At 44.6% G+C, this 71,131-nt stretch overlaps 3 protein-coding genes across 4 annotated transcripts in view; 2 read left to right on the top strand and 1 right to left on the bottom strand.

Annotated features, from left to right (window-relative positions):
• lurap1 (leucine rich adaptor protein 1) overlaps positions 1 to 7,085 on the top strand; it is a 12,423-nt gene extending 5,338 nt beyond the window's left edge. Inside the window, exon 2 of the mRNA XM_066692300.1 lies at positions 3,955 to 7,085. Coding sequence (XP_066548397.1) covers positions 3,955 to 4,662 — 708 coding nt within the window. The 3' untranslated portion in view covers positions 4,663 to 7,085. The remainder of the gene's footprint in view (positions 1 to 3,954) is intronic.
• Positions 7,086 to 26,531: 19,446 nt separating this feature from the next.
• Positions 26,532 to 36,567, top strand: pomgnt1 (protein O-linked mannose N-acetylglucosaminyltransferase 1 (beta 1,2-)). Of its 2 annotated transcripts, none has more exons than XM_066692595.1 (22): positions 26,532 to 26,658; positions 26,978 to 27,168; positions 27,255 to 27,357; positions 27,527 to 27,642; positions 27,855 to 27,920; positions 28,009 to 28,122; positions 28,599 to 28,716; positions 28,834 to 28,932; positions 29,051 to 29,178; positions 29,665 to 29,735; positions 30,041 to 30,116; positions 30,366 to 30,449; positions 30,919 to 30,960; positions 31,081 to 31,139; positions 31,642 to 31,714; positions 31,809 to 31,937; positions 32,269 to 32,394; positions 33,032 to 33,096; positions 33,452 to 33,496; positions 33,668 to 33,803; positions 34,408 to 34,517; positions 34,695 to 36,567. In XM_066692595.1, the coding sequence occupies exons 2-22, from the start codon at positions 27,049 to 27,051 to the stop codon at positions 34,774 to 34,776; spliced, it is 1,962 nt and encodes a 653-aa protein (XP_066548692.1). In that variant the 5' UTR covers positions 26,532 to 26,658; positions 26,978 to 27,048; the 3' UTR covers positions 34,777 to 36,567. The 2 variants fall into 2 exon arrangements, with proteins under 2 accessions (XP_066548692.1, XP_066548691.1); XM_066692594.1 differs by having other exon boundaries at positions 26,950 to 27,168.
• A 2,512-nt stretch (positions 36,568 to 39,079) lies between these two features.
• tspan1 (tetraspanin 1) lies at positions 39,080 to 46,563 on the bottom strand. The gene is made up of 8 exons (XM_066692596.1): positions 46,420 to 46,563; positions 45,961 to 46,023; positions 43,648 to 43,854; positions 43,028 to 43,102; positions 41,482 to 41,580; positions 40,955 to 41,095; positions 40,566 to 40,649; positions 39,080 to 40,239 (listed from the first exon to the last, which is right to left on the bottom strand). The coding sequence occupies exons 2-8, from the start codon at positions 46,015 to 46,017 to the stop codon at positions 40,183 to 40,185; spliced, it is 720 nt and encodes a 239-aa protein (XP_066548693.1). The 5' UTR covers positions 46,018 to 46,023; positions 46,420 to 46,563; the 3' UTR covers positions 39,080 to 40,182.
• Between the last annotated feature and the right edge of the window lie 24,568 nt (positions 46,564 to 71,131).

Raw genomic sequence — 71,131 nt, 5'->3', positions numbered from 1 at the left:
AGCAGGGCTGACGAATCCCATTTCTCTCTTGCCTTTCTGCCGTATGTGTGCATGTCACAGGAAGGCCGCTTTGACATAAGTACTTACAGAAGTAAATATTGACATTCCTCTCTCGGCTTTGATTGTAGCTTCCGAAGTCAAGAATACAACCACAGTACATTTTTCACCGAGAGGAAGACTCAATGATACTGGAGAAATAAAGAACAGCGGGAGAGATTATTCAAGATGAGGCAGTCTGAGTGCCGAGTCCAGGAACTATTTTAGCGGCTTGTTTTACGTCTCTCGTGTAGCATATGTGCTCAACTGGTTTCTCAGTGTGGGTTGTGTTTCGATAAATTCGCTTTCCAGCATTTCCAGCCGCTGTTTTTCTTATATAAGGCGTCTTCTGGAAGCACCAGGGTTTTCACGGCACACTAAAAACGGCTCGTTGTAACCCTGACAACAGAAGCAGAAATATCTTTGCACAGAGACACACAAGCTCTCTTGATGTTTGTGTGGCACTGGAATTTGCACGACAATCGTAGACCAGACCACACTAAAATCCTTTCCCCCATCGCTCCTTTATATTTATATTTTGATCCAGGTTATTGAAACCTGACAAAGCGAGGCATGACTTTACCTCCCTGATGGATCTTATAGTGTGACGGGGAGGAATTATTTTTCTAACTCACATTTCTGGCAGCATGGCGTTTGTTGTCGTATGTTTATTGGGGGATTATTCGTCAGGGCTGCGCTGATATAGCCGGCTGTGTCAAGTTGAACGTCTCTTCTTTTTACATAATACTCCAGTCCATACTGGACTTCATCTGGGGTCAGGATTGTCCCTGTTTCTGAAGCTGAAGGGAAACGCAAACCCTCCGCACAGTGAAGCTGCTTGTCCGTTCAGACAGGGATCTGCCAGTTTCACAAGACTGCGGTTCAAACATACGTCAGTCTGCCGGTGGCCTGGTTGTCTGTCGGAGTCTGTTTACTCCCCGGCCTCCTCAGTGGGAAACTGGCAGGGTGTCCAGCAGAGAAGGTGCGAAGAGATGGTACTGGAGAATCGGACAGCTCTTGTACACTTTGTACAGGAGGTCTGAATACAGAGTGTGTCGAGCCTGGAATCTTAAAAACTTAAAAACAGTTTGATTAGTGCTACTGGAGTTACTGCAGGCAGGACAGCTTTGCCGCGGGACACCAGAACGGCACGGACCTCCTCAGAGGAGCCGCTGGGCGATCTCGATCAGATGCAGCGTTGTTGGAGTGAAATTCGCACTTGTCCGCTGCTCTGAGGGGATGAAAGGCCGCACACGTTTGTCAAGAGCCCCCCTCGCCCTGGAGTGACAGGAATTTCAGATCACAACGAAAGTCACGGTAAAGTGTGAACTCGAGGTGTTTAATCCATAGATCTGCATGAAAGTCAGGATGTCTTCTGTGTCGAGGCCGTTTGCTCAGTGAAGACAGAGACTCGCCCAGGCCGATACCTCCTGCCTTCATAGTCTGGCGCAGTAATGGCATCTCCTTTCTCAGGGCTGCCCGCTTGTTTTATTCTTTACAAACCCGACTGCGTGTAATATTTAGAACCATTTCCTTCTTTTTCTCTTTCATTCTCATGGTCTCTCTCTCTCTCTCTCTCTCTCTCTTTCTCTCTCTCTCTCTCACTCTCTCTCACTCTCTCCTGCCAGTTCAGCAGCTGACAGGAATCTAGATTACTCCACAATCTTGTAGAGGCCTTTGAAAGGGCCGCACAGCCTCCCGTTTGATATTCATATAATTGCAAACACACCACAGAGCTGCGGTTTAGGTTGATATTTTTGTACTTTTGTGCGATATATTTAAGTTTATCTCTATGAGTCTGACTGCTTTAATGTCCGTGTAACTGAATAACCGGGAGCCGGGCCGGCAGGATTTCTGTGGACCATCTGTGGCTGGACTGTGTGGTGGAAAGGCCTGCATTGCATCAGTGTCTGGAATGGCCGTCAGGAAGTGCCTTGGCAGCGTCCGTGTCTCCGTCCTGCAGACTCATCGCTTCGGACCAATCTTGCAGCAAAAGACATCCTTCTCCGTCTGCAGCAGCCTGTCTGTGCAATGCTCTGCTGGGCTTTTACCCACTCTGTGAAGTACAGTTTCGAGCACAAATCACAAACTCCTGCGTCAGCAGAGAACAATGAACTCCATCCCTAATTCAATTGCTTCGGCTGAAACGAATACTATCGCCGAGCACATTAAAGGGCCAATCAGAACTGGCCCCCCCAGCCTAAACCTCCAGATAAATCCACCGCCAGAGAGAAAACAAAGCCCTACACTACGATGCAGTTTAGGCACCGGAGAGAAGAGATACCGCAAGGAGAAAATTTGTTTTATAAACATGCGGGGATTAGACCGGAGCTGAGATGGCAGTTTCTCCATCGCGGTGGTTGGAAAACTGCTGTTCTGGGTTGTGAGGAGCAGGGGGCTGCGGACGGCCTGTGCGTCGCTCTGTCTCTGCTCTCTGTGCAGAGGGGGTTTCCTGGAGCCTTTACATCGATCTGCACCGATCAATCGCATTGATTGGAAAAGTGTTTCCGGGGGTCTCACGGGCCCCCGAGCCCCTTCTGCTCAAACTGCACCTGTCAGCAGAACTGCCTTCCTCTACGCAGAGCTAATTTAGTACTCAATCCCTTAATTACCCTGCCTCTTAATCCTATTTAATTACATTTTATGATGTGATTCTGTGCTATTTAAACCATCATTATTTTAATCAGAAAGTAACTGTTAAAGACAGCTGAACCCACCCTCCCCTCCTCACACACACACACACACTGAATAATTCTGGTTTGCCTTTAAATCGTGTGGTTCTGAAGTTTCTGCTCTGTACTTGGTCAGCAAAGGTTCCTGAACATAAAGCCGGAGTTACAGGAGAGTAAAACCAGTCTGGCTAGAGCACAGTCCAGCGCTAACGATTGGATTGGGTTTAATTTGTCGGCGACCGGCTGTCTTGTTTGTTTTCTGTATTTCTGGGAGCGGCCCTGTGGTGAGCAGGTATGGCAGGTCAGTGAGGGGTTGTAATCAGGTTCTGGGCATACATGCAAAATTAAAAATACTCTCCACACTGAGCAATACTTAGAATAGCTTTTTAGACATCGGCGATATTCCTATGACTCCTTCCGCTTGAGTCAGATAATTTTTATTCTCCTTTCTTTGAGCATCTCAGTGCTGAGTTTGGGATGAAGGGTGGGGGTGTGAGATACAATAATCAATAGGTGATGTGTGACTTACTTATTGATTTGACCTGGGCCAGGGGGTTTGTGCAGCTGTAGGTGAGGGGGAAGGGGTTTTTGTGGTTCATTAAATAGCTGAAAGAACACCAGTGCAATTACTAACACAGTAAATGTGAAGAGTGGGGCTTTATTTTTTAATGTATTTTACTCCCACTCTCTGCTAGAAAATGACCGGCTTGCAACCTTGGTTTTTAGATAACAGACTGCAGAGGATCAGTGGGCGTCTCATCACTGTAATGAAGCTGGTACTTAACGTGGGTGAGAAAGTGAATTGGCAAACCTCCTGCCTCCCTTTGTGAGGGTCCAAAGAGCAGGGTATTTTTGGAACAGTTGCTGAGCGATGCTTTCTCACGTGGGCGGCTCCTGTCAGGCGCTGGAGAGGTGCACTTTTCACAGGAGGCTGACAGACACCTCTGACATTGGGTTTGTGCTATGATGTAAAGTACAAAGCCTCTAAATATACGAATATGTGAGGTTTAGTTTCACACCTTCGCTGTTCACAGCTGCGCTTAATTTCCCTGTATCTTTGGTCTGATGGAGACAAGACCAAAGTGTCTGTGAATATCTGTCGGTGTTGCAACAAGTAATTCAAATTAATCCTTCCTTTGTCTTCTGCTCCCTGTATCCTTCCCTCCTACTCTGTGGCTTTCCCTGTCGCTCTTTTCCTCTCCGTCACTCCTCCTCCCTCCCCGCCCCTCTCTCTGTCTATGCCCAGGCCTACCTGCGCTCCATTGACGTGAAGATCCTGCAGCAGCTGGTGGCCGTGCACGAGGGCATCGAGGCGGTCAAGTGGGTGCTGGAGGAGAAGAGCAACCTGACCAGCCGCTGCAGCAGCCTGGCCAGCAGCCAGTACAGCCTGGTGGAGAGCCAGGACACCTCGTGGAGGGGCAGCTGGAACAGCCTGCAGGACCCCAACGACCGGCTGGACAACATCTCCATCGGCAGCTACCTGGACACCCTGGCTGACGAGATGGACGAGTACTGCCCCTCCAGCTCGGAGTCGGTGATCTGCGCCACGCAGTTGCCATCCGTGGAGACGGGACGGACCGGGGGCTGCAGCTCCCCACCCCCGCTCAGAACAGAGCTGCCCAGAGAGGACCCAGTCTGGGCCAAGCCGGTGCCCGAGTGCTCGAGGGCCGCCGAGCTGGGCCGAACCGTCGACGCCCAGGACCCTTCTGTCCCCCAGCCCCTGCAGCCGGTGCCACACGCCACGGCCAACGGCTGTCTGGACAAGCCGGGCACGGCGCCGGACTCGGCCCGGGCCTGTCTGGCAGAGAAGCTGAGCAAAGGCAGCCCTCGGCGCCGACCCTATAAAAACGGCAAGATCGACCTGGAGGGATACAAACTGAGCAACAAAATCCACCTGGAGTACGACGCGCACTGGCGCTGGGTGCAGTCGCAGGACGACGTGACGTTTCTGTGAGACGGCAGCACACCCCCTGCCCTCCCCCCAACACCTTCCAGCCTGAGTTCTGAGTCTGGGTGCGCATGCATCGCCTAATCCGGTGACCTGCTCCCCCAAAACCAGCCACCCTACTGTCCTACAACCGCTAAGTATCAGTTTATCCCTGGGAAAAATAATAATGATGATGATGATGTCATTTTAATGCATTTCCGTGCAGTTGCACAGTAATCTGACGCAGTGTGTGTGACTGCTCTTGCCGTGTTGTCTGTCTGGTGCTTTAGGAATGTGATTTAAACCCCCCAGAGGCTGAAGACTGGTATCAGACGCCCAGTTTGAGTCACTGTTCCCAGGTTCTGCAGTTCGTTTGCTCTGAAGCCACGTCTCTGAATCGATGTGTTTTTAAAAAAGTGTAGCTCGGTGCAGTCCATCACTGGGACAGTAATGCGATTTATGTGAAAAAGAATAACCTGTGATTTAATGTGTGCAGTAAAAACATTCTTCGACACCTCGATGCTTTATCCTAACAAATGTAATTCCTAATTGCTGTCTGACGGTCCCTGTGCAGCTCAGTGATGTCAGCTCAAGTGTAGAAATAATGTGAAATGTGCTGAAACTAAATATTTTATATTTATATATAAAAGTGTTTTTCCCCAAGCATTTGAGGCAGAACCCTGTGTTCAATATAACCTCCTGATGCTCCTCAAACACCTTGCTAATAAAGCCACATGATTCCAGTGAAATCTGTAATTACAAGCCTGTATGTGCCTACGACCTTTTCTGAGACAACCAGTCGATGTGTTGCGTTTAGTTAACGCACTGTGCCGCCACAGTGTGCTGTGTGAACGTCTACAGCATGCAATGACGACACGCACTCCCGCGGAGCTACACAATCACAGCCTTCCTGTGATGCCCTGTTCTCGCTGTGGATTAGCCGAGTTTATTCCTGATTCCAGTATCTCTCTGTGTCATCTACCACTTATTGTTTCGCATCAATCAGGCCGACCGTCTTTATGTCCTGGAGAGAGATGAGGAGATTCCTCTCGGTGCAGCCCGACTGCTACTCTTCACAGTCCCCACGAGGATTTTAAATTACATTGGCTGTTTCCACCCGTGCAGCGTTTTAGTGCAGAGACGCGGGGCCGTGCCAACAGACGTTAGGGCTGATCCGTGGATGTCAGGCGGAACTGTAAAACAAGCAATGCCATGTGAAAACAATCAAGCCGGACTCGGGGAGACACCGATGCCAAAACTGAGCTGCGAAATATGCAAAAGTCATACAATTATGTTTGCAATATTTTACCCTTTCCCTTCCCTTCACTTTTAAACTCCCAGTTCATTGACCTTGCTGGTGAACCAGGAGGAGTAATAGTGAACAGACACACAACCACGCGGTAATCGGCACCAGCACTGTGTCAGCCTGTCAACCTGTTGGTTTGGCTGTAGCATCAAAAAACTCTAAATTTTCCCATTCGAGAAGAATGCGTAAGCGCTAATGACAAACCACAACAAGCAATCAACCACGTGTTAACTCCAAAGCTCTTAGATCCTGATCAAGATTAGTCTAGTTCCTTCATGCCAGGGTTTGAACATAAAAGTTAAAAAAATCCTTCCCTGTTTCTTAACCCGAGAGAGGCAGTTCTGATGCTCAGACAAAGAATCTCACAGCGTCGGCACATTTTGAGTGTGTTGTGGTGGGTGGCCATCTTGTGCCAAGTGCTTTTGTACCCCATGGACATGTTAGGCCGTGTGTGTGAGCCGTGGTGCTAAGTGTTGTGCTTCAAAGGTACTGGCAGCGTCGCAGCAGCCCGTCGCTGATGCAGGGCTGTGATTGGACGGCTGATGACCTCAGCTGATTCCAGAACTCCCATCTCCAGGCAGGGAATGGGCCAATGAGCAGCATGCACTCTTTTAGGAGAGTGTTGTGTTTTGCATTTAACAGCCGCCCCCCCTCCCCGGGACTGTCAGCCTGAACCCCAGGGTTGGTCAAGTCACCTGATCATTAATGAAAGAAGAAAGAAAGTTCAGTGCAGCTTCTACTTCTTTGACTTTTCTTTAACCATTCTTTCTTTGTGTGCAAGAGGAAGTGAGGCCGGGGGGGCTGACTTTACTTCCTCACTTGTTGCTCGTGGTTTTTTTTATTTTCTTCTTCGATCATCATGGTATTCGCCAAAATCTCAATGCGCTCTTGAAGGGGGTGGGAGAGAAGCCATTCTGAAACGAGACGAAATGAACGGGGTCTTGCTGCCAACTTAGGCTTCCTTTTGGTTTTAGAACACGGTTGTTTATAAATTAGTGGTTTGTGAATTGAATAGCAGTATTTTTTTGTAAGAAAAGTGTCTCTCTGTATGTATGAAATATGCATTACTGTTCTGAATAACATATGCAATGTACATAATGCCTATAGCCTGCCTGTGGACATTAAATGAATAATTAAATGTCAATCTTTGTCGTCGACTCTCTTTAATGCAAATCGACCTGTAATGATTTCACTTCTACAGATTGCTCAGATTTTACTAAACAGATTTAAAGTACTTATTTCATTTTACAGTTTTATACCTGGAATTGACAAGTGGTACCTTTTTTTTACATAACTGAAACTTTCAAAAGTGTTCTTGGTCTTTTTTTAACTCTGTACAGATAATTACATTTGTGTTTCCACTTCATAAGCAAGAGGTTTGAAGGTTTACAGTATTGTTGGCATTTCAAAGGAAACCATCTTATGAAAAAGGTTTAAAATACAAGTGCTTAAGAGTTTTGTAAAGTTAGTGTTAAATCGGACATTCGGCCGCGATGTTGTCTGTGCTCTCGGTATTCAGGTCACGCTGTAGGACTGGAACATCAGTTTATTCATGGATTGAGCACAGTGGTCCTATATATTTATTCCTCCGTGCCATGTGAGAAAAGGGTCGAGGCTGAGTGCTCAGTATGCCTCGCCAAGAAACAACAGAAGTTGTGTTTCAAACGTGACTCGAGCTCTGGACTTCGCACGGCTTCTCCCACATGATCCGAGCGTTTCATTCAGGATAGAAACCCTGGCTTCACAACAAATATGTTCCTGGACAGTAAGAGAGAGGGGAACCTGGGTTTAAAAAAGCTTTTTAAATAAACTCTGATATTCAAAGAAGTGTCACTGTGCTCTCCCAAGATCATCCTTTTTTCGTGGGAGGGAGACGTTTCAGACTCGAGGCCTTTTATTTTTCCTGGAAGATGTTACAAAGCCCAAGGTGCTTGTCAGTGGAGATGAGAGCTATTGATCTGAAAACCCTCAGCTTAATCTCCTCCCCTCTGGCCATTCCCATAATTTACTACAAGAGAGCCGGCCCAGGTTTCAGACACATGAGGGACCTATCAAAATGCATGCAGTCAGTTCTCTCTCTCTCTCTCTCACTCACTTGCTCACTCACTCTCTCTCAGTTCAGAGGCAAAGCAAGAGACACACAAGTTAATCTAGCAGTATATGAGTTACTTAAACAGGTATTTCAGGTTCTAGACCACTGCCATAGAAGCTGCGGGGCAAAGGTCTTGATGAGGTCAATTAGCACAACCTGCTTAAACAGATCAGAGACTGTTAATGACGGCAGCTGAGGCACTTTAGACCCTGGGCGATTGGCAGCTATTCTCCTGGTGGTCTCTCATCTGATTTAACCTGACAGAATACATACAGCTAGGCATGGGGGGGGCTGTGTATGTGCTCTTCTGGTGCTGAGCCCATGTGGGTCGATGAGGCTCAGCTCAGAAGAGGGTCGGGACCCAGCTGTCGCACCACGAGGCCGATTGACGGAATCTGCCTGTTCTAACGGCTTTGCTTGCTTTTGGAGCTGTGGTTCACCGTGTTTACGATTGTGCTTTTATTAAGAATTTAAGGACAATAAAGTCAATGGCTTATAAACATTCATCCCTTGAAGGGGGTTGGTTGGGGGAACTGGGGCAGCATCCTGGAGTTTAGGGTTTATAACTAATAAATAAATAAATAAATGTTCCCAGTATATTGTCCTATCTAATTTCCCCAACCGACAGCAACCAATTTGCAAACTAAGCAGAAAGTGTAATCAAACAGATGGCTTATGACTAAACCAATTTAGAAAAGCAACTACTCTTTAGCAATCCCATCTCTCTCTCCCTCTCCCTCACACACACTGGAACTGTTTCTCATTTAAGTCGGCTAATTGAAGACATCGCATTCGCAATTGGGTCTCTATTGCTTCTTAATGGATGTTGGTTCTTTGTTGTGGAATTTTGTCCCGCAGACGTGTTCGTATGAAGTTCCTCGAGTCACAGAAACGTCACAGACAAAGACCACAGCTATGAGCCCCCACCCCTGCCGCAGTTTCCTGCAGCCTCTCACGCCGAGGAGCGAACACCCCACTGACAGGGCATCCAGATGGATGTCCTGCGCTGGAGTCGTCAGTTTATTAGCTGTGGGGTAGCTGTTTGAGATCTGAAGGTAAATTCAGTTGTGCATGATTAATTCATGTTCATTTAAAAACAAATCTGTTGTGCATATTTGCATGTGTTTTAGTAGCAAATCAATACCAACATCCCTTGCTTTGCTTAGATATCCTCCTTTTTAAACTCTTCCATTCCTTCACACTTTCTTCCCTCTGTATTCACTTGCATCTCTGTGAGTTTTAAAGGAACCGTCCCCTTCCCTGTGTTTCGTAACGTTGACCTCTATGTGGCTAAGTTTGTTTTTGTTAGTTTTTTCTTTAATTGAAATTCTTTTTGTATTTCACTCTTCCTGGGAAGCTCCAGGAAATTTTCTCATGGGTCTCCAGCTGCTGTGTCCCGTGGGAGGGCAGTTTGTACTCCAGTGAGTGTGTGTGTGTGTTTGTGGAGAGGGTGTGTGTGTGTGTGTCTTACTATGGGAGTGTTATGAGTGATTACCTCGTCTAAAACCTTGCAGCTCTCGGTGAGTCGTCCGGTGGTGGTCAGACACACTTCACCTTCGCCACCGCACATATTCTTGGGCTGGGTTTAATGGTGGCTGCATTTGCACAGCAGAGCTAAGATACTTATTAGTTTGGCAAGAGATTTCATTTATATTGCAACAACTGTTTATGAAGAAAACCAAGTATTTGTGTGTGTATATATATATATATTACAACATCTACTTCTAATTGCTTCATCATGTTTCTTCTCTGAGTTCAGATGCAAATGCATGGAATCTTCCTAATGGGTGTGGAAGAAATTCACACTTTCCACGTGCGTATTTAATCTCATCAGTGTGTTCATTCGTAGCCGTTGATAGTCATATTATCATGTTAACATTTAGACAGATAGCCGTGTTGCGTTTCCGTCTCAAATAACGAATCGGTATTTTGGTTGATCTAATCTGCTTGTCAGTGGAAACAAATGTCCCCTGGAATGGAGAATCGAAAACCTTGAGCACCTCCTTTAAAAGCCCGATGGAAAACATTACAGAGTGGATGTTTTAGCATAAGTGCACTGAAAGTCAGACACCTCAGAGGACATGCAAGGTTCTCATCTGACGAGGTATGCGCAAGTATTTTCACATAATACGTGTAAACAAATAAAGCATCAATATTTTCCCATCGCCTCTCTTGTTATGAGTTTTGATGCCAGCCATGCCTGCTCTGTTGCAGAGATAGTCGTCTCTCCGTTCTCGTTTACCAAGCCGTTGTATGACACGAATATGGAAGAATGCAGGTCTTTATTATAAACAGTTCTTGTGGTGGGAATAGCCTCCCGAGATTAAGATTCATGATCACATTAGCGGTGGTGTTTGGGTGAGTAGAAACACGACATGTTTTTCCTCTTTGGGAACAAAGAGAACCTCAGTGGCTGTTTGTTATAGTTGCTGTTATCAGCGCGGCTCGATCTTCGGTGATGCCGATCTGAAGGTGCAATTAATGACTCATCTGTAGAAAGTCAAGCCTGTGGTTTCGGTTCAGGTAATTGTAAACACTGGAACATTGCAAAAGTATGAAACTATATGTCTAAAAACAATACCTGTAGACCTGTAGCTATGATGCTAGAGGGGAGCGAATCGGCTGAATGTTACATTGTTTCTGCATCGCTGATGGTTACACCATCGGGCGCCTAGGAATTCTGCTCCTTGCCAGCGACGTGCCCTCACATGGCAGTGCCTCACGAAACCTTTTTGCAAGGCCAAACTGCCTGTAAGAAACTGCGTGGCAGAGATTTGCAGAGCTGGGGAGTGAAGGAGAGGAATCTCAATTTTATTTTTTTATTTTTTTAAGAAATCCAGTTATTTGTTTCATTGCAAGTGGGTTCTTGTTAGACTCACGCAAAGGAGAGCATCCAATACTCCAATGAAATTCACTCTCCGTGCTGTTTTTGTTGCGCTGCTCAATGGGCTCTTTCAGTGACTCTTTCATCTAATTAGTCAAAGACAAGCAGGCTTTGTAATGCACTGAATTAACTAGAGTGATACTCTTGGTTTTTCATGCCTGTGAAGGAATCTCCAACAAATATTTTACTCCATTAGTTGCCCAACAATGGTTGCTTACAAAGTGTTGTGTTACACATCGCGGCTGTTTGGAAGCATTCCCATATCATGTGACCTGTGTGTTTCAAAGATGTGTACTAACGAGGCACGATTCGTGTTTGCAAACTTTGAATATATTTTATTATTTTGAACAGTGCTGGTAAGAAGTCTGCCAGACACACAACATGGATTTTGTCCATCTCCCAAGTGACTGCACTGCTGACCCAGATAGCAGCCCCTGAACCAAGCTGAAGCAACAATGGATGTCAATGTGGACGGGTCCACTCCCACGTTGAAAACACACAGCGTGCTCCGTCCACAGGGGACGTGAGGGGAACTGTCTGCCGAATTGGAAACAGATGGGTTGTGATGGAACGTGTGTGATATGTGAGCATCAGGCGAGAGAGGAGCACAAGTGGGAGAGAGATAGCATTCAGATCCCTGTGGGTTGGCTTCAGAGATATTTCATGGTCTAGTTTGTCCTTTATCCCTGTTTCCGAAGCTGTATTTGAATACATACAATCAGTGGTCAAGTGACAAGTTTTGGAGTGGTCACTCTTCGAATGCCAGCCGAGGGTCCTTCCATCTGGTGGTCCTTGGCAAGTCTCTTCTGTGCTCCACAGTGTGTTTCATGTATGATGAGGGCTTGTTGCACACAACACAGTAAGCCGCTGGAATGCTCTTCGGTTTTCCACGAGTGAATGCGAACCTGATCATTGCCAGATGGTGTCGGACATGCTCGCTGTGGAGTTATATTGGCTAAGATACCTCAGTGATTTCATGGCGATGCGTAAACGTTTTCCACGCTTGAGACACCTAATGTGGATTCGTTGCTCTTAAAACCCTCTCTAGTGCTGAAGTCCAGACATTTTTTGAATGACTAATAAAACACATGCTGCACGGAAACAGATGGCACAGACTCCAGCCCAGTGCTGGTGGTGGAGATTGTTCCCAGCAATTAAATATGTTGACAATCGATTGACCTGTATAGTATTGTCTATTTTAGAAATCCTAGAAAAATAATTCACCACACTTGAGTAAAAAGCACAGTTTACTGTAATTAATTCATTATACAGTGCATTGCCTCTCTTATCATCTTTACTGTGGTAACTGCAGGTTTCAGACCAAAGGAGCAGATTATAGGTCTTGGATTACTTAATTAATCTAACACCCTTTATAGAGTGTATAAATAATCAAGAAATTCCTCAGTGGATTAGTCCCCCCGCCCTCTAATCAGCTGTGGAATGTCCCTTTATATTCATGACAGTTAATCAATGATCTCCCGGTGGTCAGGAGCGCAACAGGGCACAGAAAGTCAAGTCGAAGTGCTGATATAAATTCCCCCAGGCGACCGTCTCGTATTGACTCTGTTCAGATGCTGTTATGGTCTTAGCAACACAGTGCTTACTAAAGGGGTTTAGGATTTGTTTATTTTTAAAATATTTAGTTCATGATGAGATGGTGCATCTTATAACGCCACATTGTCGGAAAAACAGGGGTCATCTTATACAGTGGCTGGAAAAGGGGGTTTGGGAATGTGGCAATCCTAAGAAGATGGTATTTAGTCGTTTCTTTTAAACCTCGTGGCTCCTTGTCTCACATTACTATCGAATAAATATATCAGTACTCTGGAAAATGTTGTTTTTCTAGGAAACCTCAACAGCCCCGTTCAATTTTCAGTTTCTCAGAACAGTTTGGTCAAATTAGTAAACTTCCGCAACTATTTTCTGCAGTCTGTTGTCTCCTTCTCGACAGCAGCTTTCGGGGGTTGTGCAAGTCACCAGTTTTATTACTGTTTGTCTTTAAATCTCTGTGCTCGGCAAACAAATATATATGACTGGTCCGTGTTTGGACTGCGACCAGGACACTGCCACTCAGGCTGAGGAATAAAATGTGTGTGACGCGGTAATGAATTTCAACTGCTCCTGTTCCCGTAAAGTCAGCCTGCCTTGTTAAGCACAATAAGTGGTGCAAATCCTGAGCCCAGGAGGAGATTGATTATTCCCAACTCCTGAGTGTATGAAAAGTGCAGCTTCGTGCTGGTTTTGGGTTACGTTTACAAGTGAGGGGATGGAAAAATAAATGTGTGCTTTTCACAGAAGCGTGGCACATGGAGGATTGAAACGTTAGACCTCATCCCTTTGTCTTTCAAGATGTGCTATTGAAATCAAGGCAAATTAATCATGCAAATTTCATAAGCATGTGGATATCTGACACCCACCTGGTCCAGACCGTGCATCTCAGGGCGCTGAAATACAATCGTGACCTGCTGCTGCCAAAGATTACTGTTGAAATAGTAATGCAGATTTTTGCGAGGGGAGAAAAAATATTCAATTTTCTTTGGCAATGCAAGGCATGTCAGCTAAATTGGTTTCATACAACGGAGCGCGCTTTGGCACATTGCACGAGTATGTTAAGGGTTGTAATTAAAGATTTTCACTGGGACAATGCTTAACCCTCCGATGTGGTATTAGCCAAGAGCAACAGGGTGGGTTGGATAGAACAGCAAAGACAAAGATGGTACATCTCAGAAAACCAAATATTAAAACATTTTTGTAGCCAGGCTTAATAAATGTCAGCTTTCTACTGAATATCATATTGCCACGGCTCAAACGGTCACAAACACACAAGCTATTTGGACAGGAGAAAATAATTGTGTATATAATAAAAAATAAACACATTATCAGTGCTTTAGAGGGGTCAAAAGTTTTCTTCTAATTTTCCTGGCATCAACTGTGTGCCCCGGATTAGCGCAATAACTTGGACTGTATCTTATGGACATCCTATCTTTAAGCAGGTATCCAACTTATTGACCCTACACTACAGAAATCCATGGTTCATGGGCTGGCAAGAACAGTAGGAATTTCCCCGGACCATGATTGATTACTGTCCCACCCACACACCATTCGCAAAATCCCAAACCAATATTTGTTGGTGGCTTTCTGTGTGGTAGACACAAGAAACATCTGGCTCACAGAAAGACAGAGAGACGCCACCGACTGATGTGTTTAGAATGGGCTTCTTGTGGGTGGTTTACCATTTGTTTTGAACAGTTTTTTTAATGTGGTTTCTTACTGTTAACTGTAAGAGAAATAGCTATACACTCACCTAAAGGATTATTAGGAACACCATACTAATACTGTGTTTGACCCCCTTTCGCCTTCAGAACTGCCTTAATTCTACGTGGCATTGATTCAACAAGGTGCTGAAAGCATTCTTTAGAAATGTTGGCCCATATTGATAGGATAGCATCTTGCAGTCGATGGAGATTTGTGGGATGCACATCCAGGGCACGAAGCTCCCGTTCCACCACATCCCAAAGATGCTCTATTGGGTTGAGATCTGGTGACGGTGGGGGCCAGTTTAGTACAGTGAACTCATTGTCATGTTCAAGAAACCAATTTGAAATGATTCGACCTTTGTGACATGGCGCATTATCCTGCTGGAAGTAGCCATCAGAGGATGGGTACATGGTGGTCATAAAGGGATGGACATGGTCAGAAACAATGCTCAGGTAGGCCGTGGCATTTAAACGATGCCCAATTGGCACTAAGGGGCCTAAAGTGTGCCAAGAAAACATCCCCCACACCATTACACCACCACCACCAGCCTGCACAGTGGTAACAAGGCATGATGGATCCATGTTCTCATTCTGTTTACGCCAAATTCTGACTCATCAGACCAGGCAACATTTTTCCAGTCTTCAACTGTCCAATTTTGGTGAGCTTGTGCAAATTGTAGCCTCTTTTTCCTATTTGTAGTGGAGATGAGTGGTACCCGGTGGGGTCTTCTGCTGTTGTAGCCCATCCGCCTCAAGGTTGTACGTGTTGTGGCTTCACAAATGCTTTGCTGCATACCTCGGTTGTAACGAGTGGTTATTTCAGTCAAAGTTGCTCTTCTATCAGCTTGAATCAGTCGGCCCATTCTCCTCTGACCTCTAGCATCAACAAGGCATTTTCGCCCACAGGACTGCCGCATACTGGATGTTTTTCCCTTTTCACACCATTCTTTGTAAACCCTAGAAATGGTTGTGTGTGAAAATCCCAGTAACTGAGCAGATTGTGAAATACTCAGACCGGCCCGTCTGGCACCAACAACCATGCCACGCTCAAAATTGCTTAAATCACTTTTCTTTCCCATTCAGACATTCAGTTTGGAGTTCAGGAGATTGTCTTGACCAGGACCACACCCCTAAATGCATTGAAGCAACTGCCATGTGATTGGTTGGTTAGATAATTGCATTAATGAGAAATTGAACAGGTGTTCCTAATAATCCTTTAGGTGAGTGTATATACTTCACTTTGTCAAGAGCTGATCTTATTATTATTATTTTTATTATTAGTTATCATTATCATAATCATTATTGTGAAAACAATATGACTTCTGTAGTTGTGCATCAGAAAGCAGACCAGAGACACTGACAGAGTACATTATATTGGAATGATTTCTATTGATATTATTTTATACATTGCATTGTGTACAGGAAATGAAATAACCCATTTCCCCTTCAACAACCCCAGGACAGTGCACAGCTCAGCCCGGGAGGAGAGCACGACTCTCTGAGCGTCTGAGAGTTTATGCTCTCATCAGCGTTGTGAAGCACCCTTTGTCACTTTGTTGTGTGAAGTGCACTAAATAAAAATAAAATCTCCAGCCCCCCTCAGGATTCATTATCAATGACTGGTGATGTCACCCTTTGCAGGTTGGCCGTTGAAGGGTCTCACTGAAGAGGTTGTTGCTCCAGTCCCATCACCAAGCATCACCCTATTCAGGAGGCATTGCTGCTTTCTTTTGTCACCTGTCAGACACTGTTTCTCTTTCTGTCACAGAAAAATACAGTGGGCTAGGTCATCAGTGACTGAGTGCTTCTTTAATCTCCTGGCAGAGCAGCATCATTGGGAGGCATCAGTGGATTGATCTAGGCCATACTAACAAAATAAACACGCTCAGGTTCCATGCAGATCCAGCTGCCATCCTTTGGAAGCAACAGCAGTGATGGTGCAAAGTATCCTGAGCTTAAAACTGAGGGCAGCAGGTGGGAATTGAACCTGGATTGACATGCTTTGTAGCGAAAGGAGCCAGAGCTCCGTTATCTGAGCAACAGACTCAGTGATGTATGTTACCACTCTGCCAGGATGGTGATCACACCTTCATGATATATTTAAAAACATAAGAACATAAGACAGTGTCCAATCGAGAGGAGCCCATTCACCCCATCGTGCTCGTTTGGTGTCCATTAATAACTAAGTGATCAAGGATCCTATCCAGTCTGTTTTTGAATGTTCCCAAATTGTCTCTTCAGCCACATCGCTGGGGAGTTTGTTCAGAATGTGACGCCTCTCTGTGTGAAGAAGTGTCTCCTGTTTTCTGTCTTGAATGCCTTGAAGCCCAATTTCCATTTGTGTCCCCGGGTGCGTGTGTCCCTGCTGATCTGGAAAAGCTCTTCTGGTTTGATGTGCTCGACGCCTTTCATGATTTTAAAGACTTGAATCAAGTCCCCAATTTACAGCAGAGGGACCAGGCATCCTGAATACATAGTCACTTATTACTTTATAACCAGGTTAAACTGCTTGCTTACAATGAGAACTATTTGAGAATAATTGAATCGATGCTTTATCTGCCACTCCCTCTCAGTCTAGTTCATGCAGGTATTATACCGTTAATAAAGTTTGATACCTTTTATAAATTGTACATGACATTGTCATAAGGATCATTATTGGCATTTCTTTTGACCGCCACCCCCGGACAAACAAATTAACAAATGTTTTAAAAAACGATTAAAAAAAAAATAGAAATGGGATTTGCTTAAGTCGTGCTTATTTACTCTGTCGCTGAAAGCAGCAACGTCAGAGGCCAGTTCAACAGTTCAGCTTCCTGGAAAAATGCCTCATTAACTGAGGCTGGCCCCAACATGGGAAAAACTCTGTCTGTTACTGTGAAAAGTATGAAAGAAATCCAGATTTAGGAAACTAACTTTAGCCCACATGACACATTAATTATGATATACTGGGCCTCGTCCGTGGATCGAGAGATCTGGAGGGAGAGAGAGACAGTTAGGAAATAAAGCTGGATGGTTTGTTGAGAGTATCCTGGTAGTCTTGCCAAAACAGAGCCAGCATTTTCCATCCAAGACTTCCTGCTCTGTTATCTGGCACACCTTCTTCGGGCGGTGATGACATTGGGGAACGGTCTTAACGACACATGGGGTTCGTCACTCACTGTGCAGGACGGTGGCTCAGAGGTTCAAATGTTATGGCAGTTCCAAAAACGTGTTGAAAACCCATGAAGCAGTTTTAGAAAGCAACTTACTATGGGTAAGTAATTTGTCATGTGTAAGTGCTGAACTATTCAAAGTAGAGGTATTAATAGAACGCTGCTAGTCCTGTCTCTCAGGGGACCTGGTCTCACACAAAAAAGCCGCCCTCTCATTCCTGTTCAGTTTCTCCCAAGTGGTCTCATTATGCCCGGGGGTCTTCTCTAAGAGATAGTATCCAAGGATATCTCTGCCTCTCTGCATTGTAAATACCAGGCCTTTTAGGTTAAGCCCCTCAGGGTTTGAGCTCCCTGGTTTCTCCGTTTGTGGTGACCTGGGGACCCATCAAGATCAACGATGCTGATGTGGAGCGGCGATGGAGACAGTTAAATCACATAAGTTTCCTAGGCATTGGCTAGAGAGTGGATTGGACTGGACAGTGAACACTGGGGCACTAAACACAAGGGCAGGGTCGAGGCTGTTTTTGTGTCTTCACGGACTGTTCTTGATTTTATGAAAGTCGTCTATGGGGGTGGGTCACAAAAAGACAGTGAGTATTTTAATTTAAAAGCAGCCTACGGGTCAGAGTTAATCCTGTCCCAGAATGCTCTGCACCAATGAATGGGTAGAAAGGATCTAACAGTTTCCCAATGTATAACTGTGCTGTCAGGACCGAGGGAAGCTGAGGGACGGGCCGTGGAGATGGTGTCAGATGTATGTCTGCAGGGGTGGGCCAGGTTTATTGAAAACAAGGTCAAATTCTGGGCAAATTGAAACAGCAAAATGGATCTGACTGGCTGCCAAGTTTTGGAGGTGCACCCTGCACTGCAGGAGCAAAACCCAGAGCATCGACAAGAAGAAGAACAACATCACAAAACACAGCGAAGAACAAAACAGTCTTTGTAACGTGCTTCACACACACATTTTCTTTGGGATTTTATTTTGTGTTGCATCAGTATTTAAGCAACGGGGAAATGAAACATCTACCCATTGAGAAGGATGTTTTCGTCTGAGTCAGAGCTCAGTGCTGAATCTCATCTCTTTATTGTACGTCACAAATTCAAAACTTCAGAAAATCTCCAACTGATTTTTAATGGCTTTTTTATCACGATTTGGCTTCATGTTTGGAGATAAGGGGCTCTTTGAGCTTCAGAGATTTTCAATGGGAAAGAAAAGCATGGAGAGAATCAACAATGGCCTACTTCATGTAGACATTTGAGGATCACTGGAAAGACCTCTCATTCTGGCACAGTTTGCATGACTAAGCAATGGAAGAGAGATGCCGACCACTTATTGTGTGCCGCACACCGGCCTCGCTCCCTCACACAGACACAAACATCCACCCGAGAGAGCCGATGCAGCCCTGAGAGGCAATGGAAATGCTCAGAAAATGACACTGTGCTTAAATCGAGCCATAACTTCTCAATCCAGGGTGTCTTTCTCCTCGTCTTTTCTATTTCATTTCATCAGCCTGAAAATTGTAGTTTTTGACTCACATTGTCTTTCTCCCCAGAGGAAAATGCCTTGTGAATGCCGTGGTTGAGAGATTAAGACAAATAAATGCATTAACAGGAAAAGTATACAGTGTATATGTATACGAGGAAAAAGGAAGAATTTAAATGGACTGATTTTAATTTCTGGAAAGTCCCGGAGGAAGTTAAACACAATCTCGGGCTGGATTTTGTCTAGTGCTGTGACTGATTGTGTGTGAGTGTGTATGTGTATATGAGGAGGTGTGTGTGTGTGTGTTACAATCCCTGCTGTACCCTTGATCATATAAACCTCAGGAATAAATACATACATACATACATAAATAAATAAATAAAAGAACATAAACAAGTTCAAACATGTTCCTAACTTCACTATCTCTGCAGTGACAGGAAATCCAGACAGACAGTAATATTGAGTGAGCTCCTGGTACAAAAAGCATTTCGGGAGTTGGACGAAGCCAAACTTGACATTGATAGTAAAAGAAACGGATCTGTTCCGGCCTTAACCTGCTTGGCTACGGGAACGGCAGCCGTCAGAACACCCCCACTGAGAGGAATCAGCCAGAGGAGGTGAACGGGGGGTCAGGGAGGCAAGCAACGCCAGCAAACACCGGGAAGGGGAGTTTGTAGACTCAGATGGAAAGTTCAGTGTAGGATTGGGTTTGTCCCTCTCCCGAACTTTCGCTTTAAACAACGCCTGAGCTTCAGTTGATAAGACTGTGAGTTCTGGGGGGGCTGGGAAGGATAAACAGCTGCTGGAAAGCCGCTGTCTTAGAGGAGAAAATCACTGACGGGATTTGCAGGATGGCTGTGCCTTTGATGCTGCTCTGTCACTGTGCTGTAGTGAAGATCGAGCGTTGTCGCACACGAGAGACGGCTCCCTGCGCGATGGCACTATTGTCTGGATGTGAGTTTGTTAACGATCCTCAGTTGACACTCCATCCAGCCAATATGCATAATTACAAATGTAGAGCAAGGGAGGCTTTTAATTGGGCACTGCTGTGAGATGAGAATGAGTCCCACAGCCTGGGGAGTCACGGGTTCGAATCCTAGAGGTGCCACTAGCCAGCCAAGGATTGGAGCTGTGAGTGCTGAGAGAGAGTGTGTAGAGTGGGCTCACTTCACCTGCACACACACACACACACACGCACACACAAACATACAGAAAAACCCAATAAAAACGAATCAGTGCGGCTCTGCAGGCAGGAATGTCTGGTTCCTTGCTGTGGAGCCGTCACCCAGAAGGCAGTTCACACAAACCTCAAAACATCTGCGGTCTCCGCTGGGCTGTGCTTACTTTTGTCAAAGCTGTTATGGTTGGGCACGGCGCTGCTGCATTCCTCTGATATTGTACAAACAGCAGATCCGCCAGTCAAACGGCACCGCGGTGAGCCTGACCAGGGCCCGCTTTCTGAGGGAGTAGCAGGGCCTGGTGAATTGGGAACAGGCTCGTCTAATTGAAGCGATGGCTTATTGATGTCATGACGGGCTGTGCAGTCTAATCGGGGGCTCAGCGCTGCTCTCGGGAAAGATTGCTTCAAGATGTTGTACCACTGATAAACAAACAGAAGAAAAGCAGAAGGAAAAAAACGCTCTGCGAGATAAAAATCAGAGGGATTAACAGGGCGAAAAAAACAGGCAAAACAGTCTTAAATCGAATGTATTCCTCGCAGACACTAAACCTTTTTACATTCCAGAGCGAGACTGGCTACCCCTTCTCTGAGAGCAACTGTAAACGGTCATCTCGTTAAGCTGAGAAAAATATTTTATCTGAACGTTTCATCTTAAATATAATCGTGGTATTTCAGGTGGATTTCATTTGGAGACAGAATACAAAAGAAGAAGGGAAGAAAACATCTTTGAATACGTAAGAGTGTAATAGTGGAAGTGTGGCATTCTGGGTACTGCTTTTATTTGTACATGTTGTATTAACTACAATGTTTTATTGTTCTTGTATTCAACCTTGCGAAGGGCGCTGTGCCGGATCAAAGCTGATTGTAGATTGTCTCTGCCTGTTTGGTATTCATGGTTATAGAAGGTCCTGCAACCCCACACTGTATTGAACATGTGATAAAGTATGGGGGACGTCATCGAACTGGAAGTGTCTGAGCAAACATACTGGGACCAGTCTCCCCATCGAGAGCGTCTGGACAGGTGAGGTCTCGGCGGGGAGGGTGGATGCTTTCTCTGTCTGGGCAAGAGTTTGTTTTCTGCTCTCCCAAACCGGTTCCCCGAGAAGCACCAGTGAAAACGCTTAGAGAGGTATGTTATGAGTGTGTGGTTTAGGCCAGAGCAGCTAACTTACACATGGTGACTGCATTGACGTTTTCCAGCTGTTCACATGTTGGTGACTTTTGATTTTATCACTGGCTGGGAATCATCGAAAAGCCAGCGCCTGGAAACGCATTTGACAGAGTTTCAGCTGTTTTTATAAGAACACATCTCGGTTTACAATTTTTTCTATAATGAAATTGAATAAAATAATAATTGTCTGTTTTTTTTTTGTTTATCTGAGAAATATCATGAACTGGAAGGCATAGGAAACCCTAATGTCTTGTAATGTTTAAAACCAAGAACAAAAGAGAAACTGTACATAACAAAATCTCTGTAGGAAACATGGTCTGACAAACAACTTCATTTTATATGGCATCAATAAACATGACAGTCCTAGGAAAGAGGTCTTTTTAAAGGACTGCACCGCACTTAATTGCCTCGTGCACCGCACTTTATCTCTTATTATATTTGCTCTTCTACCTGTCTATTGTGGGATCGGAGGATCTTAAACTGATCACATGAAAGAAGCAGGAATAAAGATGTGCGCAATTACACTTGAGTAATGAATAGAGTTCAGACTGGGGAGGATTTCTCACATAAACCCTCAATTAAAGGGAGCTCTTATCAGCAGCTACCAGCTGCATCCAGAACCAAAACTTGCGCCTTTAATCGAGTCTCCAAATTCAGTTTATTTCCCTCCTCCTGTAGAGGCTCAGCTCCATTACATGTAGGCATTGCCAGGAACAGGAACATCCCATTGGTTAGAATCAGAGTTTCATCTACAGTTCAAATAAATCATTTCTCAGTTTTCTTTTCTTTTTTGTTTCCTTTCAGACTATATGGTTTTACCTCTGAGTGGACAATGTGTATTCTTGAAGGGTTGAAGTACTAAAGATGACAAACCCCCCCCACTGTGTCTATCTAATATTAATTCATATATAATAGTCTTTTAGATGTCAAAAGAATCTTTCCACCAAAGAGGCTCAGAAGACACTGGGGTTGAGAAGAGGCTTGTGCCTTCCTGACCTCCCCTTCCTCTCGCTTTCATCCATCTCAGGAAAGTTCAGCCTCCATCCGCAAAGATCATAACCAAGCCTGTGACCAAAGAGAAAGGTCTTTAGAAATGGCTAATAATACAACTTTAAAGGTCATTACCAAGAGGCAGCATTTAGGGCTTTGAATCTGTAAAATCAGGAGCTGGAATCATCTGGAACAGACGAGCTGCTCTGTATTGACAGTCCCGTAAACCTGGTGGCTGACAATGCACACCTGTAAGTGTGGGGGAGCTGTGGGAATGGGCCCCCAACATCACACTTTATCCATGACTATGTGTTGTTGGCCCCCCGGAGGTGTGTGGCTCCACCTGCTGGTTTTGCTAAGTGCTCTGGAGCTCAGTGGGGAAGCTGGGGAGACCGCCAGGCCCCTGCAGCCTGTGGGTGGTGTGGCCACGAACACTTGAACATCAGTATTCCCTGACAACAGCAGCAACTATTACTGCGCTATTCACACGCTTCACTGAGAAAGCACCATCATTGATGCCGACTGAACTGATAGTACCATTAAATTGTATTGTAAACTATATAGAGCGAGAGAGAGAGAGACAGATAGATAGATGGATAGTTATTAAATGTCATATGTCCAATAGCTACCATGCATTTCTGTTTAGCCTTTCTTTGACCTGACTGTAATAGTCGCACCTGCCAGAGCTCGGTTCTGTGGAAGGAGTATCAGGTTTCTATCTCCGTAGTTTACATGCGTGCAAGGAGAGCGGAAGATAAGAGGAGAGCTCCCAGCCTTGCACTGAACGATGCAGAAGGCAGCCCCATGCACCAGCACTGGAGACGGGGATCCACTTTGATCTGTCCGCCAGCGGCTTCCCTCCTGCCACTCACTGCGCTCGGACACTGAAGCGGCGCTGCCTGCAAACTCCCGGGAGTGGAAGTAGATGAAACATGGAGAGTGTGTCTGTGTGCGCCACGGATACAACACACATGCAGCAGATCCCGGGCGGTACTTCCATTATTAATGTGTCGCTCCTTTGAAGGGAAGGCACATCACACGTAACTACACATCTCCAACCATCCTGACGGAGGCGTTATTTGACGCACCCATGGCTGACAGGGAGAAGAAAGAAAGCTTTTTAGTTGAAAGACAACCATATATATATATGTGCTGAAATATGTATTCTCTGGTCGTTTAGTTGGCATTCTTGCTAGACTGAAGCTTGAATTAATTGAAATCAAGCTCAGGAATTTACTTACAGAAACATTTATACGTATTTGCAGAAACCAAACAAACAAAAACATCTCCTTCCATTTATTGACACCAATCAGCAGCCGTGCTTTGCTGTCATTGGAATAATCTATATAATCTATACACATGGATCCCCATGCACTACGTAAGCCATGCCAGTATGCCTGGAGTAAGGCTTTCGGGACTGTGCACAGATAATTATGGTCTGTCGGGTGTGTTGTCTTGTATTTTTTGTAACTATGGCCTGGATTAAGTCAAACTTTCAGCCCACTGCCAATCAGAAACTGGAAGGAGGCCCTAGGAATACACTGAGCTTTATTTATTTTATTTTATCACTGATTTGTGACTAATGGTTTTATTAGCATTTCATGTTTAAAAAAAATAATTAACTGCTGAAGTAAAAAGAGAGAGAGAGATAGCTCGCTCAACGTGCTCTTGTTTTTCAAGGGAGTGAGTTATATAATCCTCCCCCTGTGAGCTGATTTAACTTCTCCTGCATCTCTATTCTCTTACAAAACAAATTCCTCGGCAGGCGGCTGTATTATTCATGGACCGATTCCAGGGTCCCATCAGAAACTGGAATACCTCGGCTTCACTGCAAACAATTTCATACCGAAATAGATTGCTTCTTTTTCCCCCCCTTTTAGATGATATTCAGTGTTTATTCAAAACAGTGCAGCTATTTTGTATTAATCACGTAACTGTGCAATGGGAGTTCAAGGAGGAAAAAGGGGGTGGGGGAGAAAATGGATGACAGCTCACAACCTTCTCTCTAAGGATGTTTTGATGGAGAGCAAGAAGATATTGATAATAAACGGGCTGACTCTGAAGGCTGTTAATAAACCGTTTTTTTGAGTCAAGTTCACACTAAGTACAGCTCAGTGACGTCACAGACTGCCCGGCCAACTGTCTGACTGGAACCAGCCATATATTAAACCTGATTCAGTACAACAGACTGCACTTTTTATCTTTACATTTATAAAATGAATAAAATGAAACGTCATGTTCAAACCACTTAGAATAAAAGAGAGAGAGAAGAGAATCAAAGACATTGCTGTGAAATATCGTAATCTGACATAGTTTCAGATCTTGCTCACGAGAAAAAAATGAATTTAAATTAATGAATCAATAAATAAATAAATAAATACGTGTGTTTGTCATGACTGCTGCTGCTTTTTAGGAATCTATAGCCCTCAGCACCTTTCCTCTATAACGGTTGTCAGTCAGGGTTTCCCACGATGCCTGGGGACGTGCTGGGACACAAGCTCTTCAGATGACGGCTGGAGGACGATACAGATGTGAACCACTTTGGGAGCGGTGTGTGTGTGTGTGTGTGTGTGTGTGTGTGTGTGTGTGTGTGTGTGTGTGTGTGGGGGGGGGGGGGTTTCTGTCCGTTCCTCAGGGCCGATATCATTTCCCAAGGACACAACGTATCTGTGGAAAGACATCAAAGGACTCTCACTCAGAAGCTCAAGTTCTGAGAGTCCTTTTAAAAAGCTGCAATCACCGGATTACATTTATTTATTTTTGCTGTTATCTTCTCTTTTTTCCTGTTTTCTTCCTCATGTATACCAAATAAAAAGCACCGCTAGGGGTGTGTGTTAGAAACTGGGCATTTATACTTTATTGGATGGAAGTGAGTGACCTGAATCGTGGTTGATGTATGTCAACAATTTAAAAAGCAGTCCTGATATGGGGCTCAGAAAAAGTTATGGCAAACAATGCTTCCACTGAGCTTTTTATATACTTTGAAGCTCTCCGGGACTGTGAGCACATGAGAGGGTCTGTTTAACATCAAGGGGCATCTCTATTCTGTTCCTCGGGGGGGTCCCTTTGAACTGAGTCTTTCCTGGGTTACTTGTGTCAACCTGGCCAGAGGCAAGAGGACTCTCAAACTCGGACCCGAGGCAAATAACACATGTATACGTTTATTTTAATACTGTAGGGTTGTACTGTTCTTCTCAATGATGATGATATTATTAGAAGGAGACACTTTTTCACACAAAGAGGCGTCACAATCTGAACAAACTCCGCAGCGATGTGGCTGAAGAGACAATTTGGGAACATTCAAAAACAGACTGGATAGGATCCTTGATCACTTAGTTATTAATGGACACCAGACGAGCACGATGGGGCGAATGGCCTCCTCTCGATTGGACACTGTCTTATGTTCTTATGTTCTATTAAAGTGTAGTGCACTGTACCCTGGTAAAAACACAGTAAAGTGTAGTGTACCTCGAATTGTGTACATCTGCTTATATCATAGTAAAGTATCATAGCAGATAGGCTACACTATGATACATATATGATACACTAACAGACTGTAAACCTAGATACACAACATAACTAAACTACACACTGAAATCTCATTCTTCTGAGGTACATATAGTTTAAACAGTGCTGCCTGTTATTACACTAGAGCTGCACTTTCACACACTGTCACTGATTCACATCACTGCTCCGAACATCCCCTACCTGTTTGACCTTTAGTTATGTTAACAGCCAGCAACTAGAACTTGTCCAGGGGTTAACAACTGGCTGGGACACAACATGGGAGTCTCATATATTCTGTATGCTGCTGTTACCCTAATTTGCTCCCACATGCATTTGATTTGTGTGCTATAATAATAATAATAATAATAATAATAATAATAATAATAATAATAATAATAATAATAATTGTGTACATATTATTAATATGTCCAAAATGAAAGGTTTTCTAACAATTAGTACATTATTACAAATGTATACATGCATAGCTGTAATCTCCTATCCATTTCTTCTATGGCCATTTATTTTAATAATTGTAGTCTAGTTTCAGCTGGGATGTATGAGCACAAACGCATGGGCTGCCATCATGCGGTCACAATCATTATTGCGTCTATTTAAAGAAATGTGTCACTATCCTGGTTCTCACCTTTGAGAAATAATAATAATAATAATAATAATAATAATAATAATAATAATAATAATAATAATAATAATAACAAGAAGAATCATCATCATCATCATCATCATCATGATTATTCATGAGCTAAATATAATTAACCCAACTGTAATTCAGGCTGCCCCCCCTGGAGTCGCTCATCGTAGTCCGGACGGGAGCGCGGCCCCTTTAAGACGCAGCTCCGCTCGGACCCGGAAGCGGATGCAGTCGCCTGTGGTCGGCGTGGGGTCGAGCTGCGCGGCGGAGAGGAGGAGAGGAGGAGAGGACCAGCACCCCGATATGTAGTGGAGGAGTGAAAAAAAAGACGAGAGACAAACCCGTGTCGACAGTAAGTCTGGGGGGGACAGACTGGGAGTCGGGTGGGCTGGGCTGATTGAGTGTATGTGCCCAGTGCACTTCTAAAGCATCGGCATGCAGGTCAAATTGAAAGTGCTGTTTGTCTAGTGCCAGGGGTTTTAAACTGCATGGCCTCAGTGTAGCAGCGCCGCTCATGTGTTACAATGTCTCACAATGACGTTACAATGTGACGGGGCCGGCTCAGGCAGCAGGGGCTGACGTGCTCTGTACCTCACAGGATTTCCACTTCTGATCATTGCCTTGTTTGTGTTGACCACGGCAGTTGGATCATATCTCGTCCTGCGTCTCAGATGGCGACGTGACCTGCGAGCGTGTGAGGAGAGACCTGGAGCGGAGTGGCCCTTGACTGACCCCGGCCACGATGGACACCTGGACCCCCAACCCCCGGGCCAAGCCCTTCATCCCCCGGCAGCAGCGCAGCCTCTACCTCACCTGGAAGTACAAGCTGACCAACAAGAGGGCCGTCCGCAGACTCTGCCAGGTGAGGCTTCGGACCTTGGGGTCATTTGGGTGGTTTTGCCTTGGAGTAAGTCGTGTTGACGGTGATCTGGTGATTGTGTCCTGCAGTCCGGCGCCGTGCTCTTCTTGCTGGTCACTGTGATCGTCAACATTAAGCTCATCCTGGACACCCGGAGAGCTGCTATAGAGGAGGAGGCGGTGCAGGACTACGGTGAGGGATCGCTTTGTGCAGCTTGTGGCACAAACACACTCCACACCAGAAGTTATTTATATAACCGTCCTACTGTAAAAATAATTAAAAAGGGTTTTATTAAAAGGGATTTCATATTTGTCACTTTTTTTAATGTATAGGATGGTTTTATGTTTCATATTCCCTACAGATGAAGTCCTGCCCAATATGGAGACCCCCCGCCGGCCCCCCAACGGGAGGAAGGTCCTGGATATCGAGGTTTACTCCAGCCGCTCGAAGGTCTACGTGGCAGTGGATGGTACTACTGTGAGTCTGACACCCCCCGTCATAACTCCAGTTTACACATCAGTTTAATCCACAACACGTGTGAATTAATTAGACAGAGGTGTCAAAGCAGCTGTTTAAATTCCAACTGGGAGTTTATTCCCTACAGAGATTCACAGCCCCTCTGTGTGTGTTTATGATCTTGCCTTTTCAACTGGTGTGTGTGTGTCCGTGTCTGTGTCCCTTTTCTCCAGGTTCTGGAGGACGAGATGCGAGAGCAGGGCCGGGGCATCCATGTGATCGTTCTCAATCAGGCCACGGTGAGATGATTATAGTCTTAGATTTGACTTCTGTCTCTGACGTCACTGCCATCACACGCTAAGGTCTGTTGTGTTCTTCCATGTGCAGGGACACGTGATGGCGAAGCGCGTGTTTGACACCTACTCCCCTCACGAGGACGAGGCCATGATCCTGTTCCTCAACATGGTGACCCGCGGGAGGGTGCTGATCTTCACCATCAAGGTGAGCGGCCTGTCCACCCACGGTTCTGTCTCGGCCCGCTGTGGCGCCGACTCTTCTGTGTGGGAGTTTCCTGCGCTGAGCTCAGAGGGAACCCACATGTTTGTGTTGTTGCCGGAGGGCCTGGAAGAATAGATCTTCATTTGTTTTTAAATCTAAAGCGGAATAGTTTTCTCCTGAATCCTGTCTGAAGGTGTAAACTCTGTTTCGGCTTGCACAGTGCGATTTGAGTACGATCTCGAGGAAGATTCAGTGATTGCATCGTGGTTTCACTCTGTAGAATTAGTTTTTGTTTTTTATGTGAATTGCATTAAAAACCGTACAATTGTCATCTGATTCAGATTCTCTAGTTCAGTTCTTCCACCCAGAAGTATAGGCTGGAGTGATCAAAATAAACAGACAAGCTGAAGGAGAATGAATTTAAAGATGTCTGCTTTACAGTCTCCTGTCCCATCTTTGTGTTTCCATCTCTTCTGCAGGACGAAGGGTCCTTCCACTTAAAAGACGCAGCGAAGAGCCTGCTGAAGGGGCTGGGCAGCCAGGTGTCGATGTCTCTGAGCTGGAGGGACATGTGGACTCTGGTGGTGAAAAAAGGAGGTGAGGTTGAGATGTCTGACGGCCCCGCTATTGTTCTGAAGCACAGTGGCGGCTCCTCAGGAAGCGAAGTGCAAGGTTGTGTCGTGAATCGGTGTGTTGTGTTTTGTGTGGCTGCAGGCCAGGTGTACGGGGAGAAGCACTCGAAATCCCCGGCTCTGTCCACGTGGGGGGACCCCGTGCTGCTGAAGACCGAGGTGCAGCTCACCGCCTCTGAAGGTAAAGCCGACTGAAAAAAGACCCCCTTCCCTTTCGCTCTCGGTTGTTGCACACGAAATGCCGGGCGCGTTTGATGGCGGCTGCCGAGGCTCATTGTGGTTTTGTTCGGCCGCTGCAGATGCCGAGTGCCACTGGTCCGACACTGAGCTCAACCGGCGCCGGAAGCTCTTCTGCAGTAAAGTCGAGGGCTACGGCAGCATCTGCAGCTGCAAGGACCCGGCGCCCATCGAGTTCAGCCCCGACCCGGTGAGTCTCGAAGCTCGACTCGACTTGCGTGTCCACAAAACACTGCGACTGCGTTTCTTAATGAGAATCGCGTGAAAGCGGTCGTAGTAAAGTTCAATTTGCCCCACAGCTGGTGTGAGCAAAAGATGGTGATTGTTGTAGCAAAAGGATGAATCAGTAACTTGAGACTGACTAGATCTTTAATGCTCCAATGTCATGCGTCAGTCATGGTGAAGAAGTAACTCGGTATTAGTGGACATATTTAAATTAATATTGAGGTAGAAGGCATTGTAATACATCCTGAAACAATTACAGTAGAAAACTTGTTAATATTGACAGATTAAGCTGCCAGTAGATATGAAGACACTCCCATCAATACAAATTCTCTGCTTCACTGTATTCCTGAATTCTTACACCTACTGCCCTCAGACTGGTTACATTTGTACTGGAAATGAATGTGTCGCTGCATCTACGTCTCAACGCCAGATTTCCGCTGTTTCACTCTAGTTACCAGACAACAGAGTGTACGACGTCCCCGTGGCGGTGATTGCAGGCAACCGACCCAACTACCTGTACAGGTGAGCATAAGTCCTTTTAACTTATTTCGGCTGGTAAAATGCGGAAGGTATAGATTACAAAGTTAGGAATTAAATGTGTGCCGAAGGAGAGATGGTGAGATCTGCAGTTTGTAATTTAGCATTTTTATTGCAAGTTTCTCTGGGTGTGAAGCAAATGCACAAAATAGAACGCCCTCGTGTTTGGACAATCTGCACTGATTTATCCCGAAGGTTGTTTTTGTTGCTAAACGTTTAAGAAAGATTATAGTATGTACAGGTGTCTGATGTGTACCAGTGCACCTTCACTCACTTCCGGTCCCCTGCAGGATGCTGCGGTCCCTGCTGTCCGCTCAGGGCGTCAACCCCCAGATGATCACGGTCTTCATCGATGGATATTATGAGGTATGGAGTCCACAGCGCTACCCCTGAGCTCTGTGCAAATCACAACACAGGGTCCAAATAAACACCTGGAATAACGGGGAAAAAACCTTACGTGTGAACGTCTCTAGGTCCAGTCGTTTGATATTCATTTCACGCCTGGGAATATCCCTGAAGGCCCAGGCAGAAGGGCATGTGTCCACATGGTGTCTCTGGTCTGTCTTCTCAAAGCCCGTGAGCTCTTGCAGGAAGTGTCTGTTCTCTCGTTCCCAGGAGCCGATGGATGTGGTGGAGCTGTTTGGGCTTAAGGGCGTCCAGCACACGCCCATCAGCATCAAGAACGCCAGGGTGTCTCAGGTACGGCCCCGCCACACTCGAGCACATCGGCCAGACTTGGGGGTGTAAGTCCTCTGAGAACACACCTGTACAGCGCAACCGCTTAAATATTGACCCCCTTTTTTCTGCCAGGATGATGGAATTTGGGTATTGTTAAAAATGGTTTATTTGAGAGATTGTAAAGTTTTTGATACGCCGGAGACACTACCAGAGATGGCGAGGGAGGCTGGATTTGGTGTTTTAATATTTAAGAGGTCTTCTGTCCGCAGTTGAGAAATGGTGGACTAGCGCACGTTGTGTAGAAACATGTATCCTGTGCTTTCTGATCAGTGTTACTTGCAACTGATGCCAGATTCATCCAGATCAAAATAAACTTGATCAGAAAACTCCAAGTCCCGATCCTGAGAACCTGTACAGCCCGATTTTGTTAGTGCTTTGCATCCCAGGTCATGTGATATGCTGGTACTGATGCTAATTTCTCATCGAACAGCATTACAAAGCCAGTCTGACGGCGTCCTTCAATCTGCATCCAGTGAGTATCCTGAAGATCCGTTCCACTCTTTCTCTCTGTAGTGATGCTTTTTGACCTCTTCTTTCTTTGTATTTGTCCGCTGGAAGGTCTAACAGTCTGTCTCTTCCTCCTCGTGTTTAGGATGCCAAGTTTGCAATTGTTCTGGAGGAAGACCTGGACATTTCTATTGATTTCTTCAGGTACGTGGGATTTGACTGTTTAAGCGCATTGTAGTCTACACACCCTAAGCTGGACACGGCAGCTCTTTGGAGCAGTTTTTTGACAGTTTAACATGGAACACTGAAGCGCATTCCAGATTGCTCAATAAAAATATATAATTTAGAATTCAGCACTAGATCTGATGCAGATTCAGAAAATGGTCAAAATATTTCTATATACTGTACTTATTGTCCACTAGATGGCAGCAGTGTCTTTTGAGAAATACTTATTGTATAACTGTAGTCTTCGGTCACGTCTGTACATTCACTCCAGTAAAGATGCCTTACAGTTTAATTGTACATAGGAGGAGAAAAATACTCGCTTGTGTATCTATCCTAACTTGCTACCGTCGAGTTTCTGGAAAGGCAGCAAGAAGATGAGGAACCGTTCCTGTTTTGTTTGGCGGTTCCCGCTCTCGGAGCTGCCGTTGTCCGTGTCTAGCCCGTCCCGTGTGTCGCTCTGATGGCCCTTGTGTGTCCGCAGCTTCCTGAGCCAGACGATCCACCTGCTGGACGAGGACGACAGCCTGTATTGCATCTCGGCCTGGAACGACCAGGTCAGTGTGTGTCCGTGTCCTCGTCTGACCCGCGAGCCTCCCATCCGCTCGCTCGCTCCCAGGACGGCGCTCTCAGCTGTCCCTCTGTCGGCAGGGCTACGAACACACGGCGGAGGACCCCTCGCTGCTGTACCGGGTCGAGAGCATGCCTGGCCTGGGCTGGGTGCTGAAGAAGTCTCTGTACAAGGACGAGCTGGAGTCCAAGTGGCCCACGCCAGAGAAGGTGCGGTATCTGGGGGTAATGGAGCGATTGCATCAGAGAGTGGGTTGTTGATCGAGTTCATTCTGGGTTTCGCTTATCCTGTGGAACCAGTCTGTAGAACTGTAATCCTGAGACGGAACGGGGGATTGGCTCATTACACCTCTTTACTTTTATTATCTGTATAAAGAGCTGCAGGCTGTTGTGAAGCTATTGGTAGCAGATGCCGGTGAACACAGAACAAGTTGTGACACATTTTGGCGCTTGCCGGTTGCTTAACGTTTGTGGTAGGCAACTCCAACCTGGTCCGTTCTGTTTTCATCAGTCTTTCCTTCTCTCCCCCTCTCTCCGCCAGCTGTGGGACTGGGACATGTGGATGCGGATGCCGGAGCAGAGGAAGGGCCGGGAGTGCATCATTCCCGACATCTCCAGGTCTTATCACTTCGGGATAATTGGCCTGAACATGAACGGATACTTCCATGTGAGAGACGCGTCATGTACTGTCCCCCCGCCAGTGTGCTCTGTCCCGGCCCCCCAGTGTCGGCTGCCCTTAGATATCACATTTCCAGCCAGTCACTTAAAATGTATTGATTTGCTTGATTTATTGTGTTCCACCAAACATTTTGGATTCATCACTAAGCAGTTTAGGAGTGGAGGGCGATAATGGAATGAATACACGGTGGCCCCCCAGGACCCCCGACTCTGGCCTTGTCTTTCTACTGTGACCCGAGAGACACGGGAGCCACTTGGATATTGAATCAACGATCATAAAACCCTGTCACAGAAAGATGGCGGTGCTTGACTCCAAGCTAGACGTTAGACTCCAGTCGGTCCTGCCCACTGGATTCACTTTTATCTTATTTCCCTGTGTTCATATGTCTAACTGGTTTTTAATGGAGGATTTAAACCTGAGTACTGATTTAATCTCTGTGAATGAGCATTTCCTGCTTCCATTACATCTCGTAGTTTCCCAGCATAGAAATAATTGGTTTTGCTTCCTTGTGATTGTATGGAACATAGTGACCCATAGGAGCGGCTGAGCTGATGTACCCCTCCTGTGAGTCTTAGGCCATAACGACCTGACTCATAACCTGTGTTTATCTCCTTACCTGTTTAAGGAAGTCTATTTTAAGAAGCACAAGATCAACACAGTGCCCAACGTGCAGCTGAAGAATGTGGATGGGTACGTATGGACTGAGACCCTCCTCCTGTAATCTAAATCTTGATTTGTGTGTGTGCATGGGAGTCGGTCGGTCAGTGCCACACCCAGCACAGTACAGGATCTCATTTCAGTTGGTCGATAGTATTTATGGAAGGGGTGCGATGTATGTCTATATCATTGTTACCCGTTTCCATCGTGTTTATTTAATGCACGTATGATCTGAGAGACATGCAGGGTCATGCACGGGCCGCTCTGTGATTTGCCCGGTGTCCTTCACCTCCAATCAGACGCTGAGATCACTGTTGCTCTTCAGATGTCAACAGACTCGCCTGATTTCAAACTAACTGCCCTGTTTGTGTTCCTCTGTCTCTCCCAGCCTGAAAAAAGACGCTTACGAGGCCGAGATCCAGAGACTGCTAGGGTGAGTGTGTGCGCTTGCCGGTGTGCATTTTATTCCTGTTCACAATCTCCCGTAACGCACGCTAGTTTCCCGATCGTTATAAAATGGTAAAGGAAATGAGTAAAGACTCGGAATGCTTTAATAACCAGAGATGGGCCCCTGACCTGTCCTGCTCTTTTGCTCGCGGTCCAGGGAGGCCGAGGTGCTCGACCACACCAAGAACCCGTGTGAGGACTCCTTCATCCCCGACACCGAGGGCCGCACCTACGTCATGTACATCAAGATGGAGCAGGAGACGGACACGGCCACCTGGACCGAGCTGGCCAAGGCAAGACCGCTGCTGCAGAAAGCGTCGCTGTTTTCCCCTTTGTGTGTGTTTCTCTTCCTGCCTTGCTTTCTACTGTCCCTGTTTACGTCAGGATGATGACTCTAGATGAAACCAAATGAAGCTAGTATGATACTGGTACTGAGGCTTTCTAAAGACCGCCTTTGTTTGGGGCCTTGGTGATTAATAGAAGATGATGTTGACACACAGGAGTGCATTCACGTGATTTGTTCTGGTTTCGGGAGTTTTTGGTTATGAGAGGCATTTAAAAACCAAAAAAAACTTCCCCTGTAAATCCTAAGTACTTTGTGAAGTTAAAGAACCTGAAAAACCATAGTTTTCACAGCTCTTCCAGTAAAGCCTATCAAATTGACATGCTTTACGTACAGACGGATCTCGTGTTGTGTCTCGGCTGGTGAAATAATGCATATGTTTCCTGGTCGAATTACCGAAATCCTACATTGTATAGTAAGTCAGCTGCCTAATTTAGAGGTAGTTTGTGGATATCAAGGGCAAATGATGTCAAACCCGTCATTTCTGCGCTACTCAGCGGTGGTGCCCATCTATCTCGCCCGGCCGTGACGCCTCTCTCTCTCCCCCCCCGCAGTGTCTCCACGTGTGGGACCTGGACGTGCGCGGGAACCACCGGGGCCTGTGGCGGCTGTTCAGGAAGAGGAACCACGTGCTGGTGGTCGCTGTGCCCGTGTCACCTTACGCGTGAGTATCTGGGGGGTCTGCTCCTTCTCGAAGGGGGCCGGGGGGCTTTTGTGACTCATTAAACAGAAATCTACTGCAAGGGTATGTCTCTGGGGTGGGGGGGGACAAATTTATCTTTCCAAAGTGTTGTGTACCATCACAATCCCGAACTCCATCTCTGTCTCTGTCTCCTCATAGTGTGAAGAAACCGGCCCAGCTGACTCCGATCCACTTGGAGCCCCCGCCGAAGGAGGAGGGAGCTCCCGTGGAGCAGACGTAACGCGCAGGGTGGGGGGCAGGAGGTGGCGGAGACCCATGTCCCACCGGAGCCGAGTCACAACAGCCATTCGGACCACTACCCCCAGGCTGTCCCGGACCCCGAGCCTGAGGGGATGGGGGGGGCGCATAGGCCGAACGATCTCGCCTGTCTTTTGCTTTTGTTCAGTTTTTGTTGTATCTGAAACGAATGTGCTGAGGTCCCAGGTTTACGTTGTCTCATTGTCCTACAATGACACTAATGAGTCACTGGAGTGCCTGCGAGGGTTTGTTGGCTGTTAGATGAGAAGTATTTTATTTCCGTGTACATTTCCACACCGCGTCGCCTACAGATCATCTGGCAGCCATGCCGAAGACAACAATACCAGTGCAGAGTGGTTGATTTTTAAACATTTTTTAAAGGCGTTATAAGATGTGGGGGGTCTGTTGTGAGGCTGGTGCATGCTGGGATTGTCCGGCTGACCGATTAAACAACTGGACACTGCTCTGACTTTACCACCACGGTGCAGCCGAATGGCCGTCGGTGGGACGCAGACTGAGTCGGGGGCAAAAGGGGCGGTTGGACTCGAAGGGGCTTTGTCTGTTGTTGCGTTGTGCGTTCATAAACTGCAGAACTGTGGCTTTTAAAGAAACCCAGCCAGGATGCTTTCGGTACAAACGACGGAGCGCCTTGTTCATGTTGTACATAAGTTGTTTATTTATTTCACTGGTATCTGCTAGTGTTATATTTCTAATTGTCGTTTAATGAGCTTCTCCATGAACAAAGCCCTAACTGTAACAACCGCTGCAGCAGAACAAAATGCCAAGCGTGACGTTTGCACAAATGTAACTAACTTACTTTTTTTATTATTATTTTATATAAACACGTCAGTGGTCTGTCCTGCCGGATTCACGACACGTTTAGTGACTTTGCGTTGTGGATATTCGTATTTATTCCACTACAGTGTCCTTTTAATTTTGATGCCGTTTCGGGTAGAGGCGGTTAACTCCCGTGGATAACGCTGTGGTGACTAACACTGAACGCTATACAGATTTAAACTACAGTTCGGTTCTTTTCTGTGTAAAAATACAACGGTTATTAATATTTTATTTAAATGGTAACGATCATTTCAGTGATCTTTGGTCGTTAAAGATCGCCTTGAATTTGTCTTTTGTTCAATTTATAAGCTATTGGTTTTAAAGAAACGTGCTCGTTAAGTGTGCAGAGGGAATACGTCAATAGGTCTCCTAATGCAGCTGCAAACGACTGCAGTTTGTGGTTATTTATGCCAATCATGAGGCCCGAATCGCTGGCGTTCGCTCCCAGCAGTAACGGGCAGCCATGGGGGAATATTATCCATCCGATTGACCGGTGTACACTGCACTTTTATTGCTAACCCTGGATGATCCCTCGGTACTAGCAAGTTAATCTGGGTCGGCCATATCAATATTTTTCTACATTAGGTGAGTGTTTTTGCCGACTGGTGCAATAAACCTAAAAGCATTACAAGCTTTTGTTTTTATGGACTTCTGTTTAGCCCTCGTGCTATTTTAATATCTTAAATGCCTCTGTTCTTTTATGTGTTGGATTTGTTTAGTTTTCGATGAGAGAAACAACGAATTTGTTACTGACCGTTTTGTATGCCGTGTGCTAACGTGCTGTTCGAGTGCCGGGCGATGTGTCTGTCCTGTGTCCATTTACATCCGGTCCAAAGACCTCTCCGATTGTACAGTTTTATAGGAATCGGGCATGAAATATCTGTATGGCTCTACACAGCTCTTTCTCAGCCTAAATAAATAAAATAAGTGATTTTTATTTATATATCTGTGTATATACACACACACACACACACACACACATTTAGTATGTTTTAATTACCATGCCTGGTTAATTGAAGTACCAGGATTTGTAGTTGATAACTGTACGGGGTGTGGAAAGTGAAGAGGAAGCTATGTGTCTGAGAATGACTCATACATAGGACTACATGTGATTGGCGTTGCAGAGAGCGTGTTCAGCTGAAGAGAGGTCACACTGACCCCGCTGTTGTGAAGTCCTTTGTCTCCAGGGATGAGCCCTAAACTTCGAAAGTTATTGTCGTCCGGGGGAATTCCATCTGTGTGTGGTAAAGGTATTCACGCCGGTATTTACATATCAGATTACTCTACTGGCCTTCCTGCGTCACCGTGTGACGATGAATCAGTCAGTGCACACGCAGTAACAGAATATGTAACAACCCTGTGCGTACGCTTTCGCTTCTTATTGGTCCACCCACCTGTCCGTTTCGGAATCATGCTAGCCTATAAAACTCATTGCTCATCACCTGATCTCCCGCCCCCTGCCCTGCCCGGCTTGGTTGGCCGACTATGGCAACTCGTGGGTGAAGACTAAAGCTACGGGAGACGCACGATAGATGGTTTTGTGCGCCTTTTGTGTGAGGACCATGTACAGTTTGGGTTCTGTTTTAGTAGAAACTCCTTTCTCTTTTATTATTGCTTAGTCTTTGTACTCGAATACTCCAACTTTTCACGAAAGGGTATTGTTAATCACGAGGTTCCCGTGGTGTGTTTGTTTACCCCCATGTGTGCGCACAGCGTTTCCCTTCTGGTAAAATCAGCATGACGGCTAACCGGTTCTGTGCGAGAGCCTGAAGCTTGTCGACGAGGGGTAAGATCAGGGTGAGTGGGAAGTAAAGAAAGAAAAGGAAAAAGGTATCCATAGAGTCCTCCACGCTATGAAAATCCATGCAAATATATGAGGCCAAATCCCTTCCATTTGTTTAAATCCCAGTGTGCTGGATTTGCATCCCGGGCAGCTGACCTATGCAAACCCACGGAGGACGGGTGCAGGAACTCCCTCCGGGCTGCTTTCAAGGCGCCAGCGTAAAGGCACTGACTGCCTTGTGTCAATGTTTGTGCATCGTTGTGGTCATCCATTGCTTTGCTTCTCAAGAGTGGGAGCCCTGAAGATCACCGGGACTAAAAAAAAAAAAAAAAAAAACGTTTTTCCTCCTATAATAACAAGGGGTCAAAGTGCCCAATTCCCCATAGTTTTCAAGTTCCTCCATGATCAATACTATTCTTCATTACGTCTAGTTTTGCGAGAATAACCTGTCCAATTTTGTAATTTGTGATTTTACTTCAGTTTTGTCCTTCCCAAAAGCACGGCCCTAGGGACGAAGGATGGGGTGTCAGATCTATTTTCTACCAATAAGCCGCTCCAGGAACTACACTGCATTTAGGGCATTTATTTTGTCTTTTTCGGGAGCACCGCTCTCTGTTTGATTTGCTGCAAGCAGAGCGCTTTGTCAAGAGGACAGAAACAAAAGCTCTGTGCTTTGTTTCCCCAGCTTCTCTACCTTTTCCATTTAACGCTTTCTGACAGGCCTGGGTGTGTCAATATTTGCCCACGACTCAAAGGAACACCTTTAATGTAAGGTAAACGCCAAAGCGTCTGATCCCAATCCTTATTTTTCTCCCATTTTTAACTCAGCTGTCATGGATACCTCTGAGAAAACAGCTGTTAGCCAACCACACACGGGGAGAGGTTAGACAATGAGCTCTGAGCAAGGGACGGGGGGAGAAGGAGGCGTCTGCTTTGACGCCCGAAACTCGTGCAGAACAATGAGAACAAGAATGGGACGTCTGTAAGTGACCCACCAACCAAGAACTAAGAACAAAAAACACTGAACCAATAACATGCTCAGGATCACATTGTCATGATGTGGTGACATGTGCAGCAGGGCTTTGTATAGTTTAGTTGTTAGGTTTCCATTTCACTGCATTTTGAGTCATCGTTCTTAGAAAAATATTTTGTATTTGACTTGGGGTATCTGTATATCTATACTGTAGCAAAGTGTTTATGCAAAGTCTTTCTTTAACTTTGTAATCTACCTGACGAGGCTTTTAAAGAGTTTCCATCTCCCCGTTTACCGCAAAATAAATAAAGCAGCAGCACTGAAATGCAAATGTTTGCAAACTGCACAGCCTAGAGACTCTGAAATTAAGCATGCGGGGTTTCTGAGAGAACTGCACAGATAAGCTATCGATACCCAGCAAGCATTTCATTTGGCCGGTTTATCGCAATGCAAATATTTTAGTAGATTGGTGAGCCGGAACATTCCTCTTACTTGTGCTTCAATGGTTCAGAAATCAGTCTTTGAAACGGTGCCAGTCTTAAGGACAAAGGTAATGGTCAGCTTCAAACAGCAACTGTTGTTAAGAGGAGGCTGCTTCTGGGTGTGGCCTATTGAGGAGAGACTTGTGCTCAGTGTTTCCCCGAAACCCGTTCCCCTTCCCTTGGTCTGTAAACCAGAAATAAGGAAACAAGATCATAATTGACTTATTTTATTTATAATATTAAATAGAAACATTTCTCTCATAATGCAGTCATGTACACAATAATACATCTAAAGTTTGCAGAATATAAAAACTGATCACATTAGTCAATGAATTGATTGGTTGGTTGGTGGACAGCGTGTGCAGGTTTTCGTGCAAGAACAGTTGACCCACGTCTTGGCACATCAAGGTTGGCACTTTGTAAACAATTGATTTGAAAGCAGAATGATTTTACACAACTAACCCTTATGATCATAAAGTATGAGGTGGTGTTCAAAAACCGACATAGAAGGAGAAAACAGCGGCCAGCTTTAAAACTCAGAAGTCATAGAAGTGGAAGTCTTCCCGTCTGAAGCCTCAACATCCTTACAGAAAGCACCAGAAGCAGGAAGCGCCTGGTCCGTTTCTCCTCAACTGAAATCAGAAGGGTCATCTTCATTAAATGTGCAGCATCCTGGCCAGACGGCTTTCCTCCTGGAGGTGCTGCTGTGGGGCATGCTGGGACTTGAACCTCGGACTGTGGAGCCCTTGCTGAACTCGTGGGCATTCGTAGTTTTCAACCGTAGCAGTGAAGATTGTCTTTGCTGATATAACCTGTGAGGGGAGGTGGGGGGCTGTTGAGGTTCTCTTCACGTCTCTGAGAATCTTTTCTACTCTACATATGTCGGCAGGGGGAGTTTTCCTGTATCAGACCTCTTCATACGTGTGCTGGTGCTTCACTTCTCCTTCAGAGTGTAAATCGCACCGCCGGCCACATGACGCTGTTTTAGACTAACTGATGTTTTCTAAAAGCACTAAGTAAAATTTTAAAAGTAGTGGAGGGAGTAGAAATACTCGAAACCAACACCTGCAGCGAATATTATATTATTATATATAATGACATCAATGATTAAATTAGTCTGCTTTTATAAGGCCTTGTTTCTGTTTCTGTATCTGGTGAGAGACGGGTGTGCAGTGATTTGCGCAGTGCTGTGCAGGTGTCGACTCGGATTGATTTTTGTTTATTGAGAATCGTAAGGACAGACATGGGGCTTATCTAGGGTGCGCGGTTAGGTTTGGTTTTCAGACTCTCGCTCTCCTCATGCAGGGCTGTGGCTCATTCTTTATTGTCAATGTGACAGTAGAGGTACATGGACACCACCATCGCCGCCAGCTGCAACGGGAGAAAAACAATGTATATATTAGATACCCAATACCCGAGTCCATTCAACAACACATTTTATTTAGTGGGGTGATTTTCTAAACTGTCAAATCATCATGAAAATAAAACTTCACACCAAACACGGATGTAACCGCAATAATTCTGGAACTCCGCAACACTGTTCCGGAAACCTCTGTGCTGTTCTGGAATTGACTCCTTATCGACTCGGGGTATTTAACACCAAATTGTTCGAGCCCTGCTGCGTATTAATTTAGACTGTCGATTGCGCTCTGCACCGAGTCCCGGTGCATCCTGGGGCAAGCCAACATGCCTCTTACCTCAAGAGCGCAGATGCCAGCAGCAATGCCTCCGACGATGTTCGCGTACTTTTTGATGGTTATTAAAAGCTGCGGGAAACATCCCTGAAAAGCAGAAGAGACACGACACAGTGAGTCGCCGCACACGGACACAGTGGAAGATCAGTGGAGATCAACTTTGTGGGCACCTCAGGTGGCTTCCCTTCCCCTTTGGTCATTGCAAGTTGTTTTTTAATCCATTTGTGGGGAAATGAGCATGCCCACACTCTTCTTCACTTCCACACATATGCCCTGTGTCTATTCTAGTTCTACCCAGCCTCCTGAAGATCACCAGGTCACAACGCAAGCCTGTTTTCAGCCTGGGCTCGCCATCGCTGCAGGTTGGCTCATACCACAACCCTTCCTCTCACCTCTATGTTACTGCTTTTTGCTTGGTCCAGGGTGCAAACAGAGTTCTGGTTGCAGCAGTAGGGGGGGTATTTTTTTCCATTGGTGTTGTAATATACAGAATTGTTGAAGTCCCCGTAGCCATCTAAACCGCAGCACTTCAACTAAAAAGCAACAAAGAGGAATTATTTGTACAAAATCGCTGGAATAAAAGACAAGCGTGCAAGATCCCCGAATGCAGAACGAAAAAACTAGACAAAAAAAGTCATGTTTCAGACACATGTATTACAATAACTTTGACCATAAAGGATAATGCATCGAGTTGAAATTAGATCTTTATCAGTAAGTTCTGTGTTCTTTCTACCAGGAGCAGGTTGCAATTAAATACTGCCATTGTCCCAATAATTTGGAAAGTAAAGTAAACTTTGCATACTTAGTTACTTACTAGATTTGCCCCTTTTGAACAGAGTAAGTGGACTGGGAGAACAACGAGAAGCACGTCTGCCCGGCGGGGTGCATGTGAGAGGTGCGCGACGCGCCGGCCCCTTACCTCTTGCATCGTGGTGTTCCATATCTGAGTCACGTCTTTGTCTTTCCCGTACTGAGTCTGCAGGGCTGGGCCGGCCCACGCCTTCAGGAGACTGTCTGCCTGGGTGCCAAACACAGAGAGGTTATTCAGCAGCGAGCCTCCAAGGGCAGCGATGTCTCAAAAGAGTGCTTAATACAATAATTAATAATAAGTAAATTAATACAGCCCCTTTTGAGCTCTAAGGTTATTTAATAACCGTGGCAGACAAACCGTAACGCGTCAATCGACAGAAGAATTCCTTTTCAGAAATTGCAACCCATGAAATAAGTTTATCTCCGTGTTCTGTATTCAAATGGACACACTCCGTGTACAGCCATTTGGATTGATGTAAGCGTTGCTGCACAGTTTGATTAGTTGGTCTGTGTGACACGCTGCCACAGTAAGCTCGCGTGGACAGAGGTCCGTGGGGAGAGGGAGACAAGCCACCATTAACGCTCCCTCCAGAGTCTAGTGACGAGGCTCGGCTCAGACACGCTATTAAGCGCTGGCTCATTCATCAATGCCTGTCAGTGAAACTCCCAGGTTATTCCCTGAGACTTTGCAGGACATAAAAAGGTAAGATAACCGTAGAATTACATATGAAATGCACAAACACACTCTCTCTCTGTGTTATATTTCATTCAAGTGAGTTTCCACTATAGAAAGACCTTGTTCGTATACTTGCCCAGTTCATGTCTGATTTCCAATAATGATACACAAATCTCATAACTATACACACACCACCTCCATTTTGTTCCCACCAATTGAAGACAAACAATTATAAATAAAAATCCATAATTTACATGTTGATGGGTGACAGAGGGCAGCGTCAGAAGCTGCCAAGATGTCAGCGCTGATTTGGCTAGGCGTGAAATGATTATTTACTATACAAATCGCATTCATTTGGCAAGTGGATGAGGGTCCATGGGATTCTCCCAAAACCGGGGCACCTCGCTCGCTTTGCCACCATCTGGGATTTAAATTGAATGGGGTGCAAATACTGCAAACGTAACCAATTGTGGGATAAAACTCATAAACAAATGTGAATCCCATTCGAAACCCATTCACTGATCACATTAGCTTGATGCTGCAGCTCCGATGTTTCCTGGATTAGGCAAGATTGCTTCCTGGGCCTTGAATTAATTTTTTTATTGGAAACAGGTTTTATTTTCTTTATTAGAGGGTTTTTACCTCCATTACATACCTCATTTGAAATGTGGTAATTATTTTACATTTCAGAAAATGGGGAAACATTTACATGTAAATAGCCTACTTTGCATATAAAATGCTGGGACCTCAATATTCAGATGTAATAAATTGCTCAAAGTAAGAGCTGTCGCGCGTCCCCCGAAGCAATCTGGGAGTCATTGAGTCGCGTTCGTACTGAGCCAGGCAGAGATGCAGTAATTTAACGAGGCCGGAATCGGATGACAATTTACTTTGAGATAAAATAACAAAAAGTTTTATATATATATGAACGTAAGGAAAAGATGGAAGGTGGGGGTGGTGTGGTTGAGGGGAGACTTACAAACGAGGAGTAGACCAGAGCCACGACAGCAGCCGCCACTTCAGCGATGAAAATGATCAGGACGATGGTAAAAAACTGGAAGAGGAGAGAGAGAGGAATCAACCTGATGGACACAGTTGACTGGGGAGCAGAACTACTTCCAGGTCAAAGGTGGTTATACATGACATTCACTGCCCTGGGAGAGTATTTGATCTAGATAATCTTCTCAAACACTGGAGCACCTTGTGAAGAGCAGGCGGGCCGGTTTCAGCACGGGCAAGGTCCTGCTGGTGGACGTTCACAGGAAATGACCTAGGAAGGGGACTGTCCCCAAGCTGAACGTGTCCCGTCTCCAAAGCTGCCGGCACAGAGACGCTCGGACCACCAGGGTTTAGGTGCCAAGTTGGCGATCGATGTTACCCAAAGAGCCCCAGTAGGGTGAACTGGCTTTACCTTTTAATCTAGTGCTTTATACTGAGTGTGAAACAGCATCATGAGAGATGCTAGAGTCTTTTAATATCATGTGCCACAAAGATACCCTTTGAGGAGATGCGTTACGCAGCCTGTGGGCCTCGGTCTGGTCACTGCTGAGCTCCAGTATTTGAGAACCAAGACCCGAGATACCCGGGAGCTGCTCGTACCATTATCAGCAGGCACTTGCTCTCCTTCTTGGCCCCGCAGCAGCCGAGGAAGCCCAGCAGGACGAGGACAGCGCCGATGGCGATGCAGAAGTAGCCCACGTTGACGAACTGAGTGACTTGCGGGGAGATGGACCCCATGACCTTCAGGAAGGAGGTCCCGTCCACGCTCACCCAGATCCCCATGGCCAGCAGGACAGCCCCCCCCAGCTGCACGGAAAAGCAAAGGAGAGGTAAGGACGCAAACGGGAACTGCACATACACACACACGCAACACATCACAGCCACACCCCAGTTGTTTCCAAGTGAAGGAAAAAATTTGTCCACATGCAAAGAATGAAACACAAAACAAAAACAGGTTTTTCTGCAGGTGGTTTAACTGTCCTCACTTGCGTCACAAACAGTTACATCATATGATCCGTGTACTGGTCTTATCACTGTTTTACTGTAAGCAAAAAACGTCTTAAGGGAAAATGCTTTGACTCCTTCTGTTACCACCTGTGGGTGTCTTAAGAATGCAAAAATATATAAAGTTGACATTTGTTCCATGGTTTCCTTGCTAAAGAAGGAAGTCTGATTGGCCAGTTCACAACGAGATTATAGGTGGAGACTTTTATTGAGCTTTCTCGGGTCGTGGTTCTCGGGTAACCACTTCCTCCTTAAAAGGGCTGAACTCTCTGCTAACGGCTTTGTAAGTTTTAAGCTTTGAGACGAACGCTTGAACGGTGAAGAGTTGACAATCAAGTTTGACCGCCTCCTCTCCTGTGCAGTTTGTTTGCCATGTTTTGTTGTAATCTGAGTCTAGTTTCTACTGTGGGGTCTAATTTTAATAATCCGTTCCCGGACAAGAAGCTGCATCTGATTTATGTCATTAATGTTTTCAATTACAATTGTGTGTGTGTGTGTGTGTGTGTGTGTGTGTGTGTGTGATGATTCTATATTGCCCAACAGACATTGACAACTAGCGGTCAGATTTCAGGTGGCAAAACGTTTCATCCATGCATGCTTCTTTGGAACCTGGTATTTCCCTTAATGCAAATCCATTACTGTCAGCCTTTCACAGAGAGTGTGCAATCAAAAATATATAATAGACACATTTTCCTGTTCTGGGGTGTATTCATAGCTTCTGCTGGAGAATATCAGGGCGATGCTGGTGTACGTGGTGCCAAATGCACTGATTTTTTTTCTTTTCTTTTCATCTCCTCTTCATAATCGCCGCACCTTTCCACAAATCAAACATGACAAGCGTATTGTTTGCTGCTCCAAGTCCAGAAATGGTTTCTTTCCCCTCTAATAATTGGTCCTGGCACATCCTTCTTCCCGGGAATCCTTTGATCGAATGTCGCATTTGAAGCACTTTGTGTGTCAGAAAAGAAATACACCTGGCACAGATTACATGTAAATCAGGATCGCCCCAAAATAAAGAACTGAAACGCATTCGGTTGGGGATGTTGAGCTCAGTGAGAAACAATGAATTGTTCCAAACCTCATTAAAAATAGAAAGAGATGTAAGAAAGAGATGGGGGTGGGGAGGGATCTATGTACATGGCAGTAAATGTAAGAGGCATCAAAGCATCAATCAAACCCTTTCATTATCAGCCTCCTAAGACTGTACATCGGGATGAACCGCAATTGTGTATCGATTCGACACGCCGTCCGTTCGCACGTTTCTCTCCCTTGAGGGATGAAAATGAATCTGGGCCTTCTGATTAGTTCACTGTAGTAAAATTAGTAAAACTTCGATGAGAGCCTTAATTTTGTCTTATGAAAAGGCCCAGTGTCGCTGTCTGTGCGTGCGCAATCCTGTATTCACCCGAGTAGTTTCTAATAACAAATGATCCATCGGACTATTGCGTTGATTCTTCAAAATCTTAGGATTAATAATTGAGTTGCGTCCGTTCTGAACTGCGGATCGATCTGGAGGTGAAAATCGAATCTGGCCTTTCTGTGTTCTGGGCTGATTGTTGGTCAAACCAGACTTCTGCCGCGATGTCATGTCCTGTTCGGCCCGTTCATCACGATACCCAGGCGGTGCTGCCAGTATTGTGTAGTCAGCCGGGCCACTTCAGACACATGGAATCCAATTGATTTTAAGGAAGTTGATTTCTATTGCAAAATCTGTGTGTTGTGTACACATCACCGATTATCCGCACAGATCGCTAGATAGACTAGAGCTAGAGCTTTCCAAATAGATTTAATAAGGAGTGGACCAGTCACAGGACTTTTTTTCATTCTCTCTCTCTCTCTCTCTCTCTCTCTCTCTCACACACACACACACACACACACACACACACACACACAGTTAATTGTACTTACAAAGATAATGAGGTTGAATAGCACCATCAAAACTCGGATAAAAGTGAAGCACCCCATCTTAACCTGCAGAGAGACAACCACATTTAGGACTTAATAATTCACAAAATACATCCAACATGGTCACATAAACTATTTATGAAGTGGAACAGTTTTGTGAGTAACCTAATCGACAAATTAAGTAGACTTTTATTTTAACGACTAATAGAAATACAGTAGTTCATTTATAAGGTCCTTTTTCCTTTTCCAGGAACTACTGACTGTACACCACTGTGACAGAAAGTGGAGAGTTGAACGGTAAAGATGGTACACCTTAATTGTCAAATAAAAACAAGAAAATAAATTAAAAATCAATCAGTCAATTAGTCAACCAGTTTATACATCTAGTACAATATTTATACAGAACAGAGAGAGAGAGAGAGAGAGAGAGAGAGAGATGGACTTCCATATAACTCATCCTACCTTGTTACTTTGAGCCTGTAGATCAGTAAAAAGTTGGGCAGATACTCAGGAGGTCCTTGTCCGTAGCGAAACCGATCTCTGAATGCTGGGATCTGGGCTGAATTGCTCTCTGTTCTCGGGCTCCTTATTCCCAGCTGGGTGGGGTTGGGAAGGGGTGGAGTGACTCCCGGCAGGTGTGCGTTCGCTCTCCGGTAACAGTCCTCTGCCCCCTACAGACCAGGACAGGTTCTGCAAACACAAAACTGGCTATCAGACATTAAACACACAGAATTCATGTTACCAATATAAAGTATGCGGATACCGAACACACTCAGTCTTCAGTGTTGCTCAAGACCACAGGGTTGTGTTTGATTTAGGGCACAAAAGATGCCCAGTCCACAGCAGCAGTTGGGATTGTGCATAACATTCGTGCAACTTTGCCTCCGAGAGCAACTGAAACGGAGGGAATCGAAACTGGGCAGTCTGACACAACCTTATCTGGCCATGTGTGACGTTGCCCCTGATAATTATATCAGTACCGGCCTGTGATCGGTGCTGCCGGATACACCAGGCGGTGCCCAGCCCTATCTCTGGAGGGCCACAATGCATCAGATGGGTGTGTTCTTTTTCCAATTAATCAATTAATTTATTAGGGCTTGCAAAACACAGAAACCAGGAGTTCTTGTGAGGTGACTATCCTTGGCCTAAACGGTCTTCAGCCACGCTTTCAGATCTGCCCTGTCTTTTACATTCAGCTGGGATCTCTTGCAGCCAGGGTTTGTATTGCCATTTCCACCACGTCGCCACCAGAGGGCGGTAAAGCCCCATTCTACTGTCGTACTCCTCGCAATCTCGTCTGTGTGCTACCCGAATGACTTGGGTGATGGAGAAGACTTGGAAGGTTGTGTTTGACTGCAGTGTCTGATTTGCTCTCCAACTGCAAGCTGTAATCATCATGATTATTATAATTATGTATTTAATGTATTTTTCCAGCCTTATTGAATGAAGAAGGGGTGTCTGTGTGTGTGTCAGATGATGTGAAAGTTCAACCTCAGGTAGGGATCTGTTGGTCATGAAGGACGCAGGCCACCTGCTCCGCAGATAGTGACCCCTGGGGGCCCGGCTTGGCTCCTCCGCTGAGATTAGTGACCCAGTCTCCTCTTCCCTGAGCAGCATTTAAATTCCTCTCACATTGTGCAAGATCCTACAGGCAGTAAAATCACATGAAAAATTATACACCATCCAATGCCACCTTGCTGGCGTTAAATCCCTCAGACGGGGCCATATCCATAATATCCCTTTAATGGCCCCATTATGAGTTATGACAATCTCGCCAATACCACCATTAACCCCAGAGCCCTTAATCTCATTGAGAGGAGCACCTGCCAGGGTTCATTAGATATTAAACGAGTTAATAATCTTGCATTCTAGAGCAGTTTCGAAATAATTACTGCGCTACTTTTCCCGCTGTAACACTTGTGGAAATACCGCGGCCTGGTTAAACAGTTTTCCGCCTTTAATGAGGTGCTTAGGCTCGATATTACCCCCCAACACCTCCAGGACAGACACGTGGGTCATTTATCTACAACTTCAGCTCCACAGAGACGTGGCTGTTAATGTTAATGAGTGAAGGACTGACTAGTTATGCGCTGAGGGGCACAAAAGAGATCCTGGTGAACTCCCAACCAACCACATATTGGCCTCTCTCCATTAGGAAAGACAAAGGTGAAAATAAGAGGGTTAAACATGCATCACCACAAAGCCAGGCGCCTGCGGATACACTGTACATGTAGGAAATCATTGCAAAAGAAATGCATGTCAGAAAATACCTGACCTGTGGAAATTGCCAACATGCAGGGGGCCAGGGGCAATACTGCAGCGACTGCACGGCCAGGGCAACAAAGGAAGGTAGCGTGTGTATTGCGGATTAATTTGCTTGCGATGTGTTCAATTTCCCCCAGTGCACTATTGTCAAATGCCGTTCCGTATCTGAAGAGCATTATTTACCACTGGTAGTGTTGTGAGTCCTGGGGAGGTTGCAGGTTTTGGAAGAAGTCCCCTGCTGCTTAATTGAGAGCAGCTCAGTCATAGACCATGGCCTGGCCATCGCATGCTGACAGAGGACAGAGAAACGCTGCACATCTGCTCAGATATAAGAGTGAGCACAGTTTGTGATTGATGCAGCAGGGCAGGGCAGGGCAGGGTGGATGCACAGCTCTCGGTGCTCCTTTGTTCCTGGGTAATTACAGGCTTTCTTTTCTAAGTCCAGGATTTGCATCTGGCTTCTGTCCGCACAGCCGCCCTCTCTCTCTCTCTCTCTCTCTCTCTCTCTCTCTCTCTCTCTTTAATTGCTTTTAAGGGACCTTCATTCCGCCGCTCTCTGTAATTGCGTCGTCTCTTCTGACAATTATTGTAACTCATCCTGTTACGTTTCCAGCAAATGGTCATTAACCTTTGAGATTACAGCACTACTTGGCAGCCTTGCTTCAGATTTGTAACATACTAACATTTGTAATACAAATAATACTATCTCCTCTCCTTCTTATCACATTGAATGGATTGCCGTTATTCGTAGTATTTCACACAAAGCCATTTCTGCAGGATGTTCTTTTTCATAATCTCTATCTGTCTATCTGGCTGCCTGTCTGTCTGTCTGTCTATTTTGCTTCATCTTTTGTTTTTCTGTCCTTTTCTTTGTCTTTCTTTCGTGCTGGTTAATCTCAGACTGGATGGTTTCTGTCCAATCCCGGTCCCCCTCCCCACCACCGGACCGCACTGATTGCCAGACGAGGGCTCTCATGCAAAAAATGGCTTTGGTGCCCGGAGATGAGAATTACGCATGACTGTCTTTAACGACCCCCATCCCCCCATCACCTGAGGAAATGTTAAGTACCAGCCGGGGAGCTCTGGAGCAGATCTGCTGCAGCCCCGCCATCCTTCATGCAGATGGGCAGATCTAAATATGCGCACAGACCCGCCGCACAATGAACGACAGCAGAACTCCCTTTGTCTCTCCCGCCGCCGGTGACTTTCTCTCTCCCCCCCCCCTTTTTATCGTGCATGTAAAGCTCCTCATTAAACTGTTATAATAAGCAATAACACAGCCCGTCTGCAAAAGGTTAATGTGTTGAAAGATTAGCAAGTATTTTATTTTGTTTCCAGGGACAGAACAAGGGAGATAGATGAGCCAACATTAATCACCTCTGTATCTACAGGTTTCTCTTTTTCTTTCTTCCTTTTCTTGAAAACTGAAACAAAGGAAAACTGAAATGCAGCAGTCTGTGGCGGAGCTGCCACAAAGTTTCACAGATGAAATAATCCGAGGGGAAATCAATTTAACCTTGCATTTCCATTCAAACATTTATTATCTATCTTTTGTTTGTTTTATTGTCATCCTCTCACGGGCTGCGAATGAATTTAGTTTTAGTTACAGCCTTGCAGAAGTGGTGCCGTGATTCAAACAATGCAATAAACTGGAGATGTATCTCTCTAAAGAAATGGTAAATAAATAAAACCTGTAGACAACGTGCTCGAAATGATGGCCTGTGCTGTAAAAACAAAACAAATAAATTGCAAATGTAGTTGTTGGGGACGATTCTTCCCGACTGGCGGAGGCTTTGTGACTTGTGTGATGTACAGCGCTGGTATGTTTCATTTCAAATAGCTGCAGGGCACGGACAGCAGCAGTAGCTTTACTTTCCACTTGCCAGAGTGTGTGTTTTAATGCTCTAACATCTACCAAAAGAAACTGACACGAGACAGCGTGCGTAATCAAACGGCAAGACTGACGAGCGGCTCAGAAATCTGTGTTTTGTTACCTACAGCCTTTAAAGAGACAGAGATTTGGGTTTGGGCCCAGAGGCTGCCTGGAGCAGGAGCGCGGCAATCAGCCATTCTTCTCCTGACATCGTCTTTGTCGTTAAATGAGCTCGGGAACGAGGGAAGGTGATCCCCAGAGAGAGATTTCCTCTGACATGCGAGCTTGTGGGAATGTGACACTTGCACGATGCTGCGGCCGATTTCTTCTGACACAATATGAGCAATTTGGCAGTGGGATGACTTTGGGGCAGCTAGAAACAGCCCCAACGGCCGGTCACCAGACACCCCCAATGTGGCTGCGGGACAGAGGAGGAAAAATGAGACGTGAAAGCGACTGAGTGCGTTGAGAAAGAGATAAATAAATAAACTGAAACCGTGGAGTCATTTAGAATTACAATTTAATTTAAAGCCGCAGTCAGTACATCAGTAAAATATGTTTTAAATTTATTAGACACACAGAGTCAGATGAGCAACATTAATCATGTCATATATCTATCACCATATATATTGGACAATATATTTGAAATATGAGACCCATAAAATACATGCATGAAAAATATAAGAGAATACATTATAATGCAGAAATCTGGGATGGCTCCTGCTCTTCCCGTCCCCTTTGTCTTTCAGAGATCACACCTTGAGAGCTGTTGTCCTTGTGGCATTGTGCACACTTGCCCTTTAAAGGATAATGTCCTCCCAGGTTTTCTGTTCAACAGATGGCTCGCTGCCTCATTAACTTTAATATGGCGAACGTCATTTAGAAAGGAGTTAATTGGGATGCCTAAAAGGTGACTGCTGACGGGCACAGTACATTCAAAATCCCTCCTTTTGATAAATGACATCGGTACAGAAAATGTAGGGAGTCGGGCTAACGAAAAACGGGAGCTTTGATGGGTATTTCTTTCCCAGTTTTGAGTGTTATATATGTGTGTGTATATATATATATATATATATATATATATGTGTGTGTGTGGATATTTTCACTCTGATTGATAGCTTGTTTTTCCCAGATTGTATCTTTATTCGATTGCATTCTTTGCTGACCTGGTTATAATGTGATCTTGCTAATCATATATTCTGCTGTGAAGCTGGAGCTCTTGCCAAAAAAATCTGAGTGCATCTACACACACACACACACACACACACACACACACACAAACTCTTAAGTAGAGATATTGCTTAAACATCAAATTAGAAAGACATGCCTCACTTCTGACGGCAGCAGTTCTGTACTTCGCTGTGTGGGTCAAACGTGATTCCAGGGTGCATTTTGTAAACCACATCTCACCTTCCCAGATAACCGCAGTTTCCAGTCAGCACATGCCTGGTTTTGGCCCACAATGCTGATGAAGCTGACATCCAAGAGAAATGGTCGTTGTCTCCATGTGCAAGCCAAAGGACGTTAGCTGTTCCAGAAATCATAAATATATGTATTTTTGTGGTTCTTCTTTTGCGGCTGGATCGATGACCATCACAGGATTTATTTATCTTTTCAATTTAAGATTAGGAAAGTTTTGTTCTTGTCCATGTCCCCTTGTTACATACACTCCAGCGCACGGTTAAGTGATGTGCTGCGTCTATCCCAGGTGATGCCAAATGTTGCTGAAGTGTGTGTGTGTGTGTGTGTGTGTGTGTGCCTGACCCGTGCCTTTGTAGCCCAGTGTGATGCCTGCTTCTCCAGGGCCTTCCCAGGCCCCTGCTTTGTCATAGTGGGAGAGAAGGACCAACATCTTTCATCCCTGCCTGGAGAACAGAGTGGGCTGCAAAAATAAAATAAAACAGCTACACAAAGAAACAAGGGTTTTATAAATAAATCATTTCTCAATACCACTCATGAAAGACAAGTGCAGCTCAGAGCAAGTCTTTCAAAAACAAGCAGTGCTTCGAAGCTTGTGTTCAGTAGGATTTTTTTTTTCTCTTTTTAACTGCAGGGTGCAATTATACACGAATTGCTATTGCATCTAATACATATCAGTGTTAAGTGTTTATGTGTACCAATAAAACACTGTGAGGAAGTCCCCTCCGGCCACAACACAGATTGCTGTATTTCATGTTTATGTTTCTCAGATTCAGGCAGATGCCATGAAAGTCAAAACACGTTTCAAACTTTGTAGGTGCAGATGACTTATTGTGTATGTGTTTATTCATACATTAAAACAAAATTACCTGCAGATGAGCAAATGATAGGTGTAGCTTATCAAACCTTAAAACACAATCCAAGCTCACAAAAGCGATTTCTCTGCAGCCCCCGTTGACTGACAGCATCACATTTATTTGTCTAATGAATTCCAAGTCATTTCTGAAATGGGGCCAGTGAATCGTTAATCGTCCGCTGCGATATTAATGAAAGTATTGCGTTACACTCCCACGTCTCCCCAGCGCCTCTCGTTAGGAATACCTTGGCACTGCGATGGCGTTTGTCTTTCAGAGCAACAGCTGCATGCAATCTGGAGACACTGCGGGAAAGACGGGGTCCACCACAGTCAGATTGTGTGTGCAAGCTTTGTTTTTTTTAGGAAAGAAAACCTCCTTTCACTCGGGAATCTTTCCAAGCTGGAGATAGAGTAACATTGTGCGAGTTAGTTATGGTACACTGCACCTCCCTTACCACCCCCTGTGGTGTAGTCATTTGTTTCTCTAGGAAATTAGGAGAAAAAGCCTTTCTGAAGTTCAGCCATCGTGCAAAGTTCATCTGCACCTCAGAGCAAAGAGCACACAAACATTACGAACCCTTGCCCTCCGTCCTAGAAAAGAAAAAACATCGAATTGTTACATAACGTCAGATTCCCTGACTCATAGACTCTTCCTTAATGAAACCTTGCCACGCAGGTCTATGTGGTCCTAGGGACAGGTTTACACAGGAAACTGGCCTAGTTCTGGAAGAAAATGTGGGGCAACTAGAACAAATCGAAACATTGACTGGCCCGCGAGTACCAGGGTACAACTCTGTGGGCCGTGTAATGACGCATAAGCGCAACGTTTCGACTGTATTTCCCAAACACTGGCACTCAAATCACACTTGCTCAAATTACCTTCCCTGGTGGGGTGGATGCACTGTGGTCGCCATTTTGAATTATTTAAGGAAATTTTATATATAAATAGATAATATAAAATGTATCTATAATCATGATTTAAATATAGTGTTATACAATTAGATGATATAAGCAAACACTATATTAGAAATCATTTATTATTATTATTATTATTATTATTATTATTATTATTATTATTTTGAAATACAGCGACAGGGGAAGTTCTTTGGAAGAGGAGCAGTGCAAATGCTACCGCAGTCTCCATTCTTTCAAACTACATCTGACATAAAAATGCATAGCTTCTTTCCCGGTCAAAGGTCAAGGCGCTGACTGATGACGCAGAAGTGTGTCGCATTTAGCTCCGCGCCGCATACGTTGACGTCAGCACGTCCACCACGCCCAGTGTACGCCTCTGTGGGGATCGCGGTGCAGTTTGGGTAAGACTGAGCGCGCATTTGTGTGAGTAGTAAGGCATTGATTTTGCTTTGTTGTGGTTGTTGCGTTGATCTGGCCTCCGCTTCACTGACTTTTGCCCCGTTTCCACTGGCTGAGCGTCCGGACGCGTCCGTGCCCACTGAGGACACGATTCACTATCAGAGCGGAGGAGTGTGTTTGACTGGAGATACAGAGATCAGACACATTGTGTCGGAAGATATAATCTCAAGTGCCTGTGCGATCACGAAGAAATTACAGTTTATTAGCAGCATGGAGTGAAATCCACGTACAGAAACAATGATTTACAGTTAATATCAGTGAATTAAACACTGTGATTTCACAGGACCGGTGCAGCACCTGACTAGTTACAATAAACTGAAGGATAATAATCAGATCGTAGCAGCCGATGGTATTATATTGTATGAACAGCTGGCCGGTGTTCAGGCTGTGTTGTGTGAATGTGTGCAGGACAATCCAGAGACAGTCAGTGTGAAGGCGAACACGATTCAGTTAACGTGTCCATTTACAAGATAAATTAATGAATAAATAAATACAGCAGATCTGGGTTTCCCTCTAAAACATTAAGGACTGGTTTAATAAATGCGTCCATTAACGCCATGACTGAGACGTGCACACTTTATAACCGGCTATATTGTATCTGGATGATTAATCGTGAAACGTGTGTATTTTGTTTCAGCTGTAACTTGCCCTGGTTAAGGACGTCTGATAAGTACATTATAAATAATACGGCAAAAAGTATCGTTTGCCGTTACAAATCTGTAGTAAGAGTAATAAGTTAAGGGAGTCACGCTGTGCCGTTTAAAATACATACACTCACCTAAAGGATTATTAGGAACACCATACTAATACTGTGTTTGACCCCCTTTCGCCTTCAGAACTGCCTTAATTCTACGTGGCATTGATTCAACAAGGTGCTGAAAGCATTCTTTAGAAATGTTGGCCCATATTGATAGGATAGCATCTTGCAGTTGATGGAGATTTGTGGGATGCACATCCAGGGCACGAAGCTCCCGTTCCACCACATCCCAAAGATGCTCTATTGGGTTGAGATCTGGTGACTGTGGGGGCCAGTTTAGTACAGTGAACTCATTGTCATGTTCAAGAAACCAATTTGAAATGATTCGACCTTTGTGACATGGTGCATTATCCTGCTGGAAGTAGCCATCAGAGGATGGGTACATGGTGGTCATAAAGGGATGGACATGGTCAGAAACAATGCTCAGGTAGGCCGTGGCATTTAAACGATGCCCAGTTGGCACTAAGGGGCCTAAAGTGTGCCAAGAAAACATCCCCCACACCATTACACCACCACCACCAGCCTGCACAGTGGTAACAAGGCATGATGGATCCATGTTCTCATTCTGTTTACGCCAAATTCTGACTCTACCATCTGAATGTCTCAACAGAAATCGAGACTCATCAGACCAGGCAACATTTTTCCAGTCTTCAACTGTCCAATTTTGGTGAGCTTGTGCAAATTGTAGCCTCTTTTTCCTATTTGTAGTGGAGATGAGTGGTACCCGGTGGGGTCTTCTGCTGTTGTAGCCCATCCGCCTCAAGGTTGTACGTGTTGTGGCTTCACAAATGCTTTGCTGCATACCTCGGTTGTAACGAGTGGTTATTTCAGTCAAAGTTGCTCTTCTATCAGCTTGAATCAGTCGGCCCATTCTCCTCTGACCTCTAGCATCAACAAGGCATTTTCGCCCACAGGACTGCCGCATACTGGATGTTTTTCCCTTTTCACACCATTCTTTGTAAACCCTAGAAATGGTTGTGCGTGAAAATCCCAGTAACTGAGCAGATTGTGAAATACTCAGACCGGCCCGTCTGGCACCAACAACCATTCCACGCTCAAAATTGCTTAAATCACCTTTCTTTCCCATTCAGACATTCAGTTTGGAGTTCAGGAGATTGTCTTGACCAGGACCACACCCCTAAATGCATTGAAGCAACTGCCATGTGATTGGTTGGTTAGATAATTGCATTAATGAGAAATTGAACAGGTGTTCCTAATAATCCTTTAGGTGAGTGTATATACTAGCACAAATGATGACGATAATAATATCAATACATCTTCGCTATTTAGTATTATTGTTGCACATGGAACCGTATTCTTATGTGAACATGCTTGTCTGAATATAATGTTGTCATTTTTACATATTGCTTGGCTTATTATTTTCTGTATGCGATTTGAACGTGTTGGCTAAATCACCCAACTTCACAGGCTTGTTGAATCGTTACATTTTCGCGGTTATAATTAACCTACACGCGGTTCTCGGAGATTGATTTAATTAAAAAATACAGCATGACAGTAAAACAACACCTCACAATGTATAGGGAAGAATAGTTATAAATTCCAAAATCACAAGGGTGCTGATACATAATTTACATTGCAAATATTAATTATTAATATTGGTTTATTATCATTATTAGCAGCAGCAGTAGTAGTAGACGTAGTATTTAGCAGTAATGTATAATGTCTCCAAAATGTAGAATCTGGAATAAAAGAGTCATTGGTTTTTATCCATTAACATGAATGGAAGAGAGAGAAAAAACATATTTAGATATTTTGTTTAAGTAGCCATCGTGGCTCTATATGGGTGATTAATTAAAACAACATTGTTCATTGCAAATGACTCTTACCTATCAGGCACCTCGAGTGAGCGGCTCGTCCCGCATTAAGGAACTCACATGTGCACCGACTATGACATCAAGAACTCCCACAGAATCAAATCCTGATCAAGCATGTCTAATTGTTTTATAGTGGGATGCATTTTAATATCTTATTTTATTTATAATTGGCAAAGGAAATTAGGTTGCAGGGGCCAATATATAAAACCATTTATTATTGTTTTTGTTATTATATATTGTTATTGCTATGATTCTGATATAGTCAGCCTTTTGGTAACTTCACAAGGTTTGAGTCTTGTGAAGAAAGAACTGTAGCTTTGTTGGGGACAGCGCTATATTATGATAAAGATGGGATTGTCATTAATTGGGGGAATTTAATTTGATTCAGTTGCATATGGTCAGGATGAAGTGCAGATTATTAATACAAGTCATGCTATCTTTAAGGGAATTTTTATTTTGTTTTCGTTAGTCAGTTGTCTTGTCCCTAACGTCATTGTACTCGATATAAAAATATATCAAGAGCTAATTCCGGTCACAGACTTAGAAAGAGAAAAAAGAGAGACAAAGCAAACAAAGAGAAAGAAAGCAAAAAAAAAAAGCAGCTTGACAGTACATTTCTAGAAAATGTTACCTGTTTGTGGCCACAGGGTGTCACTGTTTTATTTTTTCCCTGCTGGAAGAATGGAGAGAGAAAGAAAATTGATCCAGATCATTAGACTTGATGGGAGTATGTGCAGTGGTATATCCCCCAAAGAGAGAGAGAGAGAGAGAGAGAGAGAGAGAGCGAGAGAGAGCGCATAATAATTAGACAGGTATGTGCCGGGTAGGTTAACCCCCGCTGGCAGATCGGGACACACTCATGCGGAAAACTTTAATCCCGTGGTGTGTGGAAACGGCAGAACAAAGACCTGAATCCTTCCTGACAGATTTAAATCTCTCACACGCTCGGGCTTGTATAACGCAACCTGCCTCCACCGCGCCTCCATTCCCAGTGACGACGACCTCGCGTGGCCCAGTACTGCAGCCTCCGTCTGCGGGATTAAGATACTGGAGACTCGCTCTCTCTCGTTTTAACTCTTCCAGCTAGTGCTTGGATTCGATTTTAAGGCTGAAAAAACAAACGGGCACACTCCGAGAGGCAGATTGACCATGCGGAGATGTTCACGAATCACGAGTTGACCAAGTCAGCCGGCCGGGCCACGCTGACCATAATGTCATATAGCGAGAGGAAAAGCGCATCCGGGAGTGTGTAAGAGCACTGGAAAACAATACCACATTTACACGTCTGTTTAGTTTTTATTTTTATTTTATTCACAGCACTCCATAGAAAATAAAAACTCCCATCTTGCATCACTATGAATCACTGCACAGCTATAATGGTGTGATGAAGCACAATAACTAACCGCAGTCTAAATTACCCCACCTGGTTGGTGAACATCCAGCTTCAGGACTTAAACGCATTTTTCTCCAGTCCCCCAGCTGCACGTTGTCCATCGGTCTCCTCTGACTCTCCTGTAGGACTGAATTCCTGTAATGTCAGGTCTGATCCATGTGCCATTTAAATGGAAATTATTCCAAATAATCAACCACAATCACACTTGAGCGTGACAGGAAAACGCAAGGTATTGATTTGCATCCTTAACAGTACTCTCTCACTGTGCAGATAGCAATCTGGTTGCATGCTGGTGAGTATATTTAGAGAAAAGGCCTTTTTACAGATGGCACTTTATTTATTGATTGATTTCATTGGGGGGACATAAAGTAATGGCCTTAAAACATTCATTTATTTTTCGCTGGCTGCACAATGTTCCATTTATATCTCATTCCCCCCCAGCATGCCAAACCTTTTTCTTTATTTCCTGAATAAGTGATTCACACATATATATGTGCTTTTTTTTGCTAGACTTATATGTGAGTGGTGAACCACAGTTATGTAACTTTTCACCAAATTATATGCAACGTTTTCAGGAATATCGAGTTAATATGTGAGAGACCAAATCTAGGTCAGAAGCAATTATTCTCCATGATCCTCCTCCTCCCCGCGCTGTCTGTGAGCTGCTGCTTCAGTGACATACAGACAAGATGGTCCAGGGAGCAGACACAGCAGTACGCTGGGTGTACGATGGGTGTCTGCTCAGATCATCGCTGCACAGACTCGCACATTCTCTGCTTCTCTGGGGTCTTTTTGATCGGGATCTTGAATGGCACATTTCAATGAAGGGTTAAGGTGAACAGGGGCACTGGGAGAGACAGGGAACTTGTAACTTGAATAGGAAACCAGTTCACCTTATGTTTCCATAATTTAGTGCATATGTTCATTTGTCAGCTGTGTTATTTTGTATTATTGTGAGGGCAGCTCTGCAGCTAATACTGCTCGTTGATATATACAGCTCTGGAAAAAATTTCAGAAATCAACGTTGAGTGGTCTTTTAATTTTTTCCAGAGCTGTATATTAATACTCAAGAATATAATGTATATAAATCTTTAATACAATAAACAACTTTGAACTTTGAAGTATAAATAATCATTAAAAATAAAACCATAATAATAAAAGGGTTAATAAAAAGAAATAACGATTGAAGCTTTATAACGCTTTGTAGCCTTTATCCAACACTTGTCAAATCTTACTGGCCAGATTCTCCCCCAGGGCTGAGTTTTTTCCTCGGTGATCGGACAGGCCTTCCGTAATGGGAAGCAGCCGTGATCAAAAAGCTGTTCTGTTTCAAGGACTTTCAAACGAATCTGATGCATTCCCAGCAAAGCTGGTCTGAATTATGCATCGCGGATCAACTCCAGGCTGTAAAATATCTTGTTAAACTGCTGCCCACCCGAACACACGTCAATAAAATAACCCACTCCTTGGGCTACGTCTTAATTGGCACTAAATCTACCTTAAATTTAAATGCAAATGACTAGCCTATCAAAAAAGAAAAGAAAATCAAAAATAATAAATCATTTTAGGTTTACCGAACACCTTAATTGGACATTTGATTTCCATTTCTCCAAACGTTTTTAATTCAAGGGCCATATTACGGTTTAAACTCTGTTCCAATTATGCCTGAGGGAAGCACTAGGTTTTTCTTTCGCTCAATCCAAGTGACAGGTACTAACTAGTAACAATCTCCCTTTGTTAGTGTCAGGGACCCGGTGTAGCTCCTGGGGTCAGGATTGAATATTTTAAATAACTTCCGCATCAAATTAGCAGTGACAGTGAATGCTGTGAGGCTTGAAGAGATGATGAAAGAGCAAAAAAGAAACCTGCGTTTGATTTTAGTTCTACTTCAGTGAGATGTCTCCAAGGGGCTTCTGCTACACAAACAAAGAAAACAGCAGCACCAATCATTTTGTTTTTCTCTTTTGGTTGTGATTTTAGAGAAGCACACCAAGACAGAGTTGTGGAGTGCAAATAGACTTAAATAGCTGCTTTCAGACCCCGACCACGCCCTCATAGGTGTGAGGCGTCAGACTAATCGAATCCCAGCCTGTTACCCCTGAGACAATGCGATCAATAAAGTCTACCAAACAAGCGCGCCTCCTCGAGGAGAGCCGAGGCCCGTTCCACAGGGGAGAAGAAACTTGTGTGTCCATTGTTGAACGCAAAACAAACTGGAGAAGCCGAAACGATGGACGGGATTTGGACTGGAGATGTTCCCTTACCAAAGCAAACGCCTTTCACCATCCAAGCAGCACAGAGAGCCGCGGGGGACGTGTTTAGGAGATAAGAGAAGCCGAATCCCCAGAGGAGAAAAGTGGCTTGGTGTTTTTTTGGGATATGTGTATTTGTTGGCTGGTTCTAATGCTTGTGGGTGAAGCATTTCATCAGCATGAGAGTGCCTATATGTATATCTATCTGTATTATAATGTCCTGTGAACCGTGGCTATTTTACAATCTGATATTTTCCACTCGAGCAAGTGACTCTATTACCCAAGCGAGACCCCAGACAGTTACAGGCGCTGTGAGGTTTAATACGGCGCTCTCTCCTGAGCTTGTGATGCTGATAGACTTTAAAAGCGAGCTTTACCAACAACTGTGACATTACACCTGTGGGGCTCGAACGCTCCGCATTGTTTCCAGAATACCTATACGCAGCTCGGTTTGAATCCATATCTCTTTAACGTCTTGCTAGAGGCCTCGTACAGAAATGAACGCACATAACTGCACTGCCAGCCGAGTCCCTGTGTGAGATTTAGCTAATGCAGAGTTGCCCTCTGGTTGGCTTTGTTCTATTGGAATTGCCCATTTCTGCAGTGTCGCTCTGGTAGCATTGGCCTCATTATCATTTCAGCTGCTGGGCTTTTTCTCCCTTTTCATTTATTTCATTTATTTATTTATTTTCTCGGCATGCACTTCATTGTGGTACACGTGTAAATCACGACAGCCCCCCTCGTATCCGAGCTCTCAAGATCACTCAAGGACGTATCGTTTAGCTCGCCGTGTGCTTGAGATCGCTGGATTCCTTCCAGCGCGCACGCTTTGTCGTCCAGTGGTGCTTGATGGAAAAAGTCCGTGGAGGAGGGCAGTAAATCACAGTGAGAGAGTAGGTGAGGTATTCAAAACCGTTTTCAATTAATTTTAAATACATGGAGAGTTGAAGGGAGGAGGGGGCAATAAGTAATGTGGTGAAGGTGTCAACTGTAAAGGTATATATACAGATATAAAGTTAGGTCCATAAATATGTGGACAGTGACACAATTGTCATCATTTTGTCTCTGTACGCCACCACAATGGGTTTGAAAGGAAACGATCAAGATGTGCTTTAAGTGTAGACTTCCATTTTTTATTTGACAGCAAGTTACATCCAAACTGGGTGAACGGTGTAGGAATTACACCCATTTCTGTATGTGGTCCCCCCAATTTTAGGGGCTCAAAAGTATTTGGACAAACATAATCATGAATTAAATTGTGAGTTTAAATACTTGGTTGCAAATTTGCAGTCAATAACGGCCTGAAGTCTGAACCCATAGACATCACCAGATGCTGGGTTTCTTCCCTGGTGATGCTCTGCCAGGCCTGCACTGCAGTGTCTTTAGTTCCTGCTTGTTCTTGGGGCGTTATTTGTCTCCTTTCAAATCCATTGTGGAGCCAGAATGATGACAATTGTCTCATTGTCCAATTATTTATGGCCCTAACTGTATGTATATTCTATTGTGGAAGTTTATTTTGGGATTTTTTTTTTTTATCAAGGGTTGGTTTCCTACATTTAAAAAAATCCACTTATTCATTCATTTGCAAATCTATTCTTGTTTGCAATGCTTTGGATTTGCTCTGACAACCTGCTGTCTTTGGGTCACTTGCTGAGCGATGAGAGAGTCTGTTTTTCTAGACATTTGTGCTGATCCCTCTTCGGCACGTGCTTCCCTGCAGGTGGGAGCAGATGGCGGCCGCAGGTGTCTGGGAGAGGTGGCTCTCGGTGGCGTCTCCGCCAGCGCGGTTTCCCGACATGGCCTCCTGTGGCACAGACGCGACTCCACTCAGGGAGAATATTCCTGTATTCAGGCCATTAGAACATGCCCATATTAAATGGAGAACTTTGGGCTGTTGATTTACCTACATTTTCTTAGATTTATCAAAGCCCTGCCTATTCACTGAGCCCAGCATCATGGTCACCCCCCCATGGTGCTACTATATATATATATATATATATATATATATATATATATATATATATATATGTATATATACAGTGAGGGAAAAAAGTATTTGATCCCCTGCTGATTTTGTACGTTTGCCCACTGACAAAGAAATGATCAGTCTATAATTTTAATGGTGGGTGTATTTTAACAGTGAGAGACAGAATAACAACAAAAAATTCCAGAAAAACACATTTCAAAAAAGTTATAAATTGATTTGCATGTTAATGAGGGAAATAAGTATTTGATCCCCTATCAATCAGCAAGATTTCTGGCTCCCAGGTGTCTTTTATACAGGTAACGAGCTGAGACTCTCTTAAAGGGAGTGCTCCTAATCTCAGCTCGTTACCTGTATAAAAGACACCTGTCCACAGAAGCAATCAATCAATCAGATTCCAAACTCTCCACCATGGCCAAGACCAAAGAGCTGTCCAAGGATGTCAGGGACAAGATTGTAGACCTACACAAGGCTGGAATGGGCTACAAGACCATCGCCAAGCAGCTGGGTGAGAAGGTGACAACAGTTGGTGCGATTATTCGCAAATGGAAGAAACACAAAATAACTGTCAGTCTCCCTCGGTCTGGGGCTCCATGCAAGATCTCACCTCGTGGAGTTTCAATGATCATGAGAACGGTGAGGAATCAGCCCAGAACTACACGGGAGGATCTTGTTAATGATCTCAAGGCAGCTGGGACCATAGTCACCAAGAAAACAATTGGTAACACACTACGCCGTGAAGGACTGAAATCCTGCAGCGCCCGCAAGGTCCCCCTGCTCAAGAAAGCACATGTACAGGCCCGTCTGAAGTTTGCCAACATCTGAATGATTCAGAGGAGAACTGGGTGAAAGTGTTGTGATCAGATGAGACCAAAATTGAGCTCTTTGGCATCAACTCAACTTGCTGTGTTTGGAGGAGGAGGAATGACCCCAAGAACACCATCACCACCGTCAAGCATGGAGGTGGAAACATTATGCTTTGGGGGTGTTTTTCTGCTAAGGGGACAGGACAACTGCACCGCATCAAAGGGACGATGGACGGGGCCATGTACCGTCAAATCTTGGGTGAGAACCTCCTTCCCTCAGCCAGGGCATTGAAAATGGGTCGTGGATGGGTATTCCAGCATGACAATGACCCAAAACACACAGCCAAGGCAACAAAGGAGTGGCTCAAGAAGAAGCACATTAAGGTCCTGGAGTGGCCTAGCCAGTCTCCAGACCTTAATCCCATAGAAAATCTGTGGAGGGAGCTGAAGGTTCGAGTTGCCAAACGTCAGCCTCGAAACATTAATGACTTGGAGAGGATCTGCAAAGAGGAGTGGGACAAAATCCCTCCTGAGATGTGTGCAAACCTGGTGGCCAATTACAAGAAATGTCTGACCTCTGTGATTGCCAACAAGGGTTTTGCCACCAAGTACTAAGTCGAAGGGGTCAAATACTTATTTCCCACATTAACATGCAAATCAATGTATAACTTTTTTGAAATGCGTTTTTCTGGATTTTTTTGTTATTCTGTCTCTCACTGTTAAAATACACCTACCATTAAAATTATAGACTGATCATTTCTTTGTCAGTGGGCAAATGTACAAAATCAGCAGGGGATCACTGTATATATATATATATATATATATATATATATATATATATATATATATATAATAATCATTATCTCAGATATACAGTTTTATTTGTGTTGTTAAAAATGTGTGTCTTTTGCAGCTAAACTACTCTAAAGCTAAAACTGCGCCTATTCTAGAATCTATTCTTCGAGATTCTAATTCATAAATGCTGCAGTGGAATTCAACAGAGCAACTTCTGACGAGTGTATTATCTGCCGTTTTCAAAATCTAATACTGACAGGATTTATTTTATGAAGGCAAAACACATACTATTGCAAAGAGGCGAGGAAGATCACCTAAGCCTCCACTCCAGCTGTCCTATTGTTGCGTAGACTGTTGTGTGAAGTTATTCAATCAGACTAACAAATGCTGTACGGCGGCCGTGAGAGAGATGCTCGGGTGCTCTGGCAGGATAAACCTGAATGAGTTACAGCTCAATTTTCATCTGTCCGTAGTGCGATTGCCTTCAGCATGTAGTTATTGGTCCAAGCTGGCTCAGAGCAGGGCTGAAGCAAATGGATACATTGAGTACACAAGTCCAAGGACAAAATGAATAGAACGTAGGCCTGTTAACTTTTATATAAATATACATGTACAGAGAGGGAGGGGGAGATTATTCTGTGCTTTGATTTGTGTGGCCCCACTTTTCACAGGAAAGTCCAATTTAAATACTGTGTATTCTTTCACCATAGTTTGCTGGTGCATTTTCATATGGTTTATTCAGGAAGTTTATTGACAATGTCAGCTATTTGTGTTCTCTGTTGATCTTCTTGAGGCACATTCATGACACTGGCAAGTTCATGAACTGGGCATATTTATTGCTTTGACACTGACTAGTTCATGAACCGAACACACACGTTTACAGCTTTGACCTCGCCTGGCTCATGACCTGCACAAGGTCTATAAACAGAAAATGATTTAAATAAGTTTAAGAAGGGAGCAAACGCCAGCACACAGAGTAGTTTCAAATTCACACGTCGACTGCAGTGTCGGGTCTGACCTGGAGATGGTGATGATGAAAGAACCACATTGGTTATTGTCCGTTTATCAATATCGCCTAATAGCCGTTATATCCTTTCTACAATAATGGAATCGCAAACAATTGCAGTTTCACAGAAGTTGTTGTAAAGCAGCATTTTTGTTCTGTATGTTGAAGAGTGAACCTGGGCAATTGCAGCCCAGCCATTCCGTTGAAAAATGTCATCTTGTATTTTTAGGAGGGAAGAACAAATGATGTGTGTGTGTGTATATATATATATATATATATATATATATATATATATGTGTGTGTGTATATGTCACATTCATCCATAAAGATGTGACAGCAAGGTTCAGCTAATAACAGCAACAGTTTAAAAATTCAGGGGCATGGAAACTTATTTTGAACTATAACCGAGGAATTTATGCAGCAGAAAAATAATTGCTCCAGTTCAATCCATTGGTGTTTCCATTCTCTGGAAAATGCTGGACGGTTTTTATTTATAGAGTTATAGAGCTTACCAAATTCGCCCTCTGGTTAGTGTCTTTCATGCCCAGTTCAAAGATTTATCCCCCCGGGTCTTGAACTGCATCATCAATAGAAATTATAAACAGTCCCTTATATGTGATTTTATAACATACCTTTGGGCAAGATTGTGGTCTGCAGTTAAAATACTCAAACTGTTGATGGATATTTGGGTACAATACTGAAGATTAAATCTAAAAATAATAAATCTATAAAGGATTCTATTGTTCTGATATTTTATAATAGTTTTCTTTCTGTCCCACTTCTAGTCTTCCATATGCTATTCTCCAGGGCTGCCTACTTAATCAAAAAGAACAAAACCAGGTTCAGGAAAATATCCCGCTGCCCCCGGCTCTCGGTGTAAATTGTGTATTCTGTATATCGCAGCCCTGACGCTGGAGAGCAAGGTGTCCTGTTCCTCTGCGCTCCCACGGACAGCGAGATCGACAGGTTCCAACTGTTTACAGGATAAACACAAGACATTTGATTAGCCAAGCCTAAAATAGGGCCGACGTGTTTCTAGAGCACAGAAAACACTTTATTTCACAGTTGTGTAAATGTCACCGAATTTAAAATGTACACAGGTAGCAAATAGACACTCGATCATGGACCCTGTGCGTGCTGCGCAAAGCTGGACCCACCACTGTCCTGCTGGAGGAATAACAGAGGGGTCTGATACTAAATAAAGAAACTGAGTAAGTAAACCTCAGTAAGCACCGATGTTTCCATTTTGTTTCTGATGACCTGGGAGTGCAAAGCTGAGATCTAAATCTGTCATTCTGCACAAGGTTTGCAAAATGTAGCATGTGTTAATGAATAAACCGGTGCACTGTATATGTATGTATGTTAAAAGAAAGTCAGAAGATAACCTTTCATATGAACAATCAGGAAATAATGAATCAAAGTGTTTCAAACTGAAGAGCTTTCCTTAAAGTCCTGAGTCACCAAAATGTGTGCCAAGACTGATGGAGGTCTGCCAAGAAAACAGGAATGAGTAAAACCGTGACCCCACTGTCCTAATATGCAGAGGCATTGAACACAGGCGTGCTCAGCAGTTCAACGCATAGCCCCTCTTTGGTGTTGCTGTCCATCCCGGTTGTTTTATAAGCCAGTGAGCTAATCTGTGAGTTGGAGATTGCCCCACATGGCAGCTGTGTTAACTGCAGAAATGAACACAGAGTGGGTGATTAGTTGGCCTTGTAGTGCAGCAATAATTAAAAGGGTAGCTGCGTCTGCAGCCATTACCAGCTGGGTGCAAGATGAGGTTTCACGATGCGTGTACTGAGAGGCAGCGTGAGAAACTGCAGTTACATGTGCTTTCAATCAAATCTTACAAGGAAGCAAAAGGTCGTCCCAAAACAGTACAGTAGCTTCGAGAGCCCTGTTCACACAGCATTGATGTCTGACTCCTCTTACAGGCTTTTCTGATCATAATGCATAAATCCATCAATGATAAAAAGTCTACACAGACATCTTAGTCGGTGAGTAAACCTTTCCCAGTAGTTTGTGTTGTATTATTCTAGTATTGATTCCTATTGATTTATTTGTCACTATACTTTAAACAAACCAATTTATTTAAAGTTGTGAAAGCCACCCCACAGGTCGGAATATAAAATCTTGAAATTAAGATTCAGGCTTCAGGTGGCACAGAAATACCCCTCCTTCTCCGTGAAGGACCTGTGGCTGCTTGATGAATGAGGTCGCTGCCTGTCTCCAAGCAAGTGCTGACAGCCAATCTCTCACTCTGCCTGCTTTCGTTAGAAGATTAAGACAGCCAATAACTCACCGGCTCCGAGCTGCCTGCTGCCCTGCCAATGTTTCTTTTGCTGTGAATAATTGTTTAATTAACCTTTTCAGGAATATTCGCCAGCGCAACAAGAGAGAGCATCTGAAACAAACCTCTTCGATCGATGCGGTAGATTTAAATGGAGCAAAGTTTCCTAGCGAAGTTTGATTCATGGAGGTGGGGGGGCTTCTCTCTATGCGGGATGGGGGTGGCGTTCGTACTTCACTCCATCACGGCGGAGATCGTGGAGGAGGTAGAGAACTATTGTGGCTCTTTCTGAATGAGATCCTGGTCGAAGCTGCTGTTTTCTCATGCCATTAGAGCATCAACGAACATGGTTTTCCAAGGGTTTTCCACTAACGTCTTAAGAATACAAGTGTGCCTTGAAGTAAACGGTTAATGTGGAAAGTTTGAAGCACCACTGTTGAATGCAATGGTACTTATTTCACTTATTGTACATTGGACTGCCAAACCAGAAAGTACATTTTGTTTTTCCGTACAAACCGCAATATTTACACCAACAAGGGTCGGTTTACGAAAGAAGAAGAAAAACCAACAATAAAACCCACAGATACTTTGAGAACGCATGATATACTGTGGAAAGATATGGTGCAGTGGAAAGTAATCGTCTCCGGCCTGTGTGTTGGTTGAATGAACCCGGCAGAGCAAAGAGGAAAATGACTCTGGGAAGCTCTTTCTTCTAGTTCTGCACTTTCCACATGTAATTTTTATTTATAGTTCCACTCTGTGAAGCGAGGCAAACCGGAGCGTCGGCTCAAGTAGCTGCCGCAGTTCATATTACGCAAGACGCTGGATGAGCTGACATTTCCTGTTTCAGACACATGCATCTGTACATTTACGCACGCTGTAACCATGGCACTGTGTCTGAGAGTGCCTGCAACCAAGTTAAGATAAAAAAAGCGTTTAAGCTTCTGCGGAGATGTGCTTGATGCGCAGTGCGTTGTCTGCAGGAACTCTGCCTCACATTACGATTAAAAAATCAGGTGCAGATATATTGAAAGAGTCTCGGGTACATGTCTTTGTTTTCATGGAATAAACTCTCTCTTTTCCATGTTCTTTTGTGACAACGTCTTCCCCCACAGATCCGACACAATTTATCTGTGCAGTGTTTGAAATTGACTACAGGAGAAGAGCTAGGTGATCAGGGAGGTGCTCTTGGGTTTTTATTTCATGGAGTGCTGCTCCCGGCCAGGTTCAGACCACAGGTGGAGTGTTTACCGTGAGCATTACTCAGACGGTTCATCTCTGACTCAATTCAGTGAGAAGTCGGCAGTTTGCTTCTCATAAAGGATTGAAGGGTCATCAGAGCAGCCAGACGGGTGACTGATATTCCTGATGACACTTGGCTGGACTGGCGACAGCTTGGACATCCTTCTCCTGTCAGATAAACTGAGCGTCACAAAAAACAGTTTAAAAATGAAATATTGGGCGTTCTGTCCCAGTGGTCTTTGTTCTGCATCCACTCCCAATTCTGAACACTACAAAAAAAGGATCTGTCCATCAATTGATCTATCATCTAATGATCGATGTGTTGATTGATCTATCTCTCTCCCTCCTTTCTCTTTCCCTCTCTATTTCCATCTTCCATCTTTCTCTGTCTCTCTCTCTGTGTCTCCCTCTGTCCTTCCGTCTCTCTCTCTCTCTCTCTCTCTCTCTCTCTCTCTCTCTCTCTCTCTCTTATCTGTCGGTATCTTTCTAATTTAATATTCTCTGTGATGTTTTTTAGTCCAGAGTCTCCATTCTCCGGAGCAGCTTGCCACATTGTTTAATGCAGTAGTAATGATATTAATATTAATAATAAAGTGCTGGCTCCCAGATGTGGCAGCGGTGGTGTTGGCTCTGCTTGGTGGCTCAGAGTGGCACTGTGGCACAGCTGCCTCGACGGCAGTGCCCGGCTGTGTGAAGTTGGCAACGCTCGGTTCCTGCCTCCGTATTCCCAGGCCTTCCCAGGAGTAGCCATGTGGGAGGAGCGCCAGGCCTTGTTAGGCTGTCGCATTGTCCAGGACAGCAAGAACAAAGAGGCCGTGCCAAGCCTGGGCACACATGCCGCCTGGGACGGTTAATTTGGTTGGGGGGGCACCAAAAAAAAACCTGACCTAGTAAATAGTTTTATTTGTTTAACCACAGTGTCACGCAATGCCTCTGCACTTGTGTGCCAAAAACTGTGCCTCTGCAGCCTACACACAACAATCCTCATCTCATTGTGTGACGTACGGGGCCTTTTTACTTTCTCTTTTTTTCTTTGCTCTACTTTACAGCTCTGTCTGTTCATAAATCTTGCAGTGCGCTTTCTGTGTTTTTCATCTATTGCAGTACAGAGAAATGAAAGAAAAAAGGAAAATATTACACAACAACACTCCCTTTTTTGCACAGTTTATTGAACTGTAAAGTTGTATTTCTGTTGTAGACTGAAGGCTTAATTCGAGTCCCGATTGAATTACTAATATTGGAGTATCGCTTGTATCGATTTTCTTAAACTATATCTCCCACTACCTCCCTTCCCTCTACCCTGTTATACACGCAAAGGCCTTTAACTGAATAACACTTTTTCCTTAAGAATAAGTTTAACACACAATAAAATGTATCCATTGTGTTGTTTAATGAACCACCTTGTGTCCAGACTGAGGAGAGGGCTTTCTCTGAGCCGTGCCGAGTCTCCAGTCCGGCCCCGTGTTGGATATTTCCCCTGTCGGGCAATTGGCATATTACTCAACCGCATCAATAGTTTCTCTCAGCCGTTCCAAGCCCTGTGCACGTCCGCCCATCCATGAACAAAACGGGCCGCCTGCGTTCACACACAGATCTCTGAGGAGGTTGTTATCTTACTGGGCCTCTGGCTCTGGCTGTACAATGCCGAGTTTTTGTGTTAAAGAGGGCTGACTCTTTAGAGGTGGATCGTTCGTGTCACTGTATAGTTGAGGAGAAGAACTTTTCTACATTTGTTCTCCTGCTTACTCGTCAGCAGAGGATAAGACATAACGATCCATTTAAACTGTTTGTGTAACATCACTGGGGCTTAATGTTCTTATTATTGCATTCAATCGAGCCATTACGATAAAGCAGCTCTATCTCTGAGAGTTCGTGACCGGCTGATGGATGCATCAACACCGTCCCCGCTTGTACGTCCATCGCATTACAGTGCGCCAGCCCTGTGAGCAGGTATTTGGAGGCCCTGCTGTGCATTACCGTGTCTAGACACAGCCCTCCTTATTGAATTACCGTGAGTACCAGCAATTAACCTCGCTGATGTGGACGGATCGATACCCGATTATGGTGTAGGAATAATAAACAGATCAATTGATTTTAATCGCCGTCTGCAGAGTGGTTTGCGATTGCACATCGTCAGAGGGGTTTGGAGGCTGCTGGTGGAGTCGGGACCCCTGGCTGGCGTTGTTTCCTCTGTCCCTCCCAAACCTAGGCCTGTGTTTCTACATCACTGGCAGCAACTTAATGACATTCAGAATCGCATACAGTGACAGAATAAATAAAACAATATAGTGCAAAAAAAAAAACTCCAATAGCGCAGTGTTCTCACTATATACTGACACCAGCTTGGGTTATATTTTACAAGATTCATGGTTTAATTTGAACTGTATTATCCTACCATCCCTGCCTTTGCAATCGCTGGAATGTGACTCATTATGCTTTTAATCTAATTCATGATGCTTTTAAGTATGTCCTGTTCTTGGCTGGCGTGTTTACACTGCCACACGACGCTCTGCTCGCCTTGCCGGGAGAGAGAAAGGCTGATTTCAATTTCTGGCTGATAAAAAGGCGTGGGAGATGAGCTCTCGTATAATGCCTGGAATATAATGAAGGCCTCCATTCTTTTATTGTTTTAATCAAATAAGCTCAATGACCCTGAAAGCCTGAAGCTGTATTACTCGCTTTGGCTCATTATAGCTTTTTATCTTGATTATATATTTTTGTCCTTGTGAGAGAAATGTGAGATACAGACCCAGGGCCTTCATAGGACACCAGGACTATAGGGTGTATTGATGCATTCCCTGCTTCACTGGCTTCAGTCTGCCTTGCCTTTCCATAATCTTATCTGCACACACTAATGAACACCAGGAGAAAGCCGTGCATATCTACACTGCACGGGCACTTACAGTCGATTCAGTCTGTACCAGCGAGAAGACAAAAGAAAGGGGGATGCATATATTTCACCCTAATTTACTTTGTTCTCTGTAGTATTCTCCCACTGAAGGAAATCATGAAAGAAAAATGAAATCC

This window comes from Amia ocellicauda, chromosome 19 (genome assembly GCF_036373705.1).
Source record: "Amia ocellicauda isolate fAmiCal2 chromosome 19, fAmiCal2.hap1, whole genome shotgun sequence".
NCBI classification, from domain to species: domain Eukaryota; kingdom Metazoa; phylum Chordata; class Actinopteri; order Amiiformes; family Amiidae; genus Amia; species Amia ocellicauda.
This window is presented reverse-complemented; position numbering and strand designations above follow the sequence as displayed.

Excerpts from the sequence above, each read along its gene's own strand:
- pomgnt1 (XM_066692595.1), top strand. The coding sequence starts at position 27,049 with ATGGACACCTGGACCCCCAACCCCCGGGCCAAGCCCTTCATCCCCCGG. Across the intron at positions 32,395-33,031 it reads ACATGAACGGATACTTCCAT|GAAGTCTATTTTAAGAAGCA; the intron begins GTGAGAGACGCG and ends TACCTGTTTAAG. Across the intron at positions 33,497-33,667 it reads GAGATCCAGAGACTGCTAGG|GGAGGCCGAGGTGCTCGACC; the intron begins GTGAGTGTGTGC and ends CTCGCGGTCCAG.
- tspan1 (XM_066692596.1), bottom strand. The coding sequence starts at position 46,017 with ATGGGGTGCTTCACTTTTATCCGAGTTTTGATGGTGCTATTCAACCTC. Across the intron at positions 43,103-43,647 it reads GCAAGTGCCTGCTGATAATG|TTTTTTACCATCGTCCTGAT; the intron begins GTACGAGCAGCT and ends CTCCTCTTCCAG. Across the intron at positions 41,096-41,481 it reads GGAACACCACGATGCAAGAG|TTGAAGTGCTGCGGTTTAGA; the intron begins GTAAGGGGCCGG and ends GTTGCTTTTTAG.